This window comes from Orcinus orca, chromosome 1, assembly GCF_937001465.1.
Source record: "Orcinus orca chromosome 1, mOrcOrc1.1, whole genome shotgun sequence".
Taxonomy (NCBI): Eukaryota; Metazoa; Chordata; class Mammalia; order Artiodactyla; family Delphinidae; genus Orcinus; species Orcinus orca.
The window spans coordinates 35,496,048-35,566,944 of NC_064559.1; the positions used below are offsets into that span (position 1 = coordinate 35,496,048).

Sequence of the window (70,897 nt, forward strand, 5' to 3'; positions counted from 1 at the left end):
TATGTAACTAATCCTTTTTGTTAACAGTTTTATGAAGCCATCGGGTTTTCCATTAGAATTCTTTAATTTCTTACTCAGTTCAGCAGTATGATCTGAAAGTTACCAGAAATCTGGACTTGTCAGAAAGTCCTTTCTATGAATCTTCTTGAAGATGAAGCATTTTTGCAAAAGCACTAGTGTAAAACAATAACTGTCCATAAATGACAAAAGACTTAAAAAGGCACAAAGATCTGATTACATTGCAATGACAAAGAAATCTGATTATTTTTGTGACATACGATATTAAAGGAATATAACATTATATCAGGACATATTCAAACCTTAGAAATTTCATATAATTTCTAGAAAATTTATACTAATGCCATTTTACCTATGAAATATAACCTAAGGATGTTTATTACCACTCATTTGACAATGTTTCTCATGTAATTTAACATTCCAAGTAATCCTAAATTAGTTTAATATCTCCCTCTCAGATGCCTCAGAGGTCCTTGGAAACATCCCAAAGTTAGCTGGAGGTCAAAGGAACTTCAATTAGAATTTGATATTTGGGAAGTTTGTCAAAAATATTTTTTAAAAAATTTAAAACACTGGGTGAAATAGAATCATGGGTCACTGTGAAACAACACTTATTCACTTAACCAAAGTGATAGTAAATGATTTCAAAGGCAAATACAGAAAGTTACAACGGGTCACTTAAAAGGTGAAGAAACTTACAGTCTATTATCAAAAGCAGCTCAATATTCCAAGAAAACTTTGTACTCTTAACACAGGGGAAACAAATTCTAGTTGTGTGCCATTTTATCTTTAATATTAAAATTTAATTAATCAATTAAATGTACTCTAATTTTAGTCAGTCCTGACCACACATGGAATTCCCTTCTAAAGACTCTTTTTTTCTTATAAACCTTGTACACTTCCTATATTCATATTAATTTGTCCCTTATTTTCTTTCCCATTTAGAAATAATGAGGGACTTCCCTGGTAGCCCAATGGTTAAGACTCCACGCTTCCACCACAGGGGGCACAGTTTTGATCCCTGGTCAGGGAACTAAGATCCCACATGCTGCATGACGTGGTCAAAAAAAACAAAGTAAAATAAATATTAAAAATTAAAGAAAAAAGAAATAATCACCTTTAGGACAAAATTATTCTCTTTTCCCTTAATAAAATGCATTTCCATTCCTTATACCTTCTTTTCCCTCACATACAAAGATGTTTTCCTTATTAATTTTTAGTAGTTTTAATTACATATATTAATTAGAATTCTTAACCTTTAAAAACCTTAGTTTCTAGTGAAAACTTAAAAGAAAACAGTTATGAACTGTCTTTTACATTAGCATTCTATCCATACTCACGTTTCTCTTCAGGTCATATAAATCTTTTGCCTTTTACATTAGCATTCTGTAGACTGGCAAACATAAATAGTACTTATTGTTTCAAAAAACACATGCTTTCTGATAGAAAATATCTTGGTGTGGCACCAAAAATATTTATTAATAATCCTAAATATCTTTAGCTTTCTGTAAAAAGAAGCCTACATTCAGTAATTAATGTTCCAGTATCTTATTTTATTTGGAAGTGACCTAGATATTTAATAAACTTCCATCATTTAACTTAATTTAGCAAAACTCTAAAGCTTCAAGCTACCAAAAATCTGGAGAGACTTTTTTTTTTTTTTTTAACAAACACTGGTGAAGAAGGATAATATTTCAAGTCAGAAATATTTTCTCAACGACATTTTATATAGAGATTTTTTTCCTCTTAAGTTTTTATTTTCTCTTAGATAATTCTATCATTTCAAGACTTACCACTTATTCTTTTTTTAAAATTTAATTTAATTTATTTTTTCTACAGCAGGTTATTAGTTATCTATTTTGGAGAAATTATTTTTAAGTAGACATTCCTAAAACATAATTATTCCTAAAGAGTTTACCTAAAAACTCTCATTTCATTTACATTTCATTTACTTATAAAAATTTCATTATATCAAGTTATTTTTCTTGATGAGAAATTTTTGTAACAGAAATAATAAGATCCCTCACAGATACAGAGAACAAACTAGTGGTTACCAACGGAGAGGGGGAAGGGGGAGGGGCAAGATAGGGGTAGAGGGTTAAGAAGTAAAAACTACTATGTACAAAATAAGCTACAAGGATACATTGCACAGCACAGGGAATATAGTAAATATTTTATAATAACTATAAATGGAGTATATCCTTTAAAACTTGTGATTCACTATATTGTACACCTGAAATTTACATTATATTATAAATCAACAATACCTCAATAAAAAAAGAAAAAACAGAAAGGAAGAAATAAGATCTTTTTTGACTTTCAGTAAACCTAGGTATAATAAAAGTATTAATGTTGATGCCTCTAAAGACATGTCTATGTTAATTAAACCAACAAGCTTAAACTAACTTTTTAAATTTTTTTAAATATAAATTTATTTATTTATTTTTGGCTGCGTTGGGTCTTCGTTGCTGCGCGCGGGCTTTCTCTAGTTGCAGTGAGCAGGGGTTACTCTTCATTGTGGTGTGTGGGCTTCTCATTGCGGTAGCTTCTCTTGTTGCCAGGTGCGGGCCCTAGGTGCGCAGACTTCAGTAGTTGTGGCACGTGGGCTCAGTAGCTGTGGCTCACGGGCTCTAGAGCGCAGGCTCAGTAGTTGTGGTGCATGGGCTTAGTTGCTCCTTGGCATGTGGGATCTTCCTGGACCAGGGATCAAACCCATGTACCCTGCATTGGCAGGCAGATTCTTAACTACTGCACCACCAGGGAAGTTCCTTAAACTAAATTTAATACCAGATAATAATTTAATACTGAATATTTTGCAGATCACATGAACCTGAAATTAATTTGGGTTAGTTTCTTTTCTATTTCTTTCTTTCTTTTTTTTTTGGATTTTTTTCACATTAGTTTTTAATTGAATCATATTAATGACAAAATAAATATGTGCTTGTTTTTTTATTAGTTTATTTTATATCTTTTCTATTTCTGAGAATTTAAATAAGTGCTTAATTTCCTTTCAGCCAATTAAACAGAGTTCACTTACAAATTAATTTTGATAATACCCTCCAAAGGAAAAGACATATATTTGTAATGCACACATAGACATATAGACAGACACAATCTCATAGCTTCATTTTAAAGCTTAGTCATGAATCAGGTCTTATAATATAAAACTCACTAGTTTATAAATAACGGTTGGAATAAGTTAAGTTTAAAACGGTCTCTCTTCTCTTTTTTTCCCTCAGTCTGAGGAATTGGAAATGGTGTAGATAAGAGGAAGATAAAATTTCCTGAGAGCCGTGGTAGAATATTTACATCTCAAAGGCACAGGTAGAGAAAAGCAAGTTTTTTCTAGAAGCACGTGTTCCCCTAGGGTCAGAATTCTGAAAAGATGTTTTATCAAGTCAGCAACCCAGTTTTGGGGAACTATAACTAAAGGTGGTCTAAATTTGTAGTATCCTACAAGACTATTTTTAGGAACTGAACTTTTGTTTGTCATGTCGGCCAATTAAAATACTGCATCTTCTTTGACAGAAATATACACTCTCTCTCTCTCTCTCTCTCTCTCTCTCACACACACACACACACACACACACACACACACACACACACACACACGACAGATGTCAAACCGATTCCAAAAGGTTTAAAGCCAAACCAATTCCAAAAGCAACCTTAGGCTCATACTTTTATCAAACCCAATCCCTCCCCCAATACCCAGCAATGGGCCTAGGAGGGCATCAATATACAAACCTAAAAGTTTTTGGCCTACACCATTGTGCTGGTTGTTTACCGGTAGATGTCTTCTAATCCAAAAACCATTCCTTCACCGCAAGCCTGGAATATTGCCTACGCTGATGCTTGGTCAAAAAAGGAATTCCCCAGTTGGATCTCCTGGCCAAAACAGCCTCAGCTGCCGGATCTGCTAAGGGAAGACTGCACTGGCAGAGGGCCACAGACCACAGGCACTAACTTCAGAGGAACCTGAGAGGTCCCTTCATGGTCGCCAAATGATAACCTAGCAAAAGGGCTCATGAGCCCACCATGTAGAAAGCCAAACTCTGAAAGCAGGTGTTGCAGCAAAATAAGAGTTTATTGCAGGGCACCAAGCAAGGGAGTGGGAGACAAGCCTCAGATCCACTCCCACTTGGTCTTTGAGTTAGGGGTTATTAAAGGGGAAGGAAAAGAAGCTGGGATTAGTCATTTTATGATATTTCTTAATCATAATTTTGGGAGTCAGGATGCCAAAGGTTTATGTGTCTCTGGTCTGGTGGTCCATGACCCAGGGGTCTGTTAGCTCATCTTGCCTTGAAGAAACAACCTGAGTCTGTACATTAATGATATTATCGACAACAGCAATTTTAGTCATCGGACTCTGGGTGATAAGTGTTTAGTTTGCACAGGATAGAGGCCAGAGGGGATAAGATGGGGAATAGTTTTGGACAGAGAGGTTAATCATAAACTCAGAAGGGGGACTCAGTTTTAGGGGGATTCAGTTTCATTAGCCACTGTTCTAGCGTACAAGACCAGGAGATCATTTTGAGTTGTTGTTGATGATAATAAATATAATAGTAATAATATTAACAATAATCTATTGAGAACCTAGGGTACTAGCTCCTGTGTTATACACTCTGTCTACATTTTCTCTCAGTAAGGGAGGAATTATTCTCCCCATTTTAGAGAGGAGAAAACTGAGGCTCAGTTTTTCACAGGTCTTATAGATTCTTCTCACTAGATTCTTCTCACTTCAAGCCTGAGCGTGCTGAAGCTGTGGCTACCTGCAGGGATGCTATAAATGGAATTCCGTTTCTGAGTGGGAGGTTGCACTAGATAATTTCAGAGAGTCCTTCCAACTCTCAAATTTAGACTAGCTTCAACTAGCACTTTTAAGCACCAACTAAATGCCAGGTGCTATGCAACATTCTCTCCAGGATGCGTGTGGCCACTGGTCTAACTCTTAAGGTGCTTCTGGGCCATTTCACCTGCTCCTAATCCCCCTTGGCATCTGCAGCGACCACCCCACTCACCCTCCATGCAGATAAGAACTCAGTTCACCTGGATATTTGTACACACACCCATCTCTGCTGTTTGAGTTCATGTGTGGTAGGGTGGCTGGGTCATCTGGGTGCAGTCCTTGGCACCAAGCTGTCTGCAACCTACCCCATGCCACCCCCAGACAGAGCCTGCCAATTCACTCTCCAAGTCTGGCCAGCCAGGCAATGATGTGGAGAACACAAAATCCGGAAGTAGGGGAGGGGCAGCCTCATGCCCTAGAGAGGCCAGAGGAACTGCAGGATATGCTTAATGATCTTGAACTGCAGACTTCACTCTACTGCTCCTGCCTGGCCTCCTGAGAGTCTGGGAAGCAGAAATCAGAGGGCCCTGGGGACGAGGGCAGGTCCATGGTCACTTAGAGGATCCTGCCAAGCATGAAATCAGGCCCAAGTCCAAGTGACTCCCCTCTAGGCTCCTATAATCAGACCTTTTCTTTTTGTACATTTTCCTAGCATTTAAGGTTTTCAATCCTAACAGAAACAGTAACAAAAACAAAATGCACAGCATGTGCATTTCTACACTCAGGAATCCGGGCAGCCGTGTTGCATGTAAAGAATCACGGTGAGGGTACCTGGTTCTTATTTCACTTTGTGTTACATTATCTTGTTTGCTTTCTCCTTGAGTATTTCCAGGATGTCGATCACCTATCCATAGTCCAAGACATGCAGTTGATTTATTGCTTGTAAACTTCCAGGTGTTAGCAGGAGTCAGTGTAGGGCAAACATCTCTCACCAAGGAGTCAATCCCCACACCCAGTGAAGAACAAACGCCATGGCCCCTGCCTTGAAAAAGCAGCAGTAAACAGGTAATTAGCAATGATTTACGTTGGGAGCCCCAAGGAGGGACTCTAGGAAGGTCAGGGAAAGCTTCCTGGAGGAGATGATGCTTGAAGCAAAAGAACAGATTTCAGGAAAGAGCTTGAGAACACTTCACTCCTTCAGATTCTTTCTGCCAGTCTATTCAGTCTTCCATATTTTGGGGTCTCAAACTGCTTTCCAGAGCTTGTGAGAGGGAAGGGTAATTTCCTTCCAATTTAGAAGGAGGTAAATCAGAGAATGGCTAAGGGACTACCCAATTTCTTTCAAATTTAAGAATGACCAAAGGGTGCCCAGCTAGAATTAGACGTTTGAATACACAGCACAAAGGCAATATAGGATAGACCCTGCCCTTGGGAAACTTGTTATTACTGGGAGATATGGTATGTAAATGAAAATCAAAAATAATTGCAAAGGTGTTATATAAATAATTCAGTTCCCAGCTACTTACCCAGGACTTGCTATCTGCAAGGTGTTCTGTGAGGCACAGGGTAAAGGAAGGGAGTTAGAAATATAGGTAAATATAGTCCCAGCCCTTTCTTAAGGAAGAACCCACAGTTTAATTGGCTGCAGGAGAGGCAGGGTGGCAGGAACAGGAAGCTAACACTTGGTTAAATGTAATAGCTGACACTATGAAGACTGGAGGGTGAAAGGAGTGGAGGGGGCTTGCTGGAATTTGGGGGCTGGATAGAATTTTGCTGAGAAAGCTTCCTGGAGGAGGTGGACAATGTGATTCTGGAAAACAGAGGAGATAGAGAAAGAGAAGAAAGAGCACATAAGCAAAACCTTTTCACATACTTGCCTTTCCTGATTCAGTAATTACCTCTTCCATGAAGCCTTCCCAGGCATAATTAGACACTGCCCACCCCCCCTCCAGGCTCTCAAAGCATGCCTATTACAAAATGTACCTTATTGCTTGTTTCCTTATCTGTTTTTCTCCGATCAAGGGCCCCACACCACCAAAGGAAGGAAGGAAGGAAGGAAGGAAGGAAGGGAGGGAGGGAGGGAGGGAGGGAGGGAGGAAGGGAGAGAGGAAGGAAGGGAGGGAGGAAGGAAGGAAGGGAGGGAAGAAGGGAAGGCCTTTCACTATAAGGTGACTGGGTGCTGCATTCACAGGGGGGTGTCTCACTTTGTTTTTGTTTACTTATTTTTACTTTTTACTATTTTATTGAAGTATAACTCACATACAGTGAAAGGCACAAATCATAAGCATACAGCCCAATGAATATTTACATGTTTACAGCTGTGTAACCACCACCCAGATCAAGTTATAGAATGCTTTTAGCATTCCAGACATGGTAGGCTTCCTCACTGACCTGAGTCACTGCCACTGGGGCCCGAGGATCTGAACCAGTAGGGTGATGTAACTGGGAAGCACCATCCAAGAAAATTATGAAAGAATTTCAGGAATTTGGGCTGGAAAAGCCAAGTGTGGCAGGGGTGGAGTGGTGGTGGGTGAGATCACTATGTGTGTGAAGGGCTAACACGCACAAAGCAATAGTCTTGTCCTGTGGGTGGCAGTGGGGAGCCACAGGGAGAAGCATTTCAGTTCCACATAAAACCTTTCCTACAACCAGAGCTGAACCACATTGGAGACAGCCCCCCAGGAAATGATAAGTAAGGTCTCCATCAGTAAGAGGTGTCAGTCAAGAACAATACTGACAAGCATTTATCAGCAATGATGGGGTGGGGATACGGGACTGAACTGGAGACGGCTCCTTCCAACTCTGAAGCTTCTATGGTTCTGGAATTCTTTGAGTGGCAGAGAGGACTCAAACATTTGCAGTTATTACTTAGTTTTGCTTTTTCCCCCCAGAGGATAACTTTTTACTTAATTGCAAGTACTGTGCAGGCCCATCATTATCACCACTGAATAAGTAACTGTTGTCACCTATAGACCAACTGAGCCAGAGGGACACTGGGGCTCTCCTCCCTGGTGTTCACAACCTAGGGGAATGGAGCAGATGCTAGGGTGCCACTGTGAGGGGGGAGGGTACCTGCAAGAGAAGCTGGTTGCCCCACCACATGCCAAGCTGTCATGGGGACACCCACCTACCTATCTCCTCAGCCCTTTCAGCCCTGGTCCCCTTGGTGGGCAAGTGGTCATGATGTCATGGCTCCTGCTACTACTAGGACACTTGGGCAGAGTGACCCTGAAGGACCTTTCTGCTCTGCTTCCAGGTGTCAGCACAGGAAAGGTGTCTGGCAGCCTCATGAGCAGGACTACACGGGACCCAACAGCCCCGTGGCCATTTGGGGGGAGTAACAGCCTGTGTCAGCTGCAGGATCCTGGAAGGACTCCCAGTCTGGAATATAACACCCTCCCACTCCACCCTCCATCCAGCTTTTTCCAGCAACAAAAAAACAAACAAACAAAAAAAAGCAATTTTCTTCAGAACTCTTTTTTTTTTCTTTTCCTAGAGGGTTATTTCAGAATTCCTTCAAGTCACTGCCCTGCTCTTCCCGCCCTCTCCTCACCCCTCCCCCAACTAGGAAGAAGGGAGAGAGATGGAAGAGATGGAAGAACGTCTACATCTTCCTCCATCCCGCACCTGTACAGGGCGCCAATGTGATGCGGCAGGTGAAGACCGGCTCTCAGGCCCTTCTGTGGAGCTGAGAGTGATTACCTTTCTGGTGAAAGCCATGAATACTCTACCAAGAAAAAAACGTATGTATGAAATTTTGCCTTCTATTCCAGGGTAAGATGGGATGCTGTCAGACCTAAAGTCCATCAGTGAAGCCCCTAGGTTTAAGGGGGGAGGGCTCGGTGTTTCCTTTACCGCCAAACCACAGGCCAGATCGGTGTCTGGGGAGGGTTTGCAGCTGCCCCGAAGGAGAAGCGCTGGAAGATCCTGCTCCCAAGCCTCTCGGTGTACTTACAGGACGTCTCAGGCTCTCAGTTTGCCCAGCTCTAAAATGGGCGTCCAGGCCCTCCAACCCTGGGGGGCTGGATAAAAAGGCTGGAGAGACGCGGAGCTGGGTGGGAGCGGGGGTGGCGGTGAAGAGCGGCTCCCGGTTGGTCTCCCGAGGCCGGGGGAGGGTGGAAACGTGAGTTCAGGAAGGAGGGGAGGCCGGCGCCTGGCACCGCACGAGGAAGGCGCTGGCCCGGACGCGGTGCCCACGGGCGGCCCAGGCGCCCCCGGTGCTCCCTGGGCCCGAGGGCGGGGCCCCTCGCCGGGCGGCCCCTCCCCGCCCCTCCCGCCCCTCCCCCGGCCCTGGCCTCCCCAGCCCTGCTGGCTCTCCCGCGGGCGAAGCGGCACTCGGCACCGCGCGCGCCCTGACCGGCAGCCGCCAGCCGGGACCATGGGCTGCGACGTCCGCGTGTCAGGGCTGCTCCGCCGCAACCTGCAGCCCACGCTCACCTACTGGAGCGTCTTCTTCAGCTTCGGCCTGTGCATCGCCTTCCTGGGGCCCACGCTGCTGGACCTGCGCTGCCAGACGCACAGCTCGCTGCCCCAGATCTCCTGGGTCTTCTTCTCGCAGCAGCTCTGCCTCCTGCTGGGCAGCGCCCTCGGGGGCGTCTTCAAGAGGACGTGAGTGCCCGGTCCGCGCGCCCGAGGGCCGCAGCCCCCCGACCCTTCCGACCCTTCCCACCACGCTCGTCTCTGCCCCCGCGGGGCTCGGGCCGCCGGTTGTCCCTGCCTTCTGGAAGGCAGCGACCACCCCTCCCCGCTACGCTAGCCATGCGCAGCCTTAGCTGGAGGGCTGCCTCCCTCCCCCACCCCAGCTCTCCCCGCAAAACTCTCTCTGGAGACTGAAGGTGACTTCTGGATTGTTTATTCGCCTTTGCTCGCCCCTGTGAGGGCATAGACTCAGCTCTCACCCCTCTTCTCCCGCCCACACCCCGAGGGAGAGGGGTGAGGCAGCTTGCAGAGGTGGGAGGGTCGCCCTCTTGCACGGCAGACCTGAGGTTTGTCTGCAGCCCCTGCTGCCGGGGGTGGGCGACGGAATTGGAAGTGAGGTGGCAGGAGAGGGAGTGTCACCTCAGGGGCCGTGCCCAGTGCCAGAGCTGGCTGCGGCTGGACAGAGTGCCCTGGGGTGTGCTCCACTCAGATCCTCAGCTCCAAATCAGCTGACACAGGGTGTCCCTTCCCCTGGGCGGCCACGGGGCAGGTGGGTCCTGTGTGGTCCTGCTCCTGAGGGAGCCAGGGTTCCTGCATGGGCCCCTGGAGGTGGCCCCCTTCTGCCTCTGAGACAAACAGGACCTTAGCACTTGGGTTCACGTAGGGGAGGCACAGGGTGACTCACCCATAGCTTAGTGAGGTGACACTCCAGCTCTGGTGCCAGGATCCCCCTCCGCTTTCCCCCACCCCATGTTACTCCTCCCTGGCCTCTGCCTGGCATGGCCCCCAGAGATGCCCCTTTGGATACCATTGCAGAGCCTTAGTCTCCCGGCTCAAATTCGACAGGGCCACCTCCACGGAGCCCTTCAGAAAGGCAGTAGGATTCACTCTCCTAGTGCAACTGGGAGAGCAGACCCAAAGCAGGGGCTAGATGACTTGCAAGTCAGAGGCTGCTGGAGGTTTCCCTAGTCCTGGCTTCTGGCTGGGTGGTTTCCTGGACTGCATGGACTCAAGCGAGCAGACGCCTGGGAACAAAACCACAGTGGAAGCCTCTAGGGAGCCATTCTGCACCCAGGGCTCTGCCCTTTGGCTCACTGCTAGAGGTATCTGTGAGGTGGGTTTCCCCCTCCACCTCACTTCTGGAGCTGATGGAGAGGAGCATAGGTGTCTATACATACAGACCCCACATTAAGCCACCCAACTGACAAAGCATCAATTAGGGAGTGATTATCCCCACTACCAAAATCCTCGTGGAAACCCAAGTGTCCTCTTGCGAAGCCAGTCTCCTTGTGTACGATAGTGTTTCTGTGGGTTTGTACAGGATTGCATGCATAGGGGACTCCGAAAATCTTAAGGAATCTTAATTCTGCCTAGAGGTTTAATTAGAAATCAGTCAGGGTATTTTTCTGGTTTTGTTTTCAAGTATTTTGACTTACAAAAGCTCCCTTACCTGGAACTTTTTAGGAGCCTGTGTCGTGCAAAGAACAGGAAAGGGAATGAGGATCATTCTAAATGGCAGGTTGGCACGCCAGGCTTTGTGAAAACAGCAGAGATACACAACAAGCTGGACCAGCTCTTCCTTACTTGCTTTGTGCCTCCCTCAGGGCTCCTTACTCAACGAGGGGCTCTGAGCAGGCAGTGGAAAGGGTCTTGCCTCAGGAAACTGGCTCACAGAAAAGAATGATCACGGTAGCAATAATAACTAGCTTTATTGAGTGTTTAGGCGATGCCAGGCACTGCTCTTACTTAGTACCTCACTTGTATCAATTCATTTAACCTTCACAACAACCCTGCAGAGTAGTGCTATTGTCTCCATTTTGTGCATAAGGAAGCTGAAGCACAAGGAGGTTGAGAAACTTGCCCCAGGTCACACAGCTATTAAGCTAGTGAGGATATGAACCCGCACATTTGTGTCTAGAACAAGATACTTTGGAAATCCCTCTTGCTTTTTCATAGTAGTCAGCTTCAGCTCTGAAGTGTACAAGTTATAACCCATACTCACCAGGCAAAGGCATGGCACGAGTATCCCTGTGTGTACTCATGGGCTGAGTATTCCTGAGCTGACACTCCTGGGAAGGAAACTATGGGCCTCTGGGGCTTCCGGCTGGGATCTGAGGGGTGGGGGTAGGGTGGAGTAGGGGGAGTAGTCCCATCAGTGGTTCAGGTTTCAATTCTGAACCTCAGTCCTCCCACCGAAAGACAAAATGTCTTAAAGAACCTCTTCCCTTGGTTAAGAGCAAAGTAGCCTTCAGTGGAAATAGAGGGACATCACAGGGGTGGCCTGTGTGTAGACAGGAGTCGTCACCCAGCTAGGGCTGGACAGCTTATCGCAATCCTCCATCCCCCAAAGCAAACAGAACCTCCACCAGCCCTGGAACCAGCCTCTAAAGCTTGATTCCTCGGGGCTTCACAAGTTAAAATGCTAATACCACTGCTAGTGCTTTCAGCTTCCGTGATTACTGCTGGTGCAGCTAGTCTGGTACTGCAGGAGGAGGGTTGGTTTAACAAATAGGGACGGGAGGGCCAGCTGTTGCGCGGGAGTGGGGAGAATTGCAGGATGACACACACCAGGCAGAGGAGAGTCAGGGGAGCACTCTTTCTCTAGGGTTCCTGCTCAAGTCCTGCCTACTCCTTGGCCCAGACTGAGTTCCAGGGCTGAGCAGAGTTTCTGGATGCCTCCAAAGGGACACGCATTAGAGGGACTGGGTGTAGAGAGCCTTGATGTTAGAGTGGGTGCAGAGGAGGGCAGGAGCCCTCCACTCAGGATGGGACCAGCTCTCTCTCTCTCTTCTGACATTGACAGAGATCTTGAAGGAGGCCACCACATGCAGGCCAAGAGGGAGCAGGGTGCAATTAGGGCCAGAAAAACGTGGACTAGCCCTTCCTTAGAAAAACCTTGCTTATCGAGAGCAGGAAGCCTTTCAGAGAAGAGACAAACCCAAAGCCACCTGGTTGGCAGGGTGTATAGATATGTGCTTTGTCAGATAGGAAAGAGGAGGGTATTTAGACAAAAGGTTAGGGTTTTGTTCCTGGTTTCATGGGGACCTGTTTAACCACCCTGGGCAGGTTGGGAGACCCCTTTATCTCAAAGGCATCGGGGCAGATAAATGGCTTTCAGAGTTTCCCCAGCCTTTTCCCAGCCTCACCTGGGCCTCTCCTCTGCACACATGCTCTTAAAGGAAGGCTTGAGTTATTCTCTTTGCTATATTAACTGTGTCTTTCTCTACCTTTCTTTTTTTCTCAATTTCCTGCAGCCCTGCCTTCCCAATGCCCACCTCTGACTCTCTCCTGCCCACTGCATGAAACCCAATCTCCATGCAGTGTTCCCCAGGCCACTATCTGACCTACTTCCCCAGGATGCTGGCCCCCTGTGGTTCTGGGATCACAATACAAAAGCCAGTTCCCTTCTCTGAGCCAGACCCTGGTTAGTCTCCCGTCTAGAAAGCGTCTGCCTCTCCCTCCAGCAGCTTGTCCACCTTTCAGCATGTAGCAAACGTGGGCTGAAGGTCTCCTAGGGGTCTAACACCAGACATGGTTCTTGCTTAAAAATCCATCTCTTCATGGGAGGTAGCATCTGACCCAGCAATTTCACTCCTAGGTATATTCCTCAAAGAACCGAAAACATGTCCACACAAAAACTTATACAGGGGCTTCCCTGGTGGCGCAGTGGTTGAGAGTCCGCCTGCTGATGCAGGGGACATGGGATCGTGCCCCGGTCCGGGAAGATCCCACATGCCGCGGAGCGGCTGGACCCGTGAGCCATGGCCGCTGAGCCTGCGCGTCCGGAGCCTGTGCTCCACGACGGGAGAGGCCCGCGTACCACAAAAACAAACAAAAAAACCTTATACATAAATGTTCATAGCAGCATTATTCATAATAGCCAAAAAGTGGAAACAAACCAAATGTTCATCAACGGATGGATGGACAAACAAAATGTGGTCTCTCCACACAATGGAATATTATTCAGCCATAAAAACGAATGAAGTACTGACTCATGCTATAACATGGGTAAACCTTGACAATGTTATGCTAAGTGAAAGAAGCCATTCACAAAAGACCACATACTGTTATGGTGTCATTTATGTGAAAGGTCAGAGTAGGAAAATCTATAGAGGTAGAAAGTAGATGAGTAGTTTCCTAGGGCTGAGGGTGGGGTGCAGAGAGGAATGGGGAGTGACTGCTAATGGGGAAGGGATTTCTTTTGGGGGTGATGTAAATGCTCTAAATTTAGATTGTGGTGATGAGTTCATAACTCTGAGTATACTAAAAAAACCCCATTGAGTTGTACACTTTGAATAGATTAATTTTATGGTATATAAATTCTATTTCATTTTTTTTAACTAAAAAAATCTCAAAACTCATCCCACCCTTTAATTCACTCATTTAACAATCATCTCTTGAGCCAGACCCTGTTTTGGGGGTGAATATGACACAGGTCCCTACTCTAATGGAGCCTGCATTCTGAAGGATCATTTTAGTGAAATGAAGGAAATAAGGCGGGGTAAGGATAGAGAGTTACAGAGTTGGGGGTTACTTTAGCTTAGTGGTCAGGGAAGGCCTCTCTGAGCTGACACCTGAATGACAGGAGAGAGCCATGCAAGCAAAGAACGTGGGGAGAGGTGTTCCAGGCAGACACTGGAACTGCAAGTTTAACCAGTGTGTAAGGAGCACTCCCTGTGGGTCCAGCACCCATTGAGCCAGGGAACGTCGTCATGCAAGGGTGCTCCCCTGATCTGAGTCTAACAGGGATCCCCCCAAAGACAGGCTTCCTTGCTCCTCCTTCTGGGTCCCCCCAGCCTTAACAAAGGGTGTCAAACAAGCTGGGGTGTCAGTGTGGGGGGACCCAGTTAGAGGGGGACCTTTCCGCCTGCCCCTCCCTCAGTCTGTCACCCCTTCCCTCTCGCCCTGGCTTGCGCTGCAGTCTCCAGCCTGCCCGCACTCCCAGGGGGTGTCCTGTCCCCTGGTTCCTGTCCCGGGCCCCGCTCCTCTCTTGGGAGACTGCCGGACCCTTTTGGAGTGGAGGGGAGCTGGGGATGCCTCTGACCCCTCCTGGTTCTGCATTCTGCCCCTTTCCCTGGTCCTTCAGGGAAGGAGATTATCCAGGGTGGACAGGGGGAATCCCTTGAGGTAAAAATGTGAGGAGCATGTGAGTGCCGCCCTGGGGTCGCTCACCCCGGTGGCATGGGGCTGGCCCTCAGCAGCATTATTCCCCACCCCTGGGCAGCAGAGGGCTGGACAGCTGGCTGACATCTTACTGTTTTGCTCAAGCCCTTCCCCTGCTTTGGAGCCTAGCAGCCCCTCCTATTATCACAGAACCAGGAAGGCCAGAGCAGGCACCCATGGCAGGACAAGGTGATCACGTGTGCCCTCTGGGTAAGGCAGAGCACCGGGGCTGACAGGTCCGCAGTGTGCTCAAGGTCACACAGCCTGCTGGTGGGGCAGGCACCTGGCTCCCTGCTCTCCCTTGCCCGTTTGCACCTTCCGTGTGGAGCCGTTAATAATAACTAACACACCATTGTAAAGCAATTATACTCCAATAAAGATGAAAAAAAAAAAAAGTAACCTGGACGTTTCTCAGGCTTCCTGAGGAAGGGTTCCCTAGACTGTCTTGGGGGAGTGGGGCCCTTCCTCTCATTGGCCTGAATTAACGTCAGAACCCAGGGCCAGGGGAGGGACGTTCCACGACACCGCGCTGGCCTTTTCCTGGATTGGGAGTCAGAAACTGGGTCCCCACTCAGCATTACTCGCTCTCTTCCCTGTCTGGGCCGGCTTCCTGATCTCTTCCTGATCCACTGGGGGGGCTCATGTTCTAGTGGCTACAGCTGTTTGCCATTGCTTCCTAAGACCAAGGCTCTGAAGAATCTGGCCTCGTGCTCCCTGGCTGCTCCCCTCTCCAGCTTGGCTGGGTCCGTGGCCCAGCATCAGCCTTTTTACACACACACGCACGTGCACACTCCTCCATGGGAAAGCAGCATGGCATAGGGAACAGCAAGTCAGAAGCCCTGGGTTTGGGTCAAGGATCTGTCTGCTACTTTCTTAGCCCTTCTCAGCCTCAGTTTACTCGTGGGTCACACGAGGCACAATTGCAAGGTCTACCTCACAGCGTTGTCACGTACACCAAATGTCTTGGACCCTGTAAACAAGTGTTCGTTGTTTTCGTGTACCCTGTAATGTTAGTTCTCCTTTCTTTTCCCACACCTTCCCACAGCTCTTGCCTATCTCAGTTCACTGACCCCAGGTCCCGTGCCCTCAGGACTGTGCTACAGGACTGGTTAACCACTGTCATCCAGGTTTTTCAGGGCAATAATGATAATGTATTAATTCTTCAAGAGAGCATTTTTGTACCTGGGGTGTCGGTGCTTTACCGCCAAGTGGTGAGTGAGGTTGTGGCAGTGTCAGGCCCATGTAGCAGCTCAGTGGGGGGAACACTTGAGGGAGATGGGGACCCTCTTGCTATCCCTGAAGTCAGGCCACCCAGGAGGCTGCCTAGTCGATCTTGTGCAGGGAAAGGAAGGGGAAAGAGAGAGCTATTCTGAGAGGCCTGTCGATTGTATCAGCCTGCAGAGGTGTGGGCATCACCTCTGTGCCAGCACCAATGAGACAGGCCACCAGGTAGCAGGAAGCAGAAGCGCCATGAAGCTCGGTGAGCAGTCCAGGCTGTCGGTGCTGGAGGCCGGCAGAGCAGGGACGCTTGGGGAGCGGGAAGGGGGTGCTGGGAGGGACTTGAACAGCCCTCTCCACAACACGAGCCTCTTGTTCTCCTTCCAGTGGCCGGGGTGAAGTGAGTCTCCCCTGCCCCCTCACACACAGCTCTGAGCTGGGAACAGACAGGGGTCATGATTGGTAATCTCCAATCAGCAGATCAGCCTGGAAACAAGAAAATGAGAAAATAAAGAACTGCTGCTACCAGCAGAGCCCTTCTCATAAAGGATTTCATCAAAGATGGGGCGAGATGAAAAGCTGAGAGCCAACAGGGTCAGAGGCAAGAACCTCTGGGAAAAGACAGACTGGGGGGTCTCTTGGGGCCTCTCCCTTTTCCTCTGTGAGCTGGAAACTCAGGTCTTCTTGTCACAGAAATACCAACACTCCCACCTCCACAGCTCCAGGTCCGGCAGCCAGACGGAGGCACCTGGGGCTGTCTACCTTCTCATAATCTGAGACACTTTCCTCTACAACCTCTCCCTTCCAGAAGCTGCCTGCTGCCCACTCTCCTTCCCCCCACGTTAGCCTTTCAGACTGGCCCCGAAAATACGAGGCTTCCTTCCTTTCTCCGAGAGTCTGCTTACTGGGCGGAGTGGACCCGAGAGACCGGACAGAGCCTTAGGCCTCCACCCATGTGTTCACTCATCCATTCACTCCCTCAGCCTGCTGCTGTGGGCTCCTCTGGGGAAGGTCACCACTCAGACACCTCTCAGTGGGGCCTCCCTTCTGGACACTTGCCAGGCACAGAGTCCAACAGCTCTGCCCATAGAGGGGTCACCAGTTTCCCCAAATACCTCGGCTGTGGGCTTTGGTTCAGGCAGCTCAGGCCTGGTGCCTGCAGAGGGCCTTGGCGTGTTCCGTTCCTGTGTGGGGAGGGCAGTGCAGCCCGGCTCAGCAGCTCTCCCCGGCCCCCCTCCAGGCTCACGCATGTGGCACGGCTCCCTGGAGGCGCTCCAAGCCATTCCCCTCACACCTTCCGTGAGAGAGATGGATATAGCTTTGCATATAATTGTTTATAAGCAAACAATCTAAAGTTTAAGTAAATGATACAAATTCACTTCTGAGTCCAAAATTAGCAGTTACGCTTTGTGAAGTGTCCATTAACACAGTTCTCACAGACACCCTGTGTGGTAGGGATTGTTATCTGGGCAGACTCAAGACATCTTGCCCACGACCCGTAGCTAACAAGTGACAGAGCTTCTGCCACAGCTCCCTTTGCCCTTGGACCAGAGGCGGGGGGAAGCGTCTCGGCTTCCCCGGGGGCCACCCAGTGAGTGGAGGATGGGGTGGGGGGGGTCTTCCTTCGAAGGGCTCCGGCCCCCCTCCACTGACCACACCCTCCGCTACTGCAGCCTGGCCCAGTCGTTATGGGCCCTCTTCACCTCTTCTCTGGCCATCTCCCTGGTGTTCGCCGCCATCCCCTTCTGCCGAGACGTGAAGGTGCTGGCCTCAGTCATGGCGCTGGCGGGTCTGGCCATGGGCTGCATCGACACCGTGGCCAACATGCAGCTGGTGAGGATCTACCAGAAGGACTCGGCGGTCTTCCTCCAGGTGAGCCCCCAGCAGGCGTGGGGCTGGGGGCGCGCAGGGCACAGGGGAGCTCCCTCAGCCCTCTCCCTCGGGCCAGGCATCTCCTCCCCGAGACCAGGACGGTGACCCAGAGAGAGTAGCAGGGTCGAGTTCAGTGTGACCGCTTCCAGCTGGACCATACTGGGCCGTTATCTCTGGACTGAGGTCTCTTCATCTCTAAAATGGAGTGATGATCCTGGCCTGCAGGTGGTCAGAGGAATCTAAGTGCTAATGAGAAAAGGTTCTTTGTAAGTTGGAAAGGGCGTGATGGAAGGACTTGGTGTTTTCTCTCATCTCCTCCTCTCCCTGTGTTTCTTCTTCCTTCCTTCTCCCAGTTGCCCAGGATTCCAGCCCAGCCCTTCCCTTTGGGGTGTTAACTGGTGGATGCTAACGGGACCAGCCCCCAGCTGGTGGTTAAGCTTTGGGAAAGAAGAGAGAGGGAGGGCTTGGCCCCTGTCACCAAGTTATCCCAGGCAGGAAGGTGGTGACAGGAGCTTCACCCCTCACCTCTCTTGCCTCCCACCCTACTGCTCCCAGACAGGGGCTCCCCAGATGGGACACAAGGTGGGGGGCAGGCAAAGCCTGAGCCGTGCCTCCACCCACCCCGATTCTCTTCCCTTCCCAGGTTCTCCATTTCTTTGTGGGCTTTGGTGCACTGCTGAGCCCCCTTATCGCTGACCCCTTTCTGTCTGAGGCCAACTGCTTGCCTACCAATAGAACAGCCAACGCCACCTCCGGCAGCCACCTGCTCCACGCCTCCAGGGTCCTGGCCCACCACCATACTGGGGCCCAGCCTTGGTCCAACCAGACGCTGACCCCGCAGGACGGGGCAGGGGCCCGCGTGTCCTACGCCTTCTGGATCATGGCCCTGATCAATGTGAGTGCCACTGGGGCAGGGCTGGGTGGGGACTAGTGGACAGTCACCCATACCAGTCCATACCAGCTCCCAGTACAGATTCTTCTGTTTCTGAGAAACGTACTAGGGCTGAGATATGCCTTCAGGAAGGCAAGAAGAGGGGAGGACTGACCCCCGGGGATTCATCTGAACACAGGGGGTTGCAGGAGATCACCTCTAAGGTCCTTCAGTTGTGACATCCTGGGATTGCGATTCTCAAGGGAGATGAAACAGTGAGCAGGTTTAGTGCAATGAGACCAGGGTCAACTTCCAAGTCATCAGAGGTTCCCTGGGGAACCAGCTCTTTTCCTCCAAGGCCAGATGATGTAGACCCTGGGACAGAGCACTGCAGGACATACCAGGCTCTTCTCCAAGGTCCTCAGGCACTGGTGGGATTCTCCTGTGCCTGCTGTGAGGTGGGCCCCCGTGGAGGCTGGAGGATAGACAAGATGACCTCCAAGGGACCCTGCCTGCCAAGGCTGCCCGGTGGGAGCAGAACAGGGAGACCACGTCACTGTGTCTGGGTCAGATACCAAGGCCCTCTGCACCCCAGCTCTCATCCTCCCCTGCTAAGTCAGGACTGACTCTGGTCTCTGGCTGGAAACCTCCTCTGCTGCCCTGCGGCCCAAGTTAGCCCAGGCTGGGGCCAGAGGGAGAGGTGGGACACGCTGCCCGCCAGCTCCTCCCCAGCTTGGGAAGAATGGTCGTGAACACCAGGGGTGCTCACTGGGGTGAGGCATATTGCAGGTGGCCATCCACCTGGCTACGGGATGGAGGTGTCACATGGCTTGTCACCCCAACTTGGAGTCTGTCTTTGCTCTAGGCAGACTTGTTACCTACCCCTCCTGAGGCAGGCAGGCTGGGCCTCAGAGTGATGCTCTACACGTAGCATCGAAAGAGGCCGTTGAGGGCACCCAGTCCCACTTCAACAGCAGGGCAGGGGTGTCACACCATCACTGGCTCGAGGGCCTGATGAGGGGCTAGTAAGAGGCTTGGCCAGGCTGGAACCCTGACCCCCAGCACAAGCCCCTAACAGCTGCCCTATAGTCACTGCTCATGTTCCCTTCTCTTTTGTAACTTTCCCCGTACGAGATTCTTCACTGGGGGCTCTGAAAGACATACCCCTCTCCCTCTGCTCCTTTTCCTTTCTGCCCATGCCCATCATTGTTTTGGAAACAATGCGGCTTTGGGCCTGTGCCCTCCACAGGGGACCTACGAAGGCAAAGAGCACTGTCCGTACAATGTCAAGGCTGAGACTCTGGGACCAGGAAGCCGGAAGGTCCAGGCAGCTTAAGCGTGAGGTCTGCCTTCTCTTGCCCCATGGGGTGCAGAGTGGAGGCACTTTGTTTGCTGCAGGATTTCCTGACTTTTTCCATTGGTTTGTGTCTGAAGATAAACAGCCCACCCCAGAAGAGAATGGGCTGTGCATGCACGTGGGCAAACACATTCACACAGGCCAGCCCACCTGGCATTCTCTGACTTTTAAGGTAGAGCCCACCTTCCCCGAATGGGCTTCTTATAAAGATCCGGTGTGTTCCTGCCAGCAACGTCAGCCCATCCTCTGTGAAGTCCTTCCTGCCACCCACCTCCCTGGAGAGCCCAACCTGCGTGAGCACACCTCTTTTACAGCTGTTTCCCCTTGGCCTTCCCCCAGGCATTCTGCTACCACAGGCCTCTTCATGTGGGTTTCCTGTTTCTCCCATCAGACTGGAGGGAGGGCTTCACCTCCCTCATCAGACCCAGGACTCCTGAGGGCAGGGGCTGTCCTGTCCATTCAGACCAGATTTATGGCTCTAATGCTGCTGGGGTGTGTCTGACTTATTTATAAGTGGAGGGAGGCTCCCAAGGTGCCCACAGGGAGGTGTCAGCACAGGGGTGGCATTCAGGTGACTTGGGAAAATGTCTATGCGAGCCAGCCTTCCTCCGGGCGACGGGGAGGCTTCCCCAGGGCAGCACTAGGCAGGGGCTGGCAGCCCCCTGATGTCTGTCTACCAGGCCAGCTTCGCCTGCGAGCCCAGAGGAGCCCATTAGCCCCTGGGACACTTCCACAGTTCCCTGGGCTTCCTCTCTTTCTGAAGCAAAAGGAGCTGGGATGAAGTTGCAGCAGGAAGGGCAGAGGTTAGAGTTGATGAAGAGCTCCCTGGCAGCGAGGTGGTTAGACACAGGCAAGGCACCTGAGGGAGGTGGTGAAGGCTTCTCCGGGCAACCTCAGGAACAGGAGACATTTCCCATTACTCTGGGGAGTTCATAAAACTGAAGCGGCTTAACATAAATATCAGTGAACATGACACTGGGCTCTGCACGTGAGTTGCTCACAGCATGCATTTTTCAATCCAAAGGAGTCCCTGTCTCTGTTTTCCCTGAGGATAGCCTCTGTACCTTCCTAAGGTATAACATCACCCAGAACAGCCCCTGACATGGAGATGGCACTGGTCAGAATCAGGTTGCCCGGGCGCCAGTCTAGCGCTGCCTCAAGTCAGCTGTGTGACCGTCTCTTCCAGTTGTAACAGTTTTGACTAAGTAATAACTTTAAGCCTCAGTTGCCCCACCTGGAAAATGGGGTTAATGATTTTCCCCCAGCACGTTTTACAGAACTGTGATGAACAAAAGCCAAACTTCTTTGTAAAGCATCACACGCTCTACCAGCATGAATGAGTGTGAGGGGCCCTGCTCCAGCCCTGCTCAGGACAAGGGTGTTAGAAAGGAGTTTAGCACCTCCTGTGCCAGCAGAGGCCCGGTGTGAGTCCAAGCTTTGCATGTGACAAGTACCTGTCTTTTCAGGGAAATGACTGTGGTTAAAGTCGGGCAGCAATTACACCAAGCCTGCCCAGGTGTAATTGCACCTGGCTGCATTTCCCAGGTGGGCACCCTGGGAAAAGAGCTGTCTTCTCCCAGGACTGTGCAGACATTCGCCACACAGCCACGTGGAGGTGTATGCAGCAGGCCAGGCATGGGAAATGGGGACCCTCACGGGAACAGGGCTCTCCTGACCCTCTGCCCACCCCCAGCTCCCGGTGCCCATGGCTGTGCTGTATCTGCTGTCCAAAGAGCGGCTGCTGACCTGCTGCCCTCAGAGGAGGCCCCTACTCCTGTCTGCAGATGAGCTCACCCTGGAGACGCAGCCTCCTGAGAAGGAAGACACTTCCTCGCTGCCCCCTAAGTTTCACCCAGGTGGGGGCTCTAATGAACTCTCAGGCTCATGGCCCCATACCGAGGCTTCCCTGGTAAGCCCTCCCACCCAGAGGGAGAATGTAGATCACAGGTGAGAATGGTTGGGGAAGAACCCTTGGCACTGCTGGTCTCGGGAGGCAGGAGATGGAACAAACTGGCCAAGAGGATGAGGAAGGCAGACTTCTGGCTCCAGCCTGCATTCTACCTAACCCCTCCTGTGTGACCCTGGGCGAGTTACCTGACCTCTCTGAGCCTTGCTTCCAACAGCACTGTGAGATGGACAGGGGCTGTTCCTAATAGACAGTTGGAAGCTGGAGAAGGTGGGAGGCAGTAAGTGGTCTCCCCTCTGCCAGGGCTCTCCTGACCGCCAGCCACCGTCCCTGGGTGCGCAGAGGAAGGGAGCAGGAGCTGAGACCTGTCCCTGCTCTTCTCGTATGTCATCCAGGGCACGAGGACCTGTTCCGCTGCTGCCAGAGGAAGAACTTCAAAGGAGTCCCTTCTTCTTTCTTCGCCATCCACATCACAGCCGCCCTGGTCCTGTTCATGACTGACGGCTTGACGGTGAGCCTGCCCTCAGACGGTGTCCCTTATTGGGCACCCCCTTGCGCCCACTGAGCCTCAAGTCTGGGGATGGTAAGAGAAAGGAGGAACGTCAAGGTTTCCTAGAGACCTCACCTGTACTACAGTGGGCCCCAAAATTTAAACCAAGCACAAGTCCCAGGGGAGAGTCTCTCCAGAATTGAATACAGTCCCTTGGAACTGTGGTCTCCTGTCTCATTCAGTTGTTTTTATTTTCATGAACTCTGTGGATAGGGGCCTCTGGTTTGTTACTGAGTGTAGGCTCCCCACATTTTTTAAAGGGGCAGTGCCCTCTTCGCCCAGGTAGAGGTCATGCCATATAAACTCTAGGGCACTCTGCTTCCTGGAATACATTCGAAGCCTGGGCTTCTCAAGCCACGCGGTAAACAAACTACAGGTGGGATCTGGGCCCAGCTATTCGGTCCACTCGTGACCTCTGTTACTCTGTTCAGTGCCTTTCTCCAGGAATCTCTAAGGATTAGGACAGTTTTGAATGGCTGATTGATTAACTGGTTGCCATATGAGGGACTCTCCAAAGAAAAGGCCCTAAAAACCTAGATGACCTGGTGGAAAGTACTCGTGACGGTACTGGTTGACTTCCAACTCTCAGTGTGACCTTGGGCAATTCACTTCCCTCTGCCCTCTCATCTGTAAAATGAGATGCCTAGACACACCTTTTTTTCAGCTGTAGCACCCTTCCTTCAACAAAAAACCTTCTGTGGAATCCTCATAAATAAGGCATGTAGTGGAACTCTGCTCTGGTTGAAGGGGGGAGCAGAGCCTGCATGACCAGACCCTTCGGGACTCCCGTGGGGACCCAGAGACACCTTCCTGGATCCCCTAGCTCCTGCAGGCACCGTCCGTAAGCTGTGGTGCCCAGGTTCCACTCTCAGCTCAGGCCTGTGTGTGCCGCGTGGTCTCGGCTCCAAGCCCACCCCTAAGCCTCTGGCAGCAGGACCAGTCCCTGCCGGCCCACACCACACCTGCCCCAGCTAGGCCTCCTCTGCGGGGGTATGCTGCAGGTGTGCTCAGCAGGACCTGTCTCCCCACAGGGGGCATACTCCGCCTTTGTGTACAGCTATGCAGTAGAGAAACCGCTGTCTGTGGGACACAAGGTGGCCGGTTACCTCCCCAGCCTCTTCTGGGGCTTCATCACTCTGGGTCGGCTCATCTCCATTCCCATCTCCTCAAGAGTGAAGCCAGCTACCATGGTTTTCGTCAATGTGGTAAGTGGCCTCCTTTCACTTTTTGGAGACCCAGAAGAACCATTCACTCCTGGCCCTAGCACTGCCCCAGGACATTTGTTCGGAACTGGACTCTGACAGCAGGTGAGAAATGTAGAAGTAGAGGGAGGAGAGGAGAGGAGAGAGATGCTGGTGGGGAAGGGATGGAAATCCAAGGGGTGGAGCCTATTCGTGCGATCTTGGAAAAGTCCTTTGCTCTCTGTGGGCCTCTGATTTTGCACCCATGGAAGAAAGGGGCTGTAGGAGACGATCAGTGCTGTGTCTGGAGCAGATCCCAGCTGACAGCCTGCAAGGAGTAGAGAGAAGCAGGTGCTGGCCTTGATTCTCCCTTGTTCACCTTGGTGCCCAGCTGGTCAGAGCCCTATGGCCAGTGGAGGGCAGGGATCCCTTGGCCTTCAGAATCACCATCTCTGGGCTGGGGCCTGGGAATTTACATCTTGCAGCTCTCCCAGATGATTCTTTTTTTTTTTTTTTTTTTTTGGTGGTACGTAGGCCTCTCACTGCTGTGGCCTCTCCCGTTGCGGAGCACAGGCTCCGGACGCGCAGGCTTAGCGGCCATGGCTCACGGACCCAGCCGCTCCGCGGCATGTGGGATCTTCCCGGATCGGGTCACGAACCCGTGTCCCCTGCATCGGCAGGCAGACTCTCAACCACTGCGCCACCAGGGAAGCCCTCCCAGATGATTCTTAAGTAGCCAGACTGGCATATAGGATGGCCTTCAAGGAACTGGTCTTCTCCGGAGGCAGGAGGTCTGGGCCTGAGAAGTGGGTTAAGACTTTTACCCTCATGTGTGTCCATGCCACCATCTATGACAAAGAGGTCCAGATTACAGATTCCTGTAAGGTTGCCTAGCCCAACCTCCGACCAGGGATTGAATCACCTCTGTAATATCCCTTCCAAAGGGTCCACAGTCTGTCTAAACACCCCCGAGTGACTGGAAACTCGCCACCTTTCCAGGAAGTCCAATCCACTGTCGGAAAGTACTTCCTTGAATTGAGTTTCTAGTGGAGAGAAGGTTGGGAACTATGTAGAGGCCACAGAGGTCAAAGATCATGAGCCCCAAGAAAGGCCCTTGGATTTGGCCTTGTGCTCGTTGATGACTTTCAAGAAAGAAATTTCTGTTCAGTGTAGATGGGAGGTGGGGGGAGGGGGGTAGAAGCCAAACTCAGGAGGTTGAGGGTGGGAATCCCCTGGCAGTGCAGTGGTTCTACTGCAGGGGGCACGGGTTTGATCCCTGGTGGGTTCGATCCCTGGTGGCCTGGGAACTAGGATCCCGCAAGCCGCACAGGGGAAGCCAAAAAAAAAAAAAAGAGGTTGAGGGTAAGAAGGAAGTGGAGGTGTGAGAATTGCAAATACGTCTGTGAAGGGAGTCTTGCTTGACAGGAGTCAGGTGGTATGAGCGTGTTTGTAGGCAGGAAGCCTGTAAGGCGGAGGCCTGTGAGGTTAGCACGTCAGAGAGTAAGTGAATGAAGAAGGCCAGGGGAGAGGGGACGGGGTCGAAGGACAGAGGCGAAGGAAGGGCTAAGCTTAGTAAGAAGAGGGCCCCTGTTCTGTGGAGCTGGGGTGATGGTGACGTGATGCAGGCAGAAAGACTCCTGAGGTCCGTGAGGTGGAGAAGAGTGAGGGTACAGGGGCTGCTGGTGGCCAGACTCTCTAGCACACGAGGCCAGCTGCTTAGAGAGAAGACAGTGGGCATGACTCTGGGTTGGTGAGAAAAGGAAGTCTGAAGCCTCCACATGAGTTAGGCACTGATGATAAACTCACCCGGGGTGCTGGTTTCCAAAAAGGAAAATCAGATTTCTGGGTCCAGCTCAGACTTGGTGAATCAGAATGTCCCGGGGAGGGGGCTAGCAATCTCTATATTCAACAAACACTCTAGGGGGTTCGTGTCATCAAGCAAGTTTGGGAAAACATTATCCTAGAGCAAGTGATTCCCACATACATGAGACCCACTGGAGGTGCTTTTGGAATATACAGATTCCTGGGCCCCTACCCCAGAGATTCTGATTCGGGGAGCAGGGGGAAGTGTGGAGGGGAACCTGGGTGTCTGAATTGTTTTAAAGCTTTTCAGGTACTTTTCGTGGGCAGCCTGTTGGGACCACAGCTGAACAGCCCTGAGCAAGCTCCCAGATGCTGCAGCTGCCATGTCTCGAATTCACTGCAACTTCTTCCCAGATTCCGCTCATTTTAAAATTAAGGGTCACTCTGCTCTTGATGTTCTCCTGGATCTCAACAACCACTTACTGGTTAATGAGTACACACGTGGGTGGGGGGGCCCTGCGGGGAACGGCTGGGGTGCTGAGTTCTATAGGATGAGGTCTCTGCCTTTAAGGAGCTTACAGTTGGCTAGGGAAGAAGATGGGCAGGGGAGAGGGAACGTGTGTGTCCCGGTGCAGAGGTGAGGATGAGGGTCTGGTAGGGAGGTGAGAAGCAGGCTGACAGCCAGTCTGCGCCACCGACTGAGGAGGGGGCCACGCCGAGTGGGAGCAGAGTTGGTTGGCAGAGTTGCTAATTCGCCCTTGGCATCCTCAGTCTTCTGTCATGCAGGCTAACATAAAAGAGTTAGGTGTTTTTAAAACTTCCCAAGTCTAGAGATTTTCCGGGCGACGCTTCAAACCTTTGTTTGTAAGGTCGGAGCGGAGTAGGAGCTAAGCGTTTCTAAGGCATGCGCGGTAGGCTGTTTGCGAGATGTCTGGCTGGGCTCCCCTCCCCCCTTTCTCCTATTCTCAGGGTTTCCTTGGCCGACACCAACTGGGGAAGGTGCAGTTCCCACATATTCCACAGGGGAGCGCACGGGTCACACAGCGCTGCCCCTGCGGCTGGAGAGGAACTTTTCAAGTCTGCAGACGGACTGCTGGTTTTCCTTTCTCCATGACCAGCCAGCTTTTCCCTAATTTCTCATCGCCTTCGTCTCCGCCATGACAGGTCGGCGTGGTGGTGACGTTCCTGGTGCTTCTTGTTTTCTCCTACAATGTCGTCTTCCTGTTCGTGGGAACAGCCAGTCTGGGCCTGTTCCTCAGCAGCACCTTTCCCAGCATGCTGGCCTACACTGAGGACATCCTGCAGTACAAAGGTGAGCCGGCGCGCCCAAGAGCGAAGAGGCACTCCCTCGGGCCGGGCGCTGCTTCCTCCCCGCAAGCCCCTCTTCCTGGGGTCTTCCAGCTTCAAGGTCCCTGCCCCACCTCCTCACAGAAGTGAAGGCTCCCCTCCTGACTCTGGGGGCAACAGGCTTGTTCTGGCCCACGTGCCCCCCCCCCCCCATTCAACGTTATACCGGATCATGTGATTTCAGACCACAGAGAAACAGTAAGCATCTCTTTCCCATTTTCTTTTTCCCGGTAGCGGTGTCTACAGACCCACAGCTGGCATCTTGTGTAACACCCATGTGCTGGAAATAACAAGTTCAAAGAAAAGCAGAGTTGCACAGGAAAAATTATAGCATAGGAAAGGGGTTTTATAACTTAGCAGTAAAGGACCTCTGTGTTTTGTTGTTGTTGTGGGTTTTGTTCGAAACAGAGGAGTAGAACAATGACTCCACACCTGATTGAGGGTTGTGCCTGATGTCGGAAACCTCTGATTCCCTCAACTAGTCTCCTTCCCTTTCTGTAGCCTCCCAAGGGCGTATAGCAAAGATCTTTTTTAAAAATAAGTTAATTAAAAATAATTGTTTTGAACATTTAACGTTACCCTCAGAAGTAATCAGAGGTGCCCTAGAGTGTTGGAAAACCAGCACTAAAGATGAGTGATTTCTCTAGAGCAGAAGTGGGGGCCGTTGGTGTAGGGGGTTGCGGGGGGCGCCAGGCAGGGTCAGAGCAATGAGAGCTACATCCCGCTCATCTGCTGAGTTGATCCTGAGACCTGGGTCCTTGAAATCAAAGGATAATCCCCAAACTTCAAACGAGTAAAGGAAGTAATGAAGTAATGTTGGTATCACCTGTCACATAGTATATCCCACAGAGGTTGAAGTGATTCACAAATGTTAGAGTTTAATAAGAAGAAGAATGTTATGTTGGTTGGTTCTGCTGCAAATGATCACTCAAATCCGTCCTCTTCTTTTCTCACCATCCCGGCCTTAGTTCAACCACTTAACCTGTTTGGATTGGTTAAGGGTGCCCAGCTTTTCGTAATTTCTAATCACTCCCATCCCTGCCTTGGCAGGGCTTGGCTTGTCTCCTGGCCTTCAGATTTGCCTCCATCAGTGGTTCTCACTGCTGGTTCCACATTAAAATCACCTGGAGCCTTTGTAACAAAGCCCAGTGCCTGGGCTTCATCTCCACGAAGTCTGATGTAACTGGTCCAGAGCTGCTGAGTGATGGTAACGTGTAGCCAGGGTGAGGAACACTTACTGGGCCGTCCTCTACACGGCTCCAGAGGGATTGCTTGGAAACACAGAGCTGCTCACAGCCTTCACATCTTCTGTGGAGCGCTTTTCCTTTCTCCAGCCTTCTCCCTCCCTGCTTCCCCTGAGAGCCCGCATTCTAGCCATGTTGAATTACTTGCTATTCCCTGATAGCACAAAACCCATTCTGTATCTCCACACTTTGGCACAAAGCGAACCCTCTGCCTGGAATGCCCTCTCTCTTCTGTCCCACCTTCTCATCTGCCTGTTCAAGTCCCTCCCCTTCCACCCCCTCTGGGAAGCTTCTCTGACCCCACTGGGAAGGTGTGCCCCGCTCCTTTGTACCTGCCTCTCGTGTTTGTCCCACCTCAAGGCTTTTCTACCTATGTTATCTGCGTCCTCTCCTTGACAACACGCTCCCTGAATGCACCAGCAAGGGACAAGGGCAAGAGCATGGGCTTTGAGGTCATCAGCAGATCTGAAGGTCAGTCCTGTCTCCACACCTTCTGGCTTTGTGACCTTGTGCAGGTCAATTTCCTTCCCCTTTCTGAGCCTCAGTTTTCTTATGTGCAAAATTGGGATGCAAATACCTTCCTGTGAGGATGGTTTTGTGCACGAGAGGAAATGTAAAGCTCTTGACTTAGCGTAACTGGCTCTCAGGTGCTCAGTATATACGTTAACTCTTATTATTCATCTGAGTACCCTCAGTGTTTAGCACAGTACCTGATGCACAGCAGGTACTGAAAGGTTTTTGAACGTATGAGTGGAATAGACAGTGGGTACTGCTGACCAGTGTTGAATCTAGAGATAGCTTCATGGAGGGGAGGGAACATGAACTGCCCCAGGGTTTGGAAAGTCAGAGGAAAAAGGAAAGGCATTCTGGGGAAGGATGGGGTGGGGGGCAGTGAACAGGGTGAGAGCAAAGGCACAGAGACAGGTATAAATGTAAGTGAGGAACTTGAAGGACAGAGGAGACAATGGCGATCTCTGATTCAAACAACACTAAATGTCTACCGTACGTTGGCCACTGTGCTAATATTAAGCAGTGGTATATGCCACTGAACTAAAATTCAAGGCACATCCTCTCTCGTGGGCTTCCAGCCTGTAGAGGGAGGCTGCCTGGTAAACAGGTGGGAGGTGGGTGAGGCACGTGAGAGTAGAGTGCAGGGGGCTGAGGGAGCACAGAGGAGGAGCTAATCCAGGTTCAAGGATGGGGGCTGGGGGGAGAAGATTATGATGGAAAGCTCAACTTAAAAGATGAACAGGAGTTTTCCAGACAAAGAGGAAGAGGGGGAATGTTCAGGAGGGGGTGAAGGCATGTATGAGAAGCTGGCGGTGAGAGTGTGTGCAGGGTCAGGAAACGGAAGAGAGTTTCTCCTGACTGGAGGGTAGATTGTGAGCAGATACTGTGACAGTCTGAGCTCTCAACGGGGGCAGATTATAGAGGGCCCTGCAAACCACATTAAAGCATTTGGACCTGATCCTGATGGCAGCGCTGAAGGGTTTAAGCGGAGAACTGGCCAGCGCTCTGCTGAGCGCTCACGTGTGTCTTGCGTCAGAGTTATCCACACAGCAACCCTGCGAAAGAGGTGTTGTCATGCCCATTTTACCGAAGGAAACCAGGGCCTAGAGAATGGGAAGGACTTGCCTAAGGTCCCATGCTAGTAGGTGATGTAGCGGGCTTGGAACCCAAGTCTGACTCTGAAGCTCGGGCTCCGAAGGTCTGTGCCATGTTGCCGGATTGACCAGAGGTGTGGCTGGTCAGCACGATGCCAGGGCAGTGAGGACACTAGCCTGCCTGGCAGAGGAGGTCAGGAAATCTTTCTGGAAAGGTAATTGGCATTCCGATTGGGAAGGGCCCTGAATGCCAGGCCAAGCAACTTGGAGTTTACGCTGGAGACAATCGTGAGCAATTGAAGGTTTCAGAACAAGGAAGGGATATAATGACAAGTGGGACCTAAGCGAAGTTCAGAGCTAAAGTCTGAGAAATCTCAGGGATCCAAAGTAGTCCTCTTAGGCAGCTGTACCGCTTTCCAGAGGCTTCCCGGAAACAACCTGGATTATGCCAGCCGACTTCTGTCTCCTTAACTTGCTGTTACTAAGCCAGATCCTTCTCTTTTGGTTAGGCTGTGCGACCACAGTGCTGGTAACAGGGGCAGGCGTTGGCGAGATGGCCCTCCAGATGCTGGTTGGCTCGGTATGTGGGGAAACTCGGGGTGGGGGGAGTAATCAGGGAGCGCCCCCCCAGGCAGGTGAGAAGATGTGGCCAGCCCCCGTCTGAACCTAGGCTGTCCCTTCCCTGAGCCTCCCACACAGCAAGTGGGAGCCCCACTCTGTCTCCGTCACCTGTTTCCGTTTCCGAGCCACCCTTGGAAGCTGAGCCTCCAAATGTGGGACCTGGAGATGTAAAGGGATGCTAGGGATTGTCCAAAGCAAACACAGGCCACGTCTGGGAGCAGGGCCAGAGGGCCCCGTGGGAATGTTTAGCTCTCAGAGCCTGGGATGGGTTAGGGCTGCAGGCGGAGTTCCTTTCCATCCCTCTCAATCCACCACTCCCTGCCCCACCTCTCCTCGCCTCTGGCCACCCTACAAAGGGCCCAGCTTTCCTGCCTGACTCCTGCCCTGATCAAGGGCCCAACTCACCCAGTTCTCTTCAAACATACCCACGTTTCATTTGTTCATCAGGAAAAAAAAAATCCACCTACTTTTTATGGAAGACAGTAATGAAGATATTGTTATGCTTCCTTTTACAAAGGAGGATACTGAAACTCAGAGAGATTAAGCAACTTGCCTTCAGTCACACCTGTAATAACCAACAGAGATGACGTCCATACTTATGTCTTTCAGTCTCCAAAATCCCTCTAATCACTACTCAATTCTCCTTCCCTTTTGTCCTGCTGGACAGGAGGAAGAGCTACATCTTACACTACCCTCTGCATTGAAATGACGTGATGTCATTTGCTTCAGTGTAATCTAGTGCAGGGAAGAAGAGGTACAGAGGGGTACAGAGGAAACATACTAATTACTAAAGTTGGTGATGGGTCCATGGGAATTCCATATGCCACTTGAGTATATGTTTTAAATTTTCATAATAAAAGGATGTATATACACACACACACACACATATATCATAATAAAAGGATATGTAGATATATCTCTCTCCTCTGCAGAGTTCTGATCAGGGCTTGGGGGTATAGAAACAGCTAATATGATTGGAGTTTTAAGGAAGATACAGAGATTTTCAAAGGTTCCAGGACACAGAGCTGAAAGGGACTGCAGGGGTCACTGGGTCCAACCTCTGCCATACAGCAGGATTTCTGCCACCTCCAGAAACATAACCTTGAAACAAGGCCAAGATGTCCCTCCTACCAGTGTTTCTGTCTGTTAGCATGCTGGGCCAGAACTTGACTGAAAAACCTGCTGAGGCCCGAGAAGGCTGCTTCCTCCAATACATCTTTCTGTGAGGTTTTGATGGCCTGTTTCTCTGTGTTTTCCCCTTTGGCAGGTATTCCAGGCTCGGGGCAGCTATAGTTTCCTGGTCTGTGGCGTGATCTTTGGTGGCTTGGCTTTTACCTTCTATATCTTGCTCCTGTTTTTCCACAGGATGCACCCTGGACTCTCATCAGGTAAGGAAAGAATCTGTTTCTACACAAGAGGAGGAAAACAGAGCAGGGGGGGCACGTGAGAGACGCTGTGGATCTTAGCACGCCACAAATGCTGTTCTGTTCCAAGTAAAATGCAAGGAAATGTTTATTTTTCTACAGCTTCCTTTTCCCCTCTTCCTGCTTTGCCCTGCGATTGTCTGTGCTGGGCTCTCAGGGCAAGAGGGAACGGGATAGGCTGACTCATGGTTTCTCCATCAGGAGAGGGGCATGGTCTGTGAACTGGCTTCCTGCATCCCACCAGACCAGGGGACCATGGGCCAAGAATCGCATTCCAGCCTGTGCTGAGCACTGAGAGGCAGAGCCTGCCTCCTTGGCTGGAACTTGGCCCAGCAGCCTAATTGGCCATTTCTTTGCAGTTTGGGACTTGACTCGAGTCCAAATCTCTTTTTTCAAAAAGAAGTCCTTCAGGCCAAGTGGCAAAGAAAAGCTCCTTCAGGGCAGAGACACCTCCTAAGAATAGTCTCGCTCCTGGAGACCCCAGGCAGGGGGAGTCCCAAAGCTGTTTTCATAACCCTGAGCCCTCACCTGCCTTTCCGCCCAGAGCTCTCAAAGTCCCAGCAACTGAACCAGCTGTGCACATAGCCAGTTCTTAAGGCAGAAACCTTATCCTCTTCATAGAAAGTAAAATACCAATCACAAAAAGACTGAAGGGTCAGGCATCCATGGTCCTGTCTCGCAGTAGGTGATCATACACTCCCTTTAAACATCAGCGTGGGCCCCCCAGTCAGCACACACTACATCTTTGTGCCTGAGGTGGCAGGTACTAGAGTTGTTCAGTCCAGCACTCGGCACAGGGCCTTCAGTTAGGCCACCGTTCAAGAAAGCGCTGATGAATATCCAATGAGTAAGACTTCATGAGTTCCCTGTTCACGGGAGACAAAAAAAAAAAAAAAACCCATATTCCCCAAGCCCTAGACACTAGTCTCAGCAAACTGTCTCCACCGACTAGTCTGCCAGAACTAGTAGGTCTGACTTTCCACTCGGCCTCCTAATGTGAGCCGTTGAATGGCAGAGAAACAAAAAGTAAGCTGTCGGGATGAATAAGGGCTAGTTAATCAGAACTGCTCAAACATGCTACCTGTTTTTTCTCTTGTAGTTCCTACCCAGGACAAAGCACTTGGAATGGAAAGCCTGGAGTGCTACCAGAGGTAAAACTGAGATGAAGGAGGCTGGCGAAGACTTCCGGCCTCTTGCGCACCAGCTCAGGTCAAAGGGCTGAAGAAAGCTGGGGTGGCAGCGGAGGCAACCTCTCGACGCCTTGGTTCCGGTCTTCTCTAATACTTGGTTGGGTAGAAGAAATTAAATTGAGTTCTGGTACCTGGGTCCTCCCTGGGCAAATCATTAGATGTTTACCTGGCTATTCAAGTTACTCTCCTCTTCCCTGGCTCAGACTTTTGGTAAGAGCGGGCTAGGATACCCAGCTGGGAAGGAAGAAGACAGCTAGATGCTTCACTCCACTGGCCGCCTCCTTCATGGACCACACCCTGGGTTTGAAGATCACTCTTGGTTGAAGTTTGAAAAAATAAGTTGAAATTATAAAGAGCGATGATCATTGCTATATGTAGATAGACTTTAAATTAATCAAAACAAATCCCAAGTTATTCCCTGGCATGCTCAAAGGATTTATGTGCTTTTCCTTATTATAGTCCGAAGGCCCTCCAACTCCTGCTGCTGCTGTCAATAGTTCGTCTGTCATCTAAAACATCGAAAGGAAAAGTTGAATCTTGCTACCTTTGGGGCACTTCAGTGGTATGCTGGGCTAGCTCATACCAGCTTATAAAAGCCAATTGTTAAGTATTCATTCTGAGAGCTGGTTGTTAAACCCAGCCATTATTTAAAATTAAATTAGAGAAACTTATTACCTTCGTTTTTAATGTAATTTAACTATAACTACTCAAAACTCATCACTTCCTAACTTTTTTATACCTATGCTCTTGAAGTTATTTATTGTGCCTGCAGGGTAGAAATATTATATAAAGGTATGCTTCCGTGTATGTCTTTCCAACTCCACTTTCAGTGATAATATGTTAGCGGCTTGAGATCAGCCATGGTGGGAGTATTTACACCACAGAAATTGGCAAAAGCTACAAATCATGGCTTTATTGTCCCCTTGGAGAGCCATTTGATAAACATTTACCAGCATACCACTGCTAATCATCAATGCTAATTGGTCCAGAAGTTGTCTGGGAGAATGGGATAGAGTTTCTGCTTTTACTGACATTGAATGGCTTATAAAAGGTATAGAAACAGCATGAAGAATTTCTCAAAAATAGCTAATTTAAACTTTACGTCTTCTATAGGGAAAAAAACTCTTTATATCATGTCAGAATTTTCTTTAACATAAAGCTGGACGACTGACCAATTCGAGCTGTGCAGTATACTGAAAGCAGTGTCTGTCAAGGAGTATCAGCTCCTGTCCAGATCAAATCCTGTAGTAATACAGAGACAGGATGCAAACTCAGCCAACTTGGAGCGGTTAAGAGTGCTGAGACTTCTGTAAGTAGTGAAATGGCTGTTACAGTGGCTGTTTGTGTGTTAGTTTACCAGCACTTTCTCTGTGTAAATACAAATGTACATGTATAAATATAAAATAAGTGGATCGTGGTTCTCAATAACCTGTCCAAGTGGAGCAGTTCACATGCCCCACACCAAAGGCTTATCCTGGAACCATCGGCATTGTCATGTTAGCCAGCTCCATCTGCCATCAACATGGTGTCACAGTGAGAATCTGGCTATAGAGAGAGACCTGGTTCAAGCCCTGGCCTCACCTTGTAGCTATGTGGCCCTGGGCAGATCACTGAGGCTCTTCCAGCCTTGCTTTTTTTGTATCTTTAAAGTGATATTTCTAAAAGAACCTTACCCTACCTCAAAGGAATTCTGAAAGAATTAAGTGAATTTGTGTAAAGCAATTATTATATGCCTGACATAGAAATTTGCTTAATAACTGTTAGCAATTTTTATTTTTAAAACCTCCTCGTTAGCAGCTTAGAAACTGTTCATATGTTTGGTACATATTTATTGTAAATCAAACAGATCCAAATTCTTTTGAAAGCTGGTGGTCTAGGGGTATAGTTTTAACTATGCCTGTAAATACTTAAAAGTATTAGATGGCAGCCAGAGTTACTTGTGCAATCTAACCAGAGTGAGTGACTGACCCGGGGGAAAAGAAAGCAGCTATATTTTTCTTGTGGTTTTTTCAAGAAAACATCCTTTTTATACAGATTTAGAAAGAAGAATCAATAGCTGTATCTAAGGTGATCATGATTAATCTGTGAATATAGAAAACAAGATTGAAACAAATCTAAGAGTACCTTTCCTAAAATAAAATATTTTAAATTTAATAAGCATGTTGTCCATTATGAAGGACAGTCGATCCTTTTATAAAAGCTCAGAAACAAATGACCAAATGTTCCCCAAAGACAGGTCTCTCTCATACTGTAGGTTCCCATGGCTGATACTGTAGAAGAAACAAGTCTCTGAGGGAGGACTGAGAACCACTGTTCCCTCTTACATATGATCAGAATAAGGGGAAGCAGGTAGGTTTTATACCACACTGCAATATCAGTTACAGAGAAAGTAGGCTTTTTTCCTGATCTTCTTTGAAGGGTGTTGACATCTCAGAGTGCTGTGGAATCACCCTGTTCCCAGATTTCCTTCTGCCACTTGGATGTGGGAATCTAACCCATCAGTATACCAGAATCTGGAAGTATACCAGCTTCACAGTGATATAAAAAGTCTTTTGGAGAATTCATGTATTCATTTAAAAAAGATTTATTGATCACCTGCTAGGTTTAAAGCACTGATCCAGGTGCAGATACAGCAGAGAATGGGACAGAAGTCCCTGCCTCACAAAGACAGTACAGGGTGAGTGATAATTCAGTGCATAAAGAAAGATAAAGCAGGGAAGGTGGATGGGAAGAGGGAATGTCAAGAGATGCTCCGATGGCCTTTCTAAAGAGGTGTCATTTATGCAGAAACCGAAATGAGAGGCAGGAGCAGCCATCCAAAGACCTGAGGTATTTCCTGTCAGGCTGGGGACACAGCATGTGCAAGGGCCTTAGACGGAATATGCTTATAGTGTCTGAGGAACAGCAAGCAGGCCAGTGTGGCTAAGTGCGGTGAGGAAGCAGGAAGAGGGGCAAATAAGTTGGGGTGGTAGCTGGGGGCTCAGATCATATAAGCCATGGTAGGAATGTAGTTTTTTGTTTTTTGTTTTTTTTTTTAGTTAGGTGAGGTTATTGGGAGAGTTGTGGAGAGCAAGGGACATGATCTGATTTACATATTTAAAAGTAATACTCTGGTTGTTGTGTGAAGAAGAGAGAGGCTGTGGAACAAGGATGAAACTGGGGACACCAGAAAGGGTATAACTGCAGTAAACTATGTAAGAGATGGTGGTAGCTTGGACAATGTTGGTAGCATCAGTAGTCAGAGTGATTGGGTTAAAGTATATTTTGAAAGTCAAACTGACAATTTGCTGATAAATCAGGTGTGGGGCATGAGAGAAAGATGGGAATCAAGGATAACCCCAAAGGCATTTGACTTGTGTTATGGGCATGTGATAAGGCCATTTAAGGAAGACCTTAAATGGTCTTCCTTAAGGAAGACAACGGGAGCGCTCAAGAGTTGTTTCAGGACATGTTCATTTTATGATGCTATCTTGGATGTCAAGAAGGCTGACAAATATAAAATCTAGAGGTTAAAAGAAAAGTCAAGCCTGAAGATACAAACTTCGTGGTCACCTACATATAAAGAATGTTTAAAGCCACGGGACTGAATGAGGTCATCTAGGGAGTAAATGTAGAGAGAGATCGAAGATTGAGCGTTGGGATTCTGCAACACCGAGAGGTTTGAAAAAAAGAACAGGATCCAGCAGAGTAAATGAGAGAAGCAACCAGAGAAGCAGGAGGAAGTTCAGGAGAGAATGTGGTTTCCTGGAAGGCATGCGAAGAATATCTTAAGAAGGAGGAAGTAATCAGTGCTGCTATAAGGTCCCATGTGGACTGAACATCGGCCACTGGATTTGGCTATACGGAAGGCGACCTTGACTAGAGAGGGGTTTCTATCAAATGATGTGTATTCAAAACATACGAGAATCATAAAATCAACTCTGTTCCAGCAACCTCCTTGCCACCAATGCTTGCCACGTAACTTGCACAGCTATTAGAAATTATTGTCCCTGTTTCATTTTTCATTATATAATGCCCTCTTATTGGAAAATTATTCCAAATGAAGTCAACTTCATGGACTCCCTTCAGTTACAGAGTGTATTCCAGTAAGTGCAGTGCTTTGTAGTGACAATCAATGTGAAATCTTACAACTGTTAATGATTATCTCCTACCTAATAATGCCAGTTACCCAATATTAGGATATTCGTTTTATGATTAGATGCATCTGTGAAACACATCAAGTATTGATAATTGCAAAATAGACATTATGCCTCTCAAAAGAGGACGTGTCACCAGTCAGAAAGGTTAGAAAATGGTGGATTAAACAGGTTGGTTTTTTTTTTTTGCGGTACGCAGGCCTCTCACTGTTGTGGCCTCTCCCGTTGCGGAGCACAGGCTCCGGACGCGCAGGCTCAGCGGCCATGGCTCACGGGCCCAGCCGCTCCGCGGCATGTGGGATCTTCCCGGACCGGGGCACAGACCCATGTCCCCTGCATCGACAGGCGGACTCGCAACCACTGCACCACCAGGGAAGCCCTAAACAGGTTTTTTTTTACTAAAAGATTTCTTAGAGCTTTTAATATTCTGATACGCACTTCAACTCTCCAAGCAGTGAAGACCCCATTTCCCAAACTTATACGCCCTCGTGGGACTACCGTTCTAGGCAATGCATTTTGAGAACATTGGTTTAGGGGAATCCAGCAGTCCTCACAAGTGGTTACCACCCACTGTGCTGAGTGAACATTGCCCCATCATCTGAAGGGACATCTCAGCAGGGCTAGTGAACTGCCGTCCCCTGCGGAACCGTTTGTTCCTCTTATTTTCATCTAGAGATATGAAACAGAGCTCTGATGTGATTCTGCCACCTATTAACCCCACTTTCCCCCATGTATATTTTATCAGACCAGTTCTAAAAAGGCCTAACTTCATTTGCTGAACAAACTGAAGTCTCTAGTTTCTAATCTCAAAAACTACGTGAAGAAACAGTGCCTAGAGCGGAAATAAGCAAGAGCTGCTTCTTACAAAGGACTGAAACAAAAGAACCTGATTAAAATTTAAGTACTTTTAAAAAATGTAAATAAATTTTAAAAGTAAAATAAAAAGATTTCACAAGGAAAATAATTTTTCTAGCCAGTCAGTACTCTTTTAATTCCTTTTTGTATCAACAGTCATTTTACAGTTTCCCCTTTTCACTACCTATCTCAACACAGGCTTTAAATATTTTAATGTAGATACACATCAAATAGTTGAAGGCCAGGTTTTAATGATAACCTTTGGGAAAGCGGAACTTTTCTTACCCACATTTAGCATAGACGGGAATATAATACACAAAGACCACCTCAATAGATGTGAGAGGAGGGAAATAATTCAGAAAGTCATTTTGTTAAAAATATTTATTTAAAAAAATACAATTGTCCATATCAAGTTGCACATACATCCATTAACATATCTATATAATTTTGGACTTTAGTAAATTTGACACAGTGCTTTCTTAAAGCCAGCTTGCCATTATACAAAGCAGATTCCTCTGACAATTCTTATATAAAATAGTTTTTAAAAATGTATCATCTTTCTAAAAAGATGCATATCATCATTACAGAATTTAACAATATTTTTGCATAAAACTTGAAGCCATAGAAAAAAAAGATCACCTGATTGGTTATTCAGAGCAACCCCTTACTATGTCTGGAGGTGCCCTGAGTATCAACTACACTTTTCCCTCCTAAAAGCAGCATATTATAAAGCCCTCAAAGTGCCAGCGCATATTCTTCCTCGCCAACCTAAACTCTGTAAAGTTTTTCTGCCACACGCATGTAGAGCTGAAGGCTCCGGCTACAGCCATACTAATTACCCTAAAACAACATCCCTTAGTTTCCCAACACGTTAAGTCAGACTGCTTAGCTAGAAGATGTGGCAGTTTCTCTCCAGCTGCATCAGCAATTAATGTGATTTTAATAAATGTTAGCAGTTTCCATCATTTGAATTGCTTTTTTAGGAAAAAGAAAAGAAAGTGATTTTAATACTTCAAAGGTCTCCCTCATATAAATTAAACAGATTAATCAAGACAAGCTGTTAATGACACTTTAACAATAATGCAGTCTTTTGGGTAGGTGTGCACTGGCATTATATGTAAGCATTCTGTTAACTTTACACAAAAGTAGTGGATACTAGATATTATGAGAGATAGATTTCAATATACAAAATAAACAAGGGGAAAAATAAACAATGAAGTAACTGTCTTCTCAGCTGAATGAATCGGAGTTTAAGAAAAGCACCCTGACAAGTTCTTATTACAGAGGCCAAACTAAGACGCTGAGGTAAAAGAATACATCTCTCTGCGTTAACACCACAGCAGACATATGCTCTCTTTCTGACTTACACATTGGGTGGGCGAAAATCAAAAGTTTAACGGTATTTAATTTTCAAGTGTTATCCGTACTTGAAGATCCAATAGGGCTCACAGAAAATCATTAGTTCTTCAAAGGACAAAATTGTACACTTTTTTTTAAAGCCAACTTGATTATCTAGTGTAAAGGGCAGAATTCTAAAAAACTAAGTCAAAAATTTTATTTGCCTCAAACCAAAGCCAACCAGTAGCAAAATGACTGGACTGAGTTTCATATTTAATCTTCCCTACCCACAAAGATAAATGAAACTGCTAGAAGGTAAAAGTGAAGAAATACATATGATTGTGACTAGAAAAGGTCGAATGGCCAAACCAAATAAATCGGCCTCAAGTAATCAAAAATTAATTGCATTCATTTCTATCTTTACATATATGCATCTCAGTTCACTTCACTAATACTGAACAGGGAAGTTCATACAATATGCTACTTTATCACATAAGCAATGAATGTAATGTACACTTAAAGGCCCTTGGTAATACTGCCATCAAAAACAAAAAGCATGAAATGTCTTAGAAAGGACTGTGTCCCCTACCTGGCAGACAATAAGCAACAATGATTAAACAGAAAAGAAACTTAAATTTGGCGAATTCACAAAGTTGAGTATAATCTACCAACTGCAAACCATTAAAAGTCATACATTTCTACAAAGCAGAATATTAAAAGCTTGTAAATTATTTTAAAGCATCCTAGCCAAAAGAGCATACCTTACAGAGCCTAGAATGGCTCATTGGGTAATCCACTTATCCCTTCTCCAAACAGTCAAGTTCCAGAAAACATAAGCAAGCAATAAACCTTAACTTCCCTGACCCTCAATATCCTCAAGGTGAAATTAAACAAAATAATCATTAAGTGCTTCCAGTTATTAAAAACAGAACAGTGCTAATAATGGTGTCCCAAAAAGTGCCAAGTGATTTCATACCAGTATATGGCATTCCCACCCCTGAACTCTAGGCAAGCTTGAATGATGGACTGGCTAGAACTCAGGCCCAGCCACAGGGCACCTCCCCACCCCCAACCCGTCCAGAAGATCCCAGGCCTGTCCTCGCAGGGCTCATAATCCTTGGAGGGGACAAGAACAAGAACGGGCCCTTATGAGATGGGAAACAAGGCAAAGTTGAGGAGACCATTCAGCCCAAGATACTCTTGAGTTTTCTGCTAATGCTTTCTATGTACAGTTCAAAAGGATGAATAAGCTACAATGCCAGAATTCCTCCACCACTATTTCAATCATGGTTAAATCTGTAGTTTAGAAATACTACGTCTAGTATAAACCTCCTCTCTGAGAAACGTAGAACCCAACGTAACAAGGATTTTACACAAAAATGTAGAAGTTTTTAGAAAGAACATTCTTATTTGCTCAATAATACATGAATATAAGAAAACAGTTTAAGATGACTTTGCTTAGAGTATGTCACATGTAGCACTGTACAGTATTTCTAAAGAGTAGACAAGCAATTAGTCTTTAAGGCCTATGATTCTATGCATTTAGAAAAACAAATGTGCAAGGCATTAATTTTTAAAAAGTGACAACTGCAAAGTGCAGCCAATTTTTGTTTTTAAGTTTTAGTATAAAATAGCCTAGGAACCATCCTAGACTAGGATGACCATATGTTCCCTCTGAAAAATAAGATTTATTTATACACGTACACACAAACATATACTCAGTCAATACATCAGTATATATACACACACATGTATGCACTCAGCCAATCAGAATGACTTGGAAAGAAATGCTCTAGTTTCCCAAAATATTTTAAAATAAAAACTTAAGCCTCATAAAACTTCTTGATCTATATTATACTCAAAAGATTAGAGTTCAAGAGACTATGTTTGATTGTATCCCTCATAAATTTTCTTGTTAAAGGTTTCATTTAAAACGTTAACAGCCTGAATTTCCTGGTTTCTATAGAAAGCTTAGAGCCAACCTTTCCCCTCTCACGCAAACCACTCTGATTTCCATCTTCACAACAACTGTGGATGGCAGCACCCTAGAAATTGCTATTTCTGGCAGGCTGTCAATCTACCACAATTTTTTTTTCAGAAAAGTAGCTTGAAGAAACTGGCAGCTTCAAATGGAACATTTATACTACATCAATAACTCACCTTTTCAGTTCTGCTCTGTTTACAGGTAAAAACATGACTTTCATCCTAACAGGTTCCACCAAGTACGAGAAATGAAATCAAACCGCCTTCTTTTCTTGCTTAACACACCACCACCCACAAGAATTCTAGATTCTAAGATTAAAACTTCAACTTCAGTAAGCAGAATTCTGATGACACAGAGAAATAACAGGGCACCTTGTTTCAGGCAACACCAGCAGCATTAAAAACAGTAACAACTGTTTATTTAATTGTTGATTAATTGTTGACCCCAAACCAAGAAGATAATTAACCAAACACTTTCCATCGAACTAATTCTCTGGTCAGAGTACCTGCTCAAGATAATTATGGCTGGCCTCCACTTCACTATTATGAATTGAACAATTAACTTCTCAATTCCATCCTGTCACACCCTCAGATCACAGACTACGTACTTCATGAAGAGTCTAGTTTTCCTGTTGCTGTGATCCTTCACTCAGAGCTCCAGGCTTCTGCACAGAGACCTGCACTTGTCGCCATACTTGTTTACACACCTAAGAACGGCACCTCAGCACAATTCTAGATTTCTGGCATGGGTAAATAAAATACATACAATAAATGAAGTGATAGATAGAACAGACCCATCAAGAAAATATTTATTTGTTCAGATGCCAAAATGTTACCAAAAAAAAAATAATAATAATAAACTTACCAATGCAGCAAGAAACTGGAGGTTGTTATGTATTTTAACATAAAGCAACTTGAAATAATTCTGAAATTGTTGGTAAAATATAACATTAATAAGGCCAAAAGAAGTTTGAGAGCAGCTAGTAAAATAAAAGTAAATTATAAAGTCACACCTAATATGAAAAGGAAAGAGACAACAGGCTGTCAAAAATAATAAGCATGAAGCTCTGGGAAACATTTGGTAATGGGCTATTTGGCAACGTATGAAAAAGAAATTTCTCATGAAAAAGAAATAGGAAATTTCAGAAAGTTGATGACAAGCTCTGCTGAAAAATTCCTAATCTCTACTGGAGATTTTACATGAAAATCAAATCAAATATGTAAAGGATTTCCCCATATATCACAACCAAAGCTTCCACATTGTATTTTTCAAGATTAGACTGACAAACAAACCCTGAGTCAGGGGGCTTTAAAGTAGAGTACATGCCTCCAGGAGAGTGCACAAGACAATCTACTGGATGCAGGAAAAAAATATTAGAATTTCTACTCAAGATTTATTTTATGCCATCCTTAATTTCTGTTTTGTGTTATGTCTTATAGTGTATATAGGACTTTAGTATAGCAGTATATAACTTAACATATATACATATAAATTTGCAATAGGGTATTTGTGTTCAAAGCCTTTTATTGATCAAGGTGTGTGTTCAAAAAGGTTGGAGACTGCTTTTCTGAAATGCCAGTGAATGGCTCTAATGTGCATAAATTCACTAGAAACATACAAAACTGCCTTTGAGAACTTTAGAATCATAACACAAGTTCTGAGATCAGGATGAAACGATGTCATTAGACTAGACATCACACAATGCCAAGTGTGAATGGCACTGAAGTGATAATATCAACAGCCTGCAGTTACAGTTCCAGAATTCCAAGCCTCTGATTTACTGTCTCCTCCAAGCCTAAGTAACACACAGTATGGAGAAAACTAAAAATGTGCCATGTAAATAGATTCAACAGTCAGTGCTGCCTTTTTTGATCTCTACTATAGTATGTAAATCTTCAAGGAACTGTAAAAAAAATCCAGTGTAAAAAAAAAATCTAGTACCCTTTTACTATAGGCTCATGGGCTTATTTTCCCCATCAAAATCTAAAGAAAAAAATTACTGTTACCTGTATTTTAACCACCAAGATGTAGAAAAATTAAACCTGTATTTTAACTCAAAGAAGCGTAAGGCTGACCTTTTGAGGGTTTCTGGACTCTTCCATCATGTATAAATTTTTAAAAAATCAATGGAAGTTTCCACCTTTGAACACATAAAATATGCCATGAGGAATATTATATCACAAAAGCACTGTGACAAGCCAAAAAGAAAAAAATTATTTTAGAAATTATGTGAAAATCCACCCTAGGGTGAAATAAATGCAGTGGTTCACTGGCTGAGTGTGTGGCTCTGAGCCAACTGTGTGCCCCCCTTCTCAACTCCAAGGTGGGGGCTTAAAATCAACCACAGAGAGAGTAACTTACATGATGGGAATCAGCAAATGCTACAATTTAAGGGCCTTTTTTTTTTCCCTTCAGAGAGCCTGGTGGTTAAACATCTCACAGCATACAACTGACTAGATATCGGCCAGAGCAAATGAAAAGTTAAGCTAATCACAGCAGAAGTCACAAAAACTCACTAAACCTGCTCCCCTATCTTAACTTGGGCTCCTTTGGCCAACCAGCATTCATCCTGGCAAAGTGACTAGTGATGGATACCAGCTACTGCTACCAAATATAAGTCTCTCCAGTGAATACTGATCTTAAGTGGTATGTCACCTTTTGATGCTAAGAAGAACTCTGTGGATGTTCAAAAAAATAACAAAACAGAGACTTTTCCAGGAAGGAGGTAGTTTACAAATAGAACGATCTGCCTCATACACACTTGCACTTAGTTGCAGTTTCATTTCACTTAAAAAAGTGAACACATACATACACACAAACACACACACCAACTTCCCCAAAACAGTTGATCTCAAAGAGAAAGCAGATCATCATCAACCTCCTAAGGCCCACACCTCTCAGAGACTTCTGGGAGAGGTTTATAGGCAGAGGACTCACTAAAACTGGTTCCTAGGAAGTTGCTTTGACCGAGTTTTCATGGTGCCCTTGGTTCCAGGCACCCCTGTGCTGAGACGGTTAATTATCAAAGATACTATCTATGAAAACAAACCAATGGCTTTTCTCCTTTGACTCAAAATAAGATACTTTTGTGCTCTCAAAATTTAAAATATCTAGTTAAATCAAGCCATCAATATTTACTTATCTAATGTACAAAATGTGAATTAACCTAATAAAAACTAGTCCAAAGTGCTGCTGAGCAGTCTAATTTCAAAGAGGCATGCAAACGAAATGATTCAATGTGGGAAGAAAATCCAGTATGTCTGTTCCCCATCACTACTGAACACTACCTTTCAACACTGCTATTGCACATCTCAGGAACAGAACTTTTCAGCTGATAACCACAAATGAACCAGTAACAGTCTCCAACACTACAAATATAAAGGCAGCTCCCTGAATACTGTCCTTCTGCTTCTAATGAACTAGCATAGACATCTTATGCTAGAGTTTCTCCATACTGTATAAAACAAAGTGAACTTTATGTATCTGGAAGATGCTGGTTTATAGCAGTGTCACTTTGAGCCCTCAAGTCCTTACTACTCCCTTATTCCATTTACTTCAGGTGGTTAATTATAGGAACTATTTCGAGGGTTAAAAGACTAGTTTAATGGGCACGGTGGTGGTGGTGGTAGCAGCATATCATCTGATCCTGGACTTTAAAGCCAAGTTTTTCAAAAGACTCAACTGTGACGTTGGTATCAAATCAGTTTAGGGGATCAACAAATCTGTCTGCACCTGGCACTGATTACTATATGGTAATATTTTATAAATTTGGTAGAGATGAAGGCCTAACTTTTTCACTACTAATATGAATAATCCAATCCCTATGTATGAGCATTGCCAAATGAACTCTGCTCCTTTCTTATTTAAAAAAAAAAAACTCAAAGAAATAAGCATATCTTTACTTCACTACAGATTTGGAGGCTTCACTTTGCTTTTCATCTTCCTAATTACATTGTTAAAACTATCACAACCTCTAACAACCTTAAATTTAAAAGACAAATATACGGTAGAAAATGGGATAAAATGAACAGAGAAAAGGGTCCTTCATGCCGGTACCTTCCAACTGAGAAAAGCCCTACATGTTGTTTCAAGTTATTCAATTGAATCTTCGACTCAGAGATGCCTCAACATTTCAAACCCCAGGTTCATCTCCCTAAAAGCCATCATTTACCATACTGTATTCCGTGGGTGTGTAATCATACCACCTAGAGAGCAGATGACATTTCTGTGCCAGATATGGGGTCCCATGTTCTCACTGGTTGTTCCAAATACTGTTTTAAGTCCCCGGTTTAAAAATCTCCCTAAGTGGGAATAAACTAGCTCCATGCTCTGTTGACAGGTTCAGACAAGATCACACATATGGCTAAGAGATCCACCCTGAATAAATGTAAATAAGATGCCTTTTTGTGGAGTTGCTTACATATGTTATAGTTCATAGCAAAACAGAATCTACCCAATAGTCCTGCTCCAATCTTACTTGGTGTGAATAGGAATGATTCTTTTTCCTCTACTGCTTATGCACAACTCAGTATTCAACAGAGCACATTAAAGTCCTAAAGATATGGCCAATTTCATTTAACTAATATTTTTTATATAACATGCTCAAAGCATAATTTTTTTCCTGGCCAAAGGGTCCCAATAAGGCAGGAGGAGTAACTTTGTTCTTAATTCTCTTGCAAAGCATAGCTAGCTGCTAAACCCCACCAAAAATTTCTTTAACACAAAGTTCAAAATATTTTTTAAAAAGAAAGAAAAAGAGGGAGGTGGAGTCTGGACTCCAATTAAGGCATTTTTATACACAGTCTAACTTGAGTCCTATTCAAAGGGAATCCTAAAAAAGCATTTTTAATGGAGAATGGCAGAAATCACAATAGTCTATTATCAGCATTGTGATGTATCAATTGCTCACTTTAAATGTAATCATGTTGGGTGTCTCTTGGGTGTTATTCCTTGGTTCTCTCATCCCACAAGTGCATAGGTTATGTTTTCTGTAGATCTGGGGAAAATGGGCCAGGGGTGGAAGGTCCATCCAGGCCAGACAGAGTGAACGGCCCATGACTGTTCAGCACAGAAGGAAACTGAGAAAGAAAATAAAACACATTATCATCCTATTATGCAACCCTAAATTTCACTTTCTGTCCCTATTATATTCCCTGAGGCAGAATATGACATCCACCTGCAGTGGCTCACAGGACAAAGGCAGTAATTGTTTATCATGGAAGAATATGATGTCACAGAAACTTTTAAAAAATTGTTTGTCTTATATGTTAAATATTAACACCCTCCAGCGTACCTTGATGGAATGGAAAGAACAAACCTATACTTTCCCTCAGATGCTAAGGTACACAGGTTCACACTTGACTTCAAATGAAGGTTTTAGAAAGTTCAGTAAATGACAGTATGCACTACAGAGTATAATTCAATTGTATAGCAAATCACAGACTATCAAAAAGAGGTCCAGAGGAGATGCCCATCTCTTAACTGCTGCAAATAGTTGTAGGGTGCTCATCCTACAAAAGCGCTCCCCATCATGTATTCTGAGACCAAATGTATATGGAGATTCCAGGCTGGAGCTCCATGAGCACTATGACTTTCTCTCTATAATTCAATTATCTGTTTGTGAGAGGCAAAGAAAAATGTAAAATGGAATATGGAAAATTCTCAACACTCTATTCAATAATTTATAAGTTTTTACAAAAAACTTATAAAGTAGTAAGATTTTTAATTTTCTTTCTTTTTTTCCCCTTCACCATTCCATTTCCAAAAGAACAAATAAAAATTTAAATTACAAAATCTAAGAAAATCTCCCAGGGAGTCACCCTTGAATAAGTGAATGAATCAACTACAAGAAAGCCTACAAGTTATAAAGTCTAGATGTTCTGGGCAAAAAAATGGTTTAAAGCTGTGAGACCGGGACTTCCCTGGTGGTCCAGTGGTTAAAAATCCACCTTCCAGTGCAGGGCACGAGGGTTCGATCCCTGGTCGGGGAAACTAAGATCCCACATGCTGCGGAGCAACTAAGCCCGTGCGCCACAACTAGAGAGCCCAACTCGAGAGAAGCCCATGCGCTGCAACTACTGAGCCCGTGCGCTCTAGAGACCACGCGCCACAACCAGAGAAGCCCGCACGCCACAACAAAGAGCCCACGTACTGTAACGAAGACCCAGCGCAGACAAAATTAAATAAAAATAAATAAATAAATACCTTAAAAAAAAAAAGATTAATAATACCTGCCTTGCAGGGTGTTAATAAATAAAGCAAGCTGTGAGACCTTTCCTAAGATCTTGGTTAAGAGGTAATACAATATTCATTTTTTAAAATATATATATTTAAAATGCTGATGAATATCAATTCTGAATGAGGGGGGAAATGGGAGTATTTGATACACTATTCTCAAGAGTTTTCTCTATTTTTTTAAAGTCCTCAGTTAAAAGGGGAAACCCCTCTAAAAAGAAATATATATATATATACATTTTCTTTTTTTAGAAAAGAGGATTTCCAGCATTTAAAATGACCAAAAATAAAATTGGATAGGCTCAAAATCTACTACAGTTTTAAACAATTCTTGATCTAATTCAAATGTATGGGATAGTAAACAATGAAAAGGAAACTCTGCCGTGAATATTTATCTGAGTTGTCTGCTGGCCAGAAAATTAACACTTAGAAATTCAAAAATAAATCTAAGGAATACTTATTAAGTAGAAGTTTTACAATGATTAACTGAAGAGTGGATACTGCCTTTTTGCCTCTTTCTTCATTTCCCACACCCCAATTACAGAAGACAAGCTTTTATGTAATTTACCTGGAAAAGTGTGTTAGCACCTTGTAGCCTGGCTGGACTTAGGGGAGCAACAGGGCTGAGAGTACTCCAAAAGTGGATACTGGAGAGCAAGGGGCTCGGAGTCAGTAAGATGGGTGTCTGCAATACAAAACCAAAAATATAACTAAATGGCTTATCAGGATTATGTTTACCCTTGTAATACACAAATAGCTCTGAATCCAAATATTGTCCTATTCTCCACTCCAAGTATCTCCAAGTCGGAAATCTTATCATGAGGAAAAACTCAGAAATTACTTTTACAACCCAAGTAAGATAAAGGTCAAAATATTTTCTAACCCGTTTTTGGTAGAATCTTTTTCAAATAGAAAAACAAAACCAATCTGAATTTTGGTATGGAGAAATTATGGGTAACTGAGTCACAAACATATTTTCCCCTTAATAATGTGTAGGTCTAGGAGTAATCTAACTATTTAAATGTTATATGAGATGAGCAAGTTAAGAAATAGCTAATGAAAATAACTGCACAAACTTGTAAGGACCTCAGGATCTGTTGTCTTCTAACTTGAGATTATCACTGTTGTTTTATATGACCCCCCCACCCCCCAAAAAAAGAGCAAGAGAGAGAATATACTTATTTTCTTTAGGAGAAAGTGGAAACACCAAATACTTATTTACTTGTAGAACAATGAATTTTTTAACACAATTCTCCAAACCTTTTATTTTGACAATCCTAATTGAGGTGAGGAATTGGGTTACTTTCACAGGGTCATATAACCTTCTGTAAGGCAAGCCTAATGAGAACTTGAGGTTATAAATTCTGGATTTGTTTTAAAAGGTGAGTAAAAACAAACAAAACAAAAAAAATGCAGCACTAATAAGAAAGAAAGTGTTACCTGCGAAAAAAGTGCTGGCGTAAGAGAAGCTGTAGGGAGAGATGGGCTTAATATTCCCAGTGGGCTTGGATCACTGCCCGTGATCACCAGGGTTGGTGCCAGCTCTAACCCCTTGGGTTTCTTGGACCTTGATGAATTATTTGTTTTGTCCTTTTCTGGCAAAGCCAAATCCTGGTCTTTAGGCTCCAGGGACAAGTCCTCCGGAAGTTCCATTGGCTGAGAAGCCACTGATTCCATGTCTGTGTCCATGTCTGGGTTGGAACTCAGTGGTGGTGAAGGTGTTCTAGAAGGCTCCTGCAGAGGGGACACGGACGAAATAGGTGGTGTGGTGGTAAAAGCGGCAGTTACACTAGATGCAGAAGTTGGTGCTTCCAGAGAAGGCAGTCTGGGGGAAGCCAAATTCTCCAACGCTTGCATAGTTTCTTCTGAAGATGGAGAAATACTTGGGCCAGTAGAAATGGCAGCAGCAAGAGGTTCAACTGGTGGCTTTTTGGCAGGTGTGGTTACAAATTTGATAACAGATGGTGTTGGCTCCTGAGGAGATTTTTTCTCTGCCAATTTCTCAGCTGGATTCTCAACCTTTATAGATTTGAAAAGCTTCCTGTTGGAGGAGTTCAAAGAGTTGAGAGTAAATGAAGAATATAAGCCAGAGTGTATGTAGTCATTGCGGCTAGAGGTCTTGGCACCAGGCTGTGCTGGCTTCTCTTTCCCGCCATTCTCCACATCTTTGGAACTGTTGCTGCTGAGTTCACTGACGCTTAAAGCTTCACAGTCTCCCTCAACCCTGCCCACTGTCATCGGATCCATGTTCAAAATCTCTGGGTACGAGACAAACTTGTACACAAACTTCTGACCATTCACTTTTTTAATGATATTCTGTAGATAAATAAAATAAACACTCTTAGACTTTCTTAAACTTTTCTTAAGCATTTCTTAAACTTTACCCACCCCCCATGAAAAAGCTGACCTAATGGGGTTCTCTATTTGACAGGTAGTTTACTTGAAAGCTTCAAAATCATCTAAATTTATCTAGCCATACCAAACACAGTTCCTACTATTATGGAGTACAAGTTAAAAACATTTAAATGTCTTATTAACAACTGAACTAATATGTTACATCAAAGCTGAAAGATTTTAATTGCTTAACACTGTCAGCTAAGTATCTGTATGAAGTCAAAAATTTCTGAACTGCAATCTCAAATAACTCCAAAGGTACAAGCCATTCACATGCTGAGGAAGCAAAAAGGAATTCAGAATATTACTTCTGCTAAGGTTCCTACTTCCTTCAGAAACTCCAGCTGCTTCTTACCTCATCTCTCCATACAGGAAAGCTGATAACATCAACCACTCAAAGGTGAAAGAAATTAAGATCCCAGCTTCTCACTTTAATTCTACCCATTTGAGCCATTTATTTCACTTCAGTGCCCAAGAATGTATTCAAAATAATAAGAAATTAAACAAAAAAGTTTTAACTAAGAAATCACATCTAGGTATTAACAGCTATTCTTTAAGGTATTAATTTGTGTTCCAGATTAAACTAAAAAGTAAAGATTAAGTAGAGCTAAAAAAATGAGTAAATAGACAATTTTTAAAGTAAATTATGATATAAACAAGAGTATTTATTCATCCTCAAGAATCTCAAAGTTCCTTTTCCTTATTCCAACTCTATAATCATGTTTTCTTTAAAGACAACTGTAATTAGGAATAATAAATGAGCAATGGGAGCTGGGTACTGAATAAGAATATGCAGAAATACACCTGGAACATTTACATCTTTCATCCTAATTCCAAACTGCTGAAGCTGTAAAATAAATTGAATTAAAATAAACCAGAACAGTGATCATTTCACAATGTATACAAATATCGCATCATTATGTTGTACACCCAAAACCAATATAACTTTATGTCAATTATACCTCAATTTAAAAAAATTTCTTTTAATAAATAAATAAACCAGGACATTAGTACCTCTAACCTCACCAGAAGAGAAGGATCAATTCTTGTTTTGAGGTGGATGTGTATTACCTTCACATAATAGTATCTGAGGGCTCGGCTGAGTTTGTCATAATTCATATTAGGCTTGTTCTTTCGAATCCCCCAGAGACGAGCCACCTCTTCTGCCTGCAAAAGCTTGAACTCCCCATTATTAGAGGTCCAGCAGATCATGTGATCGTTCTGAGGCTCCTTTAGGAGCTGAAGGAGGAACTGCCACAGGGTGATAGCACTGTCCATAGCAATGAGCTGAAAGAGGCATCGGGTAAGATACACAATTAACAGCCAACCGTATATGTCAGACACTGTTTTAAGTACTCTAACTGTATTAGACTAATTACTCATTTTATCCCCACAACAATCCTATAAGACAGATACTACTGCAGCCTCATTTTACATGTGAAAAAACTGATTCATTAAAGAGTTAAGTAACTTGTCTAAGGTCACACACGTAAATGGTGGAGCTGAGATTTAAACGCAGGCAATCTGGATCCAGAGTCCAAACTCTTAAGCATGCCACGCTGCTTAAGAAAAGTCTTGCTGTGAGATAAAGCTAGTTTCATAAATTGCAGGAGCAGACTGACGAATGCCAACCAGTAGAGTATCACTGTTATTAAATTTTATCTTAAAAACTCATTGTCATATTCTCTGAGGAGACCACCATTTCAGCATCTATCTAAATTAGCCCAGCTGGTTTATTTGCCAGGATATGTTGTGTGTCTCAGGGTGGCCCAGAGGTATAGGGAATAATCTACTTTTGCTCCACTGGTATTTCTCCTCCAAATAGTTTCCATTATCATAAATGTAATTTACACACATTGGCAGCACTGAAAATTCAGCAAAATGTTCCCTAAGTTACACGTCCTGTCACCATTCTGTCCACAGGGATTCCACCTGCATAGATCCTCCTTTTATTTGATTAGCAACCTTTATTTGATTACCAAGACTGGAACTGAAATATCTTTCAGTATCTCAAGTTTTAGGATCTTCCTATTTAGGCCAGAGTTTCCTAAATTCAGCACTATTGATATTTGGGGCCAGATTATTTTTTTGTTCCAGGACGCTGTCCTGTGCATTGTAGTTTAACAACCCTGGCCTCTACCCACTAGATGCCAGTAGCACCTCCTGCCCAATTTGGCAATCAAAATGTCTACAGACATTGCCAAATGTTCTCCTGGGGGGACCATATCATCTCAGTTAACAACCATTGGTTTAGGCAATGGAGCAGCAAGGAAATGTTCTCACAAAGTTATTTTCCACACAAAAACTTCCAAACACCTTGTTTATAAGGAAGAATTTTTTAAAATATTTTTTAAACATCTTTATTGGAGTATAATTGCTTTACAATGGTGTGTTAGTTTCTGCTTTATAACAAAGCGAATCAGCTATACATATACATATATCCCCATATCTCCTCCCTCTTGCATCTCCCTCCCACCCTCCCAGGAAGAATTCTTTAGGGCAGAAACTCTGGCCATATATAAGCACATTCTAAAAAGTCTATAATTGAACTTGACACACACACACACACAAAACAAAAAACCTTCCTTTTTAAATCTATGAATTAGATCTCACTGGATCAGAACAGGACTTAAATGAAATCAATTCTGTTAAAATACTGTAAAAACAGGTAAATTGACTACATCAAAATTTAAAACTTTTGTGCTGCAAACAATACCATCAAGTGAGGAGACAATCCTTGGAATGGGTGAAAGTATTTTCAAATAATAAGGGACTTTCATCAAAAAGTATAAAGAATCCTTACAATTAAAAAACAAACTGAAAATAGGCCAAGGATTTGAAAAGACATTTCTCCAAAAAGTAATACAAATGTCCAACAAGCACATGAAAAGATGCTCACTGTCATTAGTTACTAGGGAAATTAAAATCAAAACCACACAAGATACCACTTCACACCTACTAGGATGGCTACAATCAAAAAGACAGATGATTTAAGTGTTGGCTAGAATGTGGAGAAAAGTGAAACCCTCATACATTGCTGATGGGAATGTAAAATGGTGCAGCCACTTTGGAAAACAGTTTGGCATTTCCTCAAAATACTAAACACAGAGTTAACATATGACCCAGTAATTCCACTCGTAGGTATATGCCCAAGAGAAATGAAAATATATGTCCACACAGACACTTACACAGGAATGTTCACGGTGGTATTCATAATACCCAAAAAAGTAGAAACCACCCAAATGTCCAACAACTGATGAGCGGACAAGCAAAATGTAGTATAACCACAGAGTGGAATATTAGCCAGAAAAAGGAATGAAATACTGATATGGGCTACTTCAGTGGATGAACCTTGAAAACATTACCCTAAGTGAAAGAAGCCAGCCATTTATATGAAACGTCCAGAATAGGCAGAGAGTTGATCAGTGGTTGCTTAGGGCTGGGAACGGGGAATGGGTGGGGAGAAGAAAAGGGGAGTGACTGTTAATGGGGTGATGAAAATATTCTAAAGTTAGATCTTGGTGGTGGTTATACAACTCTGTGAATATACGAAAACCACTGAACTGTACTAAGAAGGTGAATTTTATGGTATGTGAATTATATCTCAATAAAGATGTTAAAAACAAACACTACAAACAATACAAAAGTTAGGCCTGAGAAACCTAACTCTAACTATGTACAACTCACAAAGGGTCAACAATGTCTGCTTCCAAAAAGGGCAAAGATGAGGAACTATACTAGAAAATATCTTGAGTTTCTGTAACTTCTGAGACATTCAAAAAGTCCTCCAATTATCCTCTTATCACTTCGAAGCTGGTTATACAGAGATACTGTCATCCAAAAGTAGAGTTGGGAAAATGATAAAGAATAGAATAGGGGAGATGCCTCCCACATTTATAGAGTTAATGGAGAAACAGGCCATGAATCTAAGTCTCTTTCATCACAGTCATAATATTCTGTTCATTAGGGAAACCACTTCCCTAGATGGATAAAAGCATTCACATCACCAGTGGGTTGTAAAGAAGTATTACATTATTAGATACTAAGTGATAATAATGTACAAATATGAAATGCTACTTTAATGCTTTTATGCTCACTAGAAATCATAGTTTCCCATAGCCTCACTTAAGCTGGGTTAAAATAGAGGTTTTATATTATATCCATCAAGTATTGGGCGGGGAGGTGGGGGGGATGGTCCCTGCCATTTCTCTGACTTTACTGCAGAGGCTTTTCTTCTGATAATGCCTGTTCATGGCAAGTTACTTTTTAACTACATATGTTTCCCATTTAAACAATTATTTGTTAGTCTAAATCTGTTACAACTACTTCCCAGTAAATTTCAGCTTAACCAGAGAACTCAGTCTCCACATTTCCAAACATCATCTTCATTATCAACAATGCTTACAGCAGTGTGTGAATATGTGTGAGAGAATGGTAATGGTGATGATGTTGAAGCTAGAAAGGAGGGGAAGAGGAGAGAGGAGGAAAGAAGAAAGTGAACACGGCAGAGAACCGGCATCTCAAGACTATTACAGATTTGGTGCCTGTAATTCCATTTATTTTTGGAAAAATTCCCCAAACCAAATCCTAGAGTCTTAATGCCTATCATGCAGACAGTGCTTGAACCCTTCAGGTTTATAATGGCTAAGCAATACACGCAAAAAAAAGGAAATAACCATCAACATCTCCACAGTGAGTACACAAGTGCCATCCTGAGCAAATGGGAGGTGTTCCCAAGGTGGTGTCGGTTTACCTTCCACCTCTCCCTTTGGTTATTAGGAGAGAGTGTGTACTGAGCCAAACGCTGGTGGGGCTGTTGCATACTGCAGGGCAGAACCCAACTGTGTGCAAAACGCTGCAGCTTCTCTAGTGTACTTCACAGTGCATCGGGGATGGGAAATGGCTGTGAAAGAAAATGGGCACTGTGGTTTTGGACTTACATACCGGAAAAAAAAATTTCTTTTGCGAAAAACTAACAAAGACATAAAATGGACATCCTCAGTGGGTACTTTAAAGGAATATTTTACTCATTCAATTTTGATAACAGTTTATTCTTTGGCTGAAAAGGTGGTGAACCACTGGGCGTATAGTTAAGCTGAACCTCTTCATTTTAGTTCCTAAAAGTGTGCTATTAATATGAAATTCAACAATTTCTTCAGCCATAAAAGAGAATTAAAGGAAAAAAAGTTACAGAAGACAGTTATGTAAAATTACAAAGAGTGAAATAAAGTCAAAAATATTAAATACTTTTATTCTCAGTCAAAAAACCCCCAAACCCTTTATTTTTCTTCTCACGAAAATCTCAATGTTTCTACAATTACAGTTTTTTCCAGAAGTTACAGTTTTAAAAGAGATTTTTAGTAGAAGTATAATGAGGGAGGGAAATACTTAACTGATCCAAATGAAGGAATCTGATTTTTGAGGGATTAAATGTGGAAAACATAACTGATTCTAACTTAACACTTCAAAGATAGTAGATTAGTTCCTGTGCTAAAATGAAAGGAGCATGTTGAAGTAACTCATTAGGGAAAGGAAGCCTCTATTAAGTGAAAACTTTCCCACCCTAAACATGTTTATAATACACATAGTCCAGTTGCTGTGGTGACCCATGGCCCAACTATTTTTCAGAAACAGTAGCTAAGACCCCAAAAATAAATGTCTCCAAATTCAGAGTGCTGCTTAAGTAAAACAAAAGCAAATTATGAAATGTATCAAGCCTAGTTTTGACTTAAAATCATCGTAGTTGTCAAAAAGTAATCTGATGTATCTAACTGTACAGTATCCTATACTGACAGAATATTAAAAGTGTACTGTTACATTACCATAAAACTTAAAAACAACATTTCCCTAAATGGATTCCACTTAACGCAGTTTTAACATTTAAACAAAATTAAAGAGGGGAGGGTTCCTGAGGGGGAAAACTGAATCACAATACATTTTAATGAAAACACCACTGACAGTCTTAAATATTGAAGCATCAAGTTTTCCACGCAGTGGGGCGGTGAGTGGGAGACGGCAAAGAGGGAGGGAGGCTCTGATCCACCAACCAAAGAGATGGGTGAACCGTTCTGATGAGGAATAAAATTCCAGAGTCTTTCTTTAAATGCCCTAAACTTCAAATAGCAATAGCTTGGGAAAAAGCCAATTGTGTATCGTTTGACTACTTCAGCCAACAATGACCTTTATTTCCTGCCAAAGCCAGTTAATATTCAGCCCCCAAAAGATGTTTCCAATTGATCTTCTTAGGCATGAAGAAGCCACCAGCCTCGCGGCAGCTGTACATTAAGCGGAAAGTAAAGAGGGGAGGGGGTTTGCGGGAGAGAAATAGAAAAAGAAATGAAACTTGACACCGGATGAATAGCGAGCTTGGGGACAGGAAGAGACACGGATGACCGTGTGCCCCCGAGGAGATCAAAGTCCAGGGGAAGAGCCGCAACCTCACCGGGCCTGGGTAAGCACTGAATTACTGTACTTTCACTTTCCAACTTCCTGTCACTACAGAAAGTCAGAATTGCTCCCCTCTTGCCCCCACCCCCCAAAAAAAAATCACTGCGACCTTTTGCCCCAGGGACCTCGCGGTACCAAATAAGGGGCGAAGAGAGCGGAGCGGGTCGCGCCGCATCTACCTGCGCGCCTCGGGGCTAGGGCCGCCTGAGCGGGCGGGGCGGGGCAGGGGCGGATCCCTAGGGGAGCGCGCGCCGCAGCCCCCGCGCCCGCCCCCACGCGCTCGTTTCCTGTTGTGCAGCGAGCCCCTCGCCCCCGCCCGCGTTCCCCGCTGTTGGGGGGGCCTCAAGACCCCGACGGGGTGCGGGGTGGACGGGGCGTGCGGGGCTGGCCGCTCACCGAGGCCGCGCGCGGGGCTCCCTCTGGGTCTCCGCCTCGAACACGATGCTCCTCTCCGCCCGCCGCCTTCTCAAGCTGGGAGCTCGAGGATGGCGCGGCAGCCGCTGCGACCCCCGCGGCGGAGCCGGAGAAGGCACCGGCGGCCGAGCCAAGCCCGCCGGGTGCCCGCAGCCGCCCGCATCTCCCGCCGCCGCCGCCGCACCAGCCGCGGCTCCTCGCGCCCCGCCCTCCCCGCCCTCCCCGCCCCCACACGCGGCGGCGGCGGCGGCGGCGGCGCGGGTCGTCGGGGCCGCTTCCCGCCGGGCGCGCGCTCGGGGCGTTCTTCGCCGCGGCCGAGCCTGCCAATCGCTCCGCGGCCGCCGCCACTCTCAAACCCCCCCGGCTGCGTTGGGGCCCCTCCCCGACGCCGGCGCTGACGCGCGTCACTTCCGGGGGCGGGAAGGGAGGGGCCAATAGCACAGGGGCTCTGCCAGCCGCCGCCGTAGCAGTTTCCGCCGCCGTCCCCATCCCCGTCCCGGTTTTGGGGGGCCAGGGGTGCGGGCGCGGCGAGGGTGCTGTTTGGGTTTCTCCGCTTTGCACTCTCCGCTGGATTACTAGCCAGTTGCTGTTTACTGAGGCCCACGACCCGAAACCGCACTCCGAAGCTGCCACATGGGGCCCCTCCGTGTCTCCCCCGCCCGAGGGAAGAGGTGGCGCTCGCCAAGCAGCCTCCAGGGGACCACTTCTGTTGTTGCGAAACTTAAATGTGAGGGCTTCTCCCTCCAGGCCTCCCGTCCTGCCTTCCTGGCTGGGTGTACAGAGAGGTCGGTATTGCCACAGCTTTCTCATCGAAGTGCCAGATCCCAGGGCACTATGAACACTTGACAAACATTAAATCAGCACTGTGGTTCTCTAGTGCCGGAACTGACAAATGGAAACACTGGTGTCCTGGGGAAAGCTCGTTCTGGCGTTGGAGTCGGAGACCTGGAATCCATCCGTGGCTCTGCCTCTCACTAACTCGTCAGTCTTAAGCAACTTTCTTTACCTCCCAAAACAGTTTCAATATACGTAAAATGGAGAGAACCCAATCTCTTCGAACTGTAATGATTAAAGGAGATAAGGTGCATAATCACCTCGCGAAGTGTCTAGCCCATAGGTTCTCATTAAATAACAATTTTTAAGGAACCAGGTCACACTTGGTACAAGAAACTGCTTGAACAATTTAGCAGCAGAAGGTATAACCTTATGCTGAACAAAACCTCCAAGAAATATACTGTGTATCCCATTTAACAGGAAACCAAGGACAGGCCAGTGTCTTACTAGCTGTGTGTCCTGCAATGAGTTGCTTCACCACTCTGAACCTAAGTCCCCTCATGTAAAATGAAGATAATAATGTGCAGCATTGCTGGGAAGATAAAATGTGATAAAGTCTGTAATGTGCTTAGTGCATTACCTGGCACATAGTAGACACCCAGTAAGTGGTGATGTCATTTATTTTTGCCTCCTCCTCGTCCCCACAGTTGAATTCATGGTTTAAAAAAAAAATTTTTTTTTTTTTTTTGGCCGCTGTAAGTAGCTTTCAGGATCTTAGTTCCCCGACCAGGGATTGAACACTGGCCACAGCAGTGAAAGAGCGAGTCCTAACCACTGGACCCCCAGGGAGTTCCCCATGGCAAAATTAATTGAACTCACTGAGTGAAATGGGATCATCTCAGGGAGCTCTAGTCAATACTCTGTAATGACCTATATGGGAAAAGAATAAAAAAGAGTGGATAGGGCTTCCCTGGTGGCTCAGTGGTTGAGAGTCCACCTGCTGATACAGAGGACACGGGTTTGTGTCCTGGTCCGGGAAAATCCCACATGCCGCGGAGCGGCTGAGCCCGTGAGCCATGGCCACTGAGCCTGCGCGTCCGGAGCCTGTGCTCCGCAACGGGAGAGGCCACAACAGTGAGAGGCCCACGTACAGCAAAAAAAAAAAAAAAAGAGTGGATATATGTATATGTATAACTGATTCACTTTGCTGTATAGCAGAAACTAACACAATATTTAAATCAACTATACTCCAATAAAAATTAATTTTAAAATATAACCGATATCATAAATGAAAAAGGAGACATCACCATCCATCCTATAGATATTTAAACATGATAACAAAATACTATGAATAATTTTATGAAGATACATATGAAAACTTAGTTGAAGGGAAAATTCCTAGAAAAATAATTTAATAAAATGGACAAAAAAGAAATGTGATCCTATCATCCCTTTGAAGGCTTTGGGAAGAGAATCATCACTTTAATTTCCAACCTCCTCCATCATAATACAGAGTAATTATAACATATAGAGGTATTCGTGGAAAAGCAATGCCAGCTAAAGATGTTAGCTTTTCGAAAATAATTTTATGACATATTTTCATTAAGAAATATGTGTTTTATGAGACTGACATGCTGCCTACTGCGCTAAGGAGGCAACTAAGAAATAGGTGTTTTAAAAGGAACGTGCAACATCTGAAAAGCAATAGTGCTCTTGGCCCCCACTACAAGTTTTTTCCTTGAAAAACTTCCATCTTAGAAACCAAGAGGGGGACTTCCCTGGTGGCGCAGTGGTTAAGAATCCGCCTGCAAGGGACACGAGTTCGAGCCCTGGTCCGGGAAGATCTCACATGCCGCAGAGCAACTAAGCCCGTGCGCCACGACTACTGAGCCCGCGTGCCTAGAGCCCGTGAGCCACAACTACTGAGCCTGCGTGCCTAGAGCCCGTGCTCCGCAACAAAGAGAAGCCACCGCAATGAGAAGCCTGCACACCACAACAAAGAGTAGCCCTCGCTCGCTGCAACTAGAGAAAGCCCGCACACAGCAACGAAGACCTAACACAGCCAAAAAATTAATTAATTTAAAAAAAAAAGAAATCAAGAGGAAAAAATAAGAATTATTAAGGTAGGCTGCTTAAGGTACACGCATTGGAAACATTTGTTTATGGGAAGATTTCATTTTAAAGCCCCATACCAGGAACAGTTAAGGGTTGTAGAGTTCCTCTGCAAACTACCCTGCTGTGCCCAAACTAGCAGTAAACATCTGATTCAGCCTCAGGGTCTATAGTTGTATCATAACCCCGAAGACTGAGCTGCCAGTATTGTCAATTGCTATGTATTTTTGGAAAAGAGCCTACTTTGGGAGTTCTTAAATTAGTCATAGCAAGTCTGTCTGCTTTTAAATTGACTGGGTTTTTGTTTGTTTGTTTTTAAACACGGTATATGTTGACAGCAGAGAAACCAGAAGAAAAGTGGATTTCAGATTAGTGAATTGAAAAAAAAGTTTATTAATGTGCCTGTTTTTCCCACTCGGGATTCTATAAATACAGAATCTCTCTCCATGGGTCCTTACACAACAGATGGTTCTGTTTTTGCAAACTCCATGGTGGTTATATTGGTCAACCAAAAAGATTGTGCTTTTTTGTTATCTTGTTTGTCATTTTCCCATCAGATAGATGAATTCTCATGCTTAGCCTTAGCTACTCAGGGCTATCTCACATATAATTTGCAGATATTTTGAGTGTTTAAACACATGTTTCCTGCCTGATCTGCCCTAGATTGTATGTTTTAACCTTTACAGTTATCCCAGCCCTGCCACCCCAGTTCCCCCAATTTAATTACATTTCTAAGAAACAATAACAATAAGTTATGATCATTTCTTCTTAAGGCAACTTCCCCTTCCCTCTCTTCTATTTCACTGCCTCATCATTACACCAAGTTAGCACAGTCAGTCCTCTGTATCCAGGGGTTCCACATTCACGGATTCAACTAGCCTTCTGAAAAAAAATTCCAGAAGGTTCCAGAAAGCAAAACTTGAATTTGCTGCATGCCAACTATTTACATAGAGTTTACATTGCATTAGTATTACAAGTAATCTAGAGATGATTTAAAGTATATGGGAGGATGTGCTTTATATTCAAATACTACTCCACTTTATATATGGGACTCGAGCATCCTCAGATTTTGGTATCCTTGGGGGTCCTGGAACCAGCCCTCCACAGATACTGAGGGATGACTGTATCCCTTTTTCCTAAAGAAATATTTCATGCGCTCTGACTCATTGAGCAAGCATGGAGCCATCCAGTTGCCTGGTGTGTCTTTCAGGCATGTCTCGCAGCACACGAAATAAAGAAGAGATAACCTTTAAGTCAAAAGGAGCACCAACAACCCCTAGGGATAGATGTGAGACAAAATTCACCATGTCTGAGATGAAAGAAGAAAAATCAGGGATCTCTAGGTTCTAGCCTTTGAGTCTCCCAAAGCTTGATCCTCCTGAGGAAATCCTCTTGAGGAAATCCTAAGGAAATAATATCCTTATCTTTCCTGGGCCTCACTTTCAACATTTTTGAAGATAAAAGAAAGTCATACCTTTCACTTCTAGTCTGTGGTGCATAGAGTAAAAGAAAAAGATGGTTGATCACACTATGCCTGGACTCTTATTAAATGATCCTATAGTTACTGTATTTGTGAGAATTGAGATCTTGATAGAGGAAAAGTTATTTGAAAATAAAATACACGTTAGTTGTCTATAGAATTTGCCAGCATTTGCTAAGCCGCACTACCTGTCAAGGGCCTAAACTTCACCAAAGACAAACAGTGAAATGATGGTTAGAAATGTCTTTTCACCAAGACTGTTATTCTGGGCAAATACGTTTCATCCCCAATAATCAGAGAATATTCAAGGTCCAGAGAAAAATCCCTGAAAAGGTCCTTGAACGAGGTACTCGTGGCCTCTAGACTATGAGGAAAGCTCATGGCAACATCTTTCAGCCCCAGCTGTAATCTTCACACAACACATTGTTTTCCCAGAGAGGGAAACATGACGAGACATGAGTTATTGCAGTTACGTGCCTGGGGCATAGCAACTATCTAATACATTTAATGACCTGTCACAAACACACCTTCATATAATTTTCATCTTTAGAGCCTACACCCGGGCTACTTCTTTCCTCCTCCACTAATATTTTCAACCTAAAATAATTTTATTGGTTTTGGGGGACTTCCGTGGTGGTCCAGTGGTTAAGAATCTGCCTTCCAAAACAGGGGATGCGGGTTCAATCCCTGGTCAGGGAACTAAGATCCCACATGCCGTGGGGCAACTAAGCCCGTGTCGCACGCCACAACTAGAGAGCCCGCATGCGGCAACTACTGAGGCTGTGCACTCTGGAGCCCTCATGCCACAAAAAGAGAGAAGACTGTGCCCCGCAACGAAGAGCCCGCACGCCACAACAAAAGATCCCATGTGCCGCAACTAAGACCCAACACAGCCAAATAAATAAATAATAATAAATAAAATGTAAAAATAATAATTTTATTGGTCTTTGATAAATGTGCTTTTCTCTAGGCTCATGAAAATTGATATGGAGTATGTTCTAGAGAAAGAGGAGGGAACTTTATTCCTAATTGCCCTTTAGAAAAGATATAACTTAATTGACAAAAGCTCATGAAATCCACCTTGTGTGTAACTGTATGATTCTAGGTGGCTTATCCAACTCCTTGTAGGATACATATTGCTCTGAATTTTAAATTAGAAGTTTTGTTTCCTCTCGTATATGTTGTGATAACTGGCTGGAAATTTTTTTTTCAATTACAATTAATTCAGGAACCACCAATACTATTATTCAGCATAATACTAAGCTGTTTACTGTAGAGGAAACTCAAAGAGGCTTTGTTCTTTTTCCTAGGAACTTTCAGTCTTGGACCAGTGACACTGACACCCTCAGAGACCATCGTTACTATCTACGACTTCCATTGTTTTTAGAGTTCTTTCACATTATCTATGTTGATCCTATTGACATAGACAAAGAATTCAGCAAAGGATCCAGAGATGATGGGAAAAGCAAAGTCAGGCCGACAAATGACGGGGTAAGTGCAGCTCTAAACAGGGTTTCTTGGGGTGAGGAGGCATTGGGAGAGGGAGTGAAATTACCACCTCCCATTGCATTAAGGAACATTTCCTGAAAGAGGTGGAGTTCGAAAGACATGGTGCCAATTCAAAAATCTGTAATGCCAGCTTTTTTCTTCCTTACTTTATCCAGCTGCAAAACAAAATGAGTTTTGCTGTGCTACAGAACTTAGCTAGTAAGTTGTGTACCCAATTTAGAAGTGTGACACAGCCCCCAGCTTCCCTCTCTCAAGGGAAGGAAATTTGAATTCTGTCTTGGCTTACCCTGTGAAGTGGGAAAATTGTTGGGTCTGGAGGGCTTTTTTTCCTCCCCTCTTTCTCTCAGCTTCTCCCCATTCCTGAGAAAATGCAGCTGTGTTGCATATAACTGATCAAATATGTCTAGAAGTCAGATTCCAGTGGGAGAACCCTAAAGTAGAGGGAGAATAGGGGGTTCTGCCTGTGACAGAAAAGAATCCAAAGGCAAGGTTCCGTGGAGCAGAGAGTTCTGGTTAGATTTTGTTTGGAATTGTATCCCTCGCCACCCTATGTACACTTGATCTTCGTTTCTTTGCTTTCTCCCCACCTCCCACCCCAGCCGTCTCTCTCAGCCTTATTCTTCTTCCTATGTCTACTTTTTCTTTCCCTTTATACCTCTATTTGTTAACCTTGCCAGGGGCCCCTTGAAAATGTATTAGCCACGATAGTGGTCCTTGGGCTTCAGAAGATTTCATGTAAAATTTTTTTTAAGCATTAGCCATGTGCTGAACACTGCACTAGATGCTTCAGGAGACACACAGACGAGGGGGTAAAAACCACTATGACACAGGAAAGCATGTTAAATAGGGGTAAAAACAGCAGGAGGCTCCTCGGGCATCCAGGGTGTCTAGGATTTACAGAAAATTGGGGACGGGATTTGCAGGAAAAACATTCTGCTTGGAATGCCTTTTCCCCTGCCCTGCCCTGCCCTGCCCCACCTGGCTATCTTCTACTTTAGGTCTCAGCTCAGATGTCACCTGCTCCAGGGAGCCCTCCCAAACCCCAGGCTGGGTTTGTGACCTCCAGTGTCTCCCATCGTGTCCCATACTGACCCTGTCTGTGGCACTCACCACACCAGCCTGAAATTTCTTATTTGTCTCTTTAACCCTTTGGACTGGGTCCTTGAGAGGTCTTGTTCCTCATTGCAGCCCAGCACCCAACACAGTCCCTACCCTGAGAGCTGCTCAATATACTCACGGAATGACTAGATCATCTGGGCGAAGGGCATGAACATACCTGACGCAGAGAAGTGCACTGGGGTTCAAGCCACCCATCCTAAGGGAACTTCCCCCTTCAACTCTCAGCCTATTTTTTCCTCTCTTTCCTTCCCTTTAGTATCAAGCTTCAAAAAATAATGGTTTATATTTGCCACCTATGGTTTCTCACCTTGCACTCACTCTTCAATCCACTGAATATGTCTATTGGCCCCACCATTGACTCTTCCCTAGTGGAGGCTACAGGCATCCTAATTGCCAGATCTGACCCCCCCTTTCCAGGCATCATCCTGTTCTCCATCTTTAAGACTAATTCAGACATCACCTCCTTAGGTAAACATCCCCTGACTTCCAAAGCAGGCTTAGATGTCTCTTCCTGGCACCTTCCCTGAAACACAGTTCTCTCTTGGCTTCCATGATTCTCCTTCTATCTCTCTGGCCAGTTTTTGTCTCTTTGGGGGCTTCTGTTCCACCAGCTCTGGAGAATGGGCTGTATCCTTGCCTTAGAGTTCTGTCTTTGGGCTGTTGTGCCTCAAGACACTCCCCACAAGGGACCTCATTCTCTCCAACACTTTGTTCACTACCCAAAGGCTAATGACCCCTAAACTTTATCTCTGACCCTTACTTCTGCCCTGAACTCTGAATCCATGTTTCCTATTTCCTACAGGATTTTTTCACCTGATGTCCTCATGACCTGCCCTCCATCTCAGAATATACAACTTGAATTCATTACCAGCACCTGCCACACCTCCCCAACTCCTCCTTGCCAATTTCAGTTGAAAGCATTACCCAGACATTTCAGTCATCTCTAATGATTCCTTCTTCCTCACCCTCCACAACTGGTCACCGTGGTCTGTTGTATCTAATCTTTGGAATATCTCACATCTGTCCCCTCCTCATGCCTGTCCCAAAGGCTCTCACCATCTCTTGCTAGGACTATTGCAGTAGCCTTCTAACTTCTCTCCTAGTATCCAGGCATTCCAGCCCATCCTCCACATTACCACAAGGAAATTTACTGAAACCCACATTCAATTATGTCACTCATCCATTTTAGAGTGTCCAGTGATTGATTTCTCTGCTGCTTCCAGGATAAAGTCCTAACTCTGGCCTGACAGGCCTGTGAAGAGCAAGGTTTAAAGGCCACATCATCCTTCAATGTTTCCTATTTCGATTAGTGACCCTTTACAGTCTAGCCCTTTTTCAGCCTAATCTCCAGCCTCACACACTAAAGCCCCTCAAACACATCAGGCACTTCCAGGACTTTGTGTATGTAGCTCTTTCAGCCTGGAATGTCTCCTCCATCGCATGGAATTCCTTTGAAGCAAGTACTGTGTCAATCATCTCTATATACCCAGTGTCTCCTAACCTAGTGCCTGGTACATAATAGGGACTTTAGTAAGTACTGAATGAGGAACTCGCACTTCAAGGAAGGCCCAGCTCTCAAAGGTTACTTCTCTATTTCTCCTGACCACTGCCCACTTCCACCCCAATTAGATGTGATTGTTCCCTCCAGCCTTCATCACTTAACAAAAATTTCATGAATTCCTGCTAAGTACCAGGCCCTGAGCTAAGAGAGAGAGCCATAAGGAACCTCAGTCTAGGTAACAGATGGACCAGCAAATGATTAGAACACTGAGATAAGTGCTGCAATGGGGTCCTTCTGTCATACACCTTTCCTGTAGAGAAATTAACATGAAAAGCCAAATCATGACCATCATGCTAATTGGTGAGCATGGTGTCTGGGCAGAGGAGTGGGCTAAATGAGTCAAATGTTCCCTGATGTCTTAGTCCGTTCAGGCTGCTATAACAAAATACCACAGACCGCGTGGCTTATAAACGACAGAAATTTATTTCTCATAGTTCTGAAGGCTGGGAAGCCCAAGATCAAGGCACCAGCATGGCTGCATTCTGGTGAGAGCCTGCTTCCTGGGTCAGAACCAACACCTCTCTGTGTCCTCACAAGGTGGAAGGGGCGAGGGAGCTCTGTGAACTTTCTTTTGTAAGAGCACTAATCCCACTCACAAAGGCCCCACCCTCATGACTTAAGCACATCCCAAAGCCCCCACCTCCTAATACCATCATCTTTGGGAATTAGGATTCTAATATACAAATTTTGAGAGGACACCAACATTCAGACCATAGCACATGGTAACTAGATATGCCAGCTGCACAACAGGGTACTGGCAAGGGAGCCCCTTCTGAACAGCATGGGACTGATCACCCCCAACACCTTCCTCATCTGGTCCCCCCTTTCAGCCTCCACGTGGCCATCTCTCTTCTGCTGACACGTTCTCCTTAGCCATCTTAAAACAATCTCCTAGGTGCTAGCCTAACTCTGCCTGCTCATCCAGATTCAGATATCTAATAGAAGAGAAAGGGAAGTGTGCACCTCTTAACGGCCTATACAACATTCCACTTTGTATTACAGCCATTTGTGCCCTTGGGACGGGGACTTTAGTTTCTCATGCTGAATAGAGTGCTTCATACACAACAGACCAATATGTTTGGTTGGATGAATGCTCATAACAAACTTCTTCAGACTCCTCTATCCGTTACAACTGACCATCATCCATAGCTTCATATCAGAATCTCAGGGTTAGAAAGTGCTTAAAGATAATGTAGACCAACCAACCCTTAATGCTTCCCCTGCACCAAGCAGTCATCCAGCCCATGCTCCAGTGCCTCCAGTGCAGGGAGCTCCCTACCTCCTGAAGCAGCCCGTTTACTCTTGACTATCAAAATCTGTATTCCTGTAACCTTCCTCCAGCCCCCTGGCCTCAGAAGAACACAGAACAACTCCATTCCTTCCTCCACAGAACAGCTCTTTAAATAGCTGAAGACTGCTCTCACGTCCCCTGAGGAGTCTCTTCCCCAAGCTAAACACATCCCCATTTCCTTCACCTTCATTGTGTAATGGGATTTCAAGTATCCTCACCATCTTGCCTGCTGCCCTTGCTCTAAACAGGAAGGACAATTATGATACTGGCCAGATTGGCATAACACAGCTTTCTTTTTCAAGCTGTTGACCCAAAGAGAAAACTCAATCAGAAGCTTTATACAAGCAAAAAGCAGAGAAGTTACACATAAGGTTTGAAAATAGGCTTCTGGTCACCTCATGACTCCAAACAGCCTCTGCCCACTCTACCCACAACACATCCTAATGTAGCCAGGAAGGCAGACGCATGCACACAAAATGTTATTTTTTTTAATTTATTTATTTAATTAATTTATTTTTGGCTGTGTTGGGTCTTCGCTGCTGCGCGGGCTTTCTCTAACTGCAGCGAGTTGGGGCCACTCCTCACCGTGGCGCATGGGCCTCCCACCGTGGTGGCCTCTCCTGTTGCGGAGCACGGGCTCAAGGTGCATGGGCTTCAGCATTTGTGGCACATGGGCTCAGTAGTTGTGGCTCATGGGCTCTAGAATGCAAGCTCAGTAGTTGTGGCACACAGGCTTAGTTGCTCCGCGGCATGCAGGATCTTCCCGGACCAGGGCTTGAACCCGTGTCCCCTGCACTGGCAGGCAGACTCCCAACCACTGCGCCACTAGGGAAGCCCCAAAATGTTATTTTTTTAAAAAGGCAAGCATTACTGCTAGAAGTCTGTATTTCCAGAAATTTCTTGTGAGCTCACTGAAATTAAGGATTGGGCCAGCTCCAGCCACTCATGCTCTCAGAAGTGTGAAGTCTCAGCTTCCCAGCACAACATAGACGACAGTGGTCTGGACCAGCTCTCAAGGTCATAAGGAGGTAAAGTCTGTGGGCCTGCCCTGCCCTTCCTGGACCCCACCTCCCACTGTCCCAAATGCCTCCTCCTTTCACTTTTATTTATTTATTTATTTATTATTATTATTTTTGTGGTACGCGGGCCTCTCACTGTTGTGGCCTCTCCCATTGCAGAGCACAGGCTCCGGATGCGCAGGCCCAGTGGCCATGGCTCACGGTCCTAGCCACTCCACGGCATGTGGGATCTTCCCGGACCGGGGCATGAACCCGTGTCCCCTGCATCGGCAGGCAGACTCTCAACCACTGCGCCACCAGGGAAGCCCCTCCTTTCACTTTTAAAAACCAAACTATGCCCATCGTGCATGGCTTGCTTCTGTCCATCTCTGAAACTCTCATTCATCAAGGACCCCCTTTCTAAGAGGGTTGGAACTATGTCTATCTTTTCACCTTGTACTCTTGCCTTCCCCCACCAAAAATTGCTCTTCAGAAAACATTTCATCAAGTCACTTATATTCTCTTATGAATTCATATCAGTATATTATTCTCCCAGAGATATTTGCATTTTAAGTATTCTTTGTAAATATGGTTTCCAGTTAAGGAGATTCCAAGCATCAGCTAAGTAGTGAACATGGTAGGTGGAGTATATGCCACAGGAAGACGCTTCCTTCTTGGGCAGCAGTTTCATCATCCATAAACTGAGGGAGGTGTTTGATGCCCAGCTCTGGCGTCTGTGAGTTGATGAGTTACCTGGTGTTAGTAAGACCTCATTCTGTTAGTCACAGTTCTCCAGAGAAACAGAACCAGTAGGATTTATATACAGAGAAAGAGTCATTATAAAAAATTGGCTCACACAATTATGGAGACTGACAAGTCCTAAGATCTGCAGGGTTAGTTGGCAAGCTGGAGACCCAGGAGAGCCAGTGGTGCAGTTCCAGTCCAAGTCTGAAGGCCTGAGAACCAGGAGAACGGTGGTGTAGCTCCAATCTGAAGGCCAGCAGGCTCAAGTCCCAGGAAGAGCTGATGTTTCCATTTGAGTCCAAAGGCAGGAAAAAAAGTTGATGTCCCAATTTGAGGGCAGTCAGGAAGAAGGAACTCCGTTTAACTCAGAGGAAGGTCAGCCTTTTTGTTCTATGCAGGCCTTCTACTGATTGGACGAGGCCCACCCACGTTTGCTTTACTCCACCTACCAATTTGTATTAATCTCATCCCCAGACACCTTCACAAATACACCCATAATAATGTTTGACCAAATATCTGGGCACCCTGTGGCCAGCAAGTTGACACATAAAATAAACCATCACACTCGTAGAAGTAGAGTATGGTCACTCAAAAGGCCTGGCCCTGGTTGTGAACAAGAGAGAGATCGGATGGGAAATGGCTTTGAAATCCCGGACATAAAGGCAAGGTCACCCTTGGTATTTAACTCCACCCCTTCCCCCTACCACCTGCCCACTACCCCTACAATTTCCTTCCACTCCCACTTCACAACTTTAATTTTTCTTTTTCTATGTTAAGAAAATTTTACAAGCATTTTAAGAAAAATATTATCCATAAAATTTACAGACATTGATAAATTAAATTAACGACTTCCTTCTATAGCATACTGAAACAAAAGTCACAAACTCTCTCCAAAAAAATGTGAAACCACTCACACAGTATTACTAAACTGAATCTAAAGGTCAAAAAGAAGTACTACAATAAACCATGCAAAATGCAAAGGCAAAACACAGCCTTCATCTTCAGACGAACCACCTGATATTTGAAGCAGGGGTGTAAAACTGAGGTTTTCCACTTGCTTAAAAGTAAGATGGCTTTCATTTGCCCATCGATTTTGTTTGCTTAACAATTCATTGAATCAAGTGAGCAAATTTACTGAGGACCCATTGACTACTATGTGTAGCTACAGACCTAGATATGGGGCAACACAACAATGAATAAGATGCAGCTTTAGCCCTGGAAAAACTTGCTGGGGGAACAGATTGCAAATGCCTGCTTGGGCCCATCTCATTTACCATTGCTTCTCCTGGGAAGCCCTCTCTGACCTGCTACCACCAAGCCTTATCCCAGACCGGGCAAGGGCCCCTCTGTGCACTCCCCTAGCCCTGTGCCCCTGGTAATAGCATTGTCACACATTCTGTAATTGCTTCTGTGTATCTCCAAACTCCTCACTGGTTGGGGACCTCCAAGAGGGCAGGGATTGTTCCTATCTTTTCACCCTGCCACAACTCTGGCACATGGTAGCTACTTAAAAATTGTTTGTGAAACGAATTTTTAGATGAATAAGCCAAGTTTCTTTTTTTAATTTTTATTGGAATATAGTTGATTTACAGTGTTGTGTTAGTTTTTGCTGTACAGCAAAGTGAATCAGTTATACATATACATACATCCACTCTTTTTTAGATTCTTTTCCCACATAGGTCATTACAGAGTATTGAGTAGAGTACCTACCCTGTGCTATACAGTAGGTCCTTATTAGTTATCTATTTTATATATAGTAGTGTGTATATGTCAGTCCCAATCTCCCAATTTATCCCTTCCCCCTTTCCGCCCCCCCTGGTAACCATAAGATTATTTTCTACATCTGTGACTCTATTTCTGTTTTGTAAATAGGTTTATTTGTACTATTTTTTTAGATCCCACATATAAGTGATATCATACAATATTTGTCCTTCTCTCTCTGACTTACTTCACTCAATATGACAATCTCTAGGTCCAACCATGTTGCTGCAAATGGAATTATTTCGTTCTTTTTTATGGCTGAGTAATTTTCCATTGTATACATGTACCACATCTTCTTTATCCATTCCTCTGTCAATGGACATTTAGGTTGCTTCCATGTCCTGGTTATTGTAAAGAATGCTGCATTGAACATTGGGGTGAATGAATCTTTTCAAATTATGGTTTTCTCCAGGTGTACATGCCCAGGAGTGGGATTGCTAGATCATATGATAGCTCTATTTTTAGTTTTTTTAAGGAACCTCCATACTATTCTCCATGGTGGCTGTACCAATTTACATTCCCAGCAACAGTGCAGAAGGGTTCCCTTTTCTCCACACCCTCTCCAGCATTTATTATTTGTGGATTTTTTGATGACGGCCATTCTGACTGGTGTGAGGTGATACCTCATTATAGTTTTGATTTGCATTTTTCTAATAATTAGTGATGTTGAGCATCTTTCATGTGCTTTTCGGCCTTCTTTGGAGGTCAATGTATATCTTCTTTGGAGGAATGTCTACTAAGATCTTCCAGTCTTTTTTTTTTTTTTTTTTGATTTTATTTTATTTATTTTTTTATACAGCAGGTTCTTATTAGTCAGCAATTTTATACACATCAGTGTATACATGTCAATCCCAATCGCCCAATTCAGCACACCACCAGCCCCACCCCACCGCGGCTTTCCCCCCTTGGTGTCCATACGTTTGTTCCCTACATCTGTGTCTCAATTTCTG

At 45.4% G+C, this 70,897-nt stretch overlaps 2 protein-coding genes across 5 annotated transcripts; one reads left to right on the top strand and one right to left on the bottom strand.

Annotated features, from left to right (window-relative positions):
* The first annotated feature begins 9,144 nt into the window (after positions 1-9,144).
* On the top strand, positions 9,145-34,953 carry MFSD4A (major facilitator superfamily domain containing 4A). 3 transcript variants are annotated; one of them, XM_004282444.3, is made up of 10 exons: positions 9,150-9,415; positions 17,500-17,698; positions 18,342-18,593; positions 21,620-21,782; positions 22,228-22,343; positions 23,414-23,587; positions 26,531-26,678; positions 30,071-30,141; positions 31,450-31,570; positions 32,706-34,953. In XM_004282444.3, exons 1-10 carry the CDS (start codon positions 9,186-9,188, stop codon positions 32,759-32,761), a joined length of 1,530 nt encoding a protein of 509 aa, XP_004282492.1. In that variant the 5' UTR covers positions 9,150-9,185; the 3' UTR covers positions 32,762-34,953. The 3 variants fall into 3 exon arrangements, 2 of the variants coding, with proteins under 2 accessions (XP_033266401.1, XP_004282492.1); XR_004478478.2 differs by lacking the exon at positions 30,071-30,141 and having other exon boundaries at positions 9,146-9,415; XM_033410510.2 differs by lacking the exons at positions 30,071-30,141; positions 31,450-31,570 and having other exon boundaries at positions 9,145-9,415.
* A 3,200-nt stretch (positions 34,954-38,153) lies between these two features.
* ELK4 (ETS transcription factor ELK4) lies at positions 38,154-56,957 on the bottom strand. 2 transcript variants are annotated; one of them, XM_033410511.2, is made up of 5 exons: positions 56,581-56,957; positions 50,752-51,024; positions 48,784-49,659; positions 47,912-48,028; positions 38,154-46,187 (listed from the first exon to the last, which is right to left on the bottom strand). In XM_033410511.2, the coding sequence occupies exons 2-5, from the start codon at positions 51,013-51,015 to the stop codon at positions 46,089-46,091; spliced, it is 1,356 nt and encodes a 451-aa protein (XP_033266402.1). In that variant the 5' UTR covers positions 51,016-51,024; positions 56,581-56,957; the 3' UTR covers positions 38,154-46,088. The 2 variants fall into 2 exon arrangements, with proteins under 2 accessions (XP_033266402.1, XP_004282491.1); XM_004282443.4 differs by having other exon boundaries at positions 50,809-51,024; positions 56,581-56,954.
* Positions 56,958-70,897: the final 13,940 nt, after the last annotated feature.

What these genes read in the sequence shown, in the direction of transcription:
- MFSD4A (XM_004282444.3), top strand. Translation starts at nt 9,186, where the DNA reads ATGGGCTGCGACGTCCGCGTGTCAGGGCTGCTCCGCCGCAACCTGCAG. An exon ending in GGGGGCGTCTTCAAGAGGAC is followed by an intron (nt 9,416 to 17,499) that starts GTGAGTGCCCGG and finishes CCGCTACTGCAG; the next exon opens with CCTGGCCCAGTCGTTATGGG. An exon ending in GCCCCCTAAGTTTCACCCAG is followed by an intron (nt 21,783 to 22,227) that starts GTGGGGGCTCTA and finishes TATGTCATCCAG; the next exon opens with GGCACGAGGACCTGTTCCGC.
- ELK4 (XM_033410511.2), bottom strand. Translation starts at nt 51,015, where the DNA reads ATGGACAGTGCTATCACCCTGTGGCAGTTCCTCCTTCAGCTCCTAAAG. An exon ending in CTCTTCTGGTGAGGTTAGAG is followed by an intron (nt 49,660 to 50,751) that starts GTACTAATGTCC and finishes ATTTATCTACAG; the next exon opens with AATATCATTAAAAAAGTGAA. An exon ending in GTGCTAACACACTTTTCCAG is followed by an intron (nt 46,188 to 47,911) that starts GTAAATTACATA and finishes TTTCTTTCTCAG; the next exon opens with TTTCCTTCTGTGCTGAACAG.